Source organism: Dipodomys merriami, unplaced genomic scaffold (assembly GCF_024711535.1).
Source record: "Dipodomys merriami isolate MVZ:Mamm:240054 unplaced genomic scaffold, mDipMer1.0.p SCAF_233, whole genome shotgun sequence".
Classification (NCBI taxonomy): Eukaryota; Metazoa; Chordata; class Mammalia; order Rodentia; family Heteromyidae; genus Dipodomys; species Dipodomys merriami.
This window is the reverse complement of record NW_027203749.1, coordinates 1,618,469-1,690,557: the sequence shown is the minus strand read 5'-3', so window position 1 is coordinate 1,690,557 and position 72,089 is coordinate 1,618,469. Positions and strand designations below refer to the sequence as shown.

Here is a 72,089-nt window from a genome sequence, read left to right as displayed (position 1 = left end):
GTTCTTTTCACACACCCTGGTAAGTGAGGCCCAACCATCTGATGTGCTTTGTTAGCAAAGATGTCTACACATTGTTGTCAAAATTTTATGTTGTGAGTTTTGCCTTTTTGTTTTGTGTTGTGTATTCTACTACTGACTATGTGGTTCTAAAATACTGAGCATATCTGTGCTAAAATTCTCATCACATTTAATGAGTTTTGTCATTGCAGAATATTTGTTGGCCAATTCTTGATAAGAACCAGGTAAACTCTGCTTATTCTACTTGATCTCCTTGTTGCTTTAATTGGAAATAATAAAGGGCTTTTGTGGCAAAGATTGCAGTTCAAACCAGCCCAGGCTGAAAAATCCCTAAGACTCCATCTCCCAACTAACCTGCAAAGAGCCAGGCTGGAAGCATGGCTCAAGACTCTTATCTTTAACCAGTAAACACTGCAAGTGGTACTATAACTCAAAATGGTAGAGTGCTAGCCTTGAGCAGAAGTGCTCAGGGACAGTGCCCAGGCCTTTAGTTCAATCCTCCTTGAATACCAATTGGGACAAGCCATCCTAGCAACGAGCACCTAGACTCAGCCAGTCTGGGGAACAAGGGAACGTGGAAAGGAGTAAGAGGAGATGATGTCTCATCAGCAACTTTGTGCCTGCCCTTTCAAAATTAACCAGAGCCGGAGGTCAGTAGAAGTAAGGAGCCTGCCCATCTAGTGTCCATACTTATCTACCTATTAACTGGACAAGAATTTATATTCTTGCCTGTGTTACCTGACTTCCTCTCTACCTAGTCACCAGATATCAGAAATAGCTAGGGACAGTTCTACCAACATTTTTCAGCCCCTAGTCCTTCCTCTTGCCATTTATTCATTCTCTAGTATTTTTCAGCCCCTCAATGCCTCATGAGACTTCTCCAGACTTCATCTAAGGACTCATGCCACCAAGGGACAGCTGCTGTTCGCTGCCTTCTCTGGGAGGGGACCAAATTCCAGCCTGTTACCCCTAATGTCGACGTCCCTTGTCACTAGGAGGTAGCCAGAGAGAATCTGCACCCTATTTCATGATTATGGAAAGGCTGGAATGTAAGGTCCAATCCTGGATGACAAGAAGACTCCACCCTCCTCACAGCAAAGTCTCCTCCCAGTACCTGCATTACCTAGGCAACTGGCACACCTGGAAGAGGTCACATTGGAATTTGATGTGGCCACACCTTTCTCTGCTCATACCCTAGATAATGCCTAGTCCAGGCCCAGATGGCCCTTTTTTCCTAGCTCTTTTCTAGCTGTCTTTCCATCTCTCTCTTTCTTGGCTCTCTCTCTTTCCCAGCTCTCTGTTTCCCACCTGTCTTTCCCAGCTCTTTCCCAGCTCTCTTTCCCAGCTCTCTTTCCCAACTCTCTTTCCCAGCTCTTTCCCAGGCCTTTCCCAGCTGTGTAGAGTGCTAACCTGGCCTGGTCCCAGCAGTTCTACTGAATAAACCTACCCTTTACCTGAATACCACGTGCGTGGTGCTGTTCTTACTCGATCACCTCTATTGAACAACCTAACAGAAGTGCTCCGCTTCTTCCTGCTGGCTTTATTCTGTTTGGTGGAGTGTTTTGTCAGATCCTTTCAGCTTTTCATTTTCTTTCACTGGAGTTCGAAGATGTATCGACATTCTCACTCAGAATGAAATTCTTTGGCAATATCATTATTTTCGAAGTAAGGATTTTCATCCAAAAAAAGCTGTCTATAACCTGATTTTGTATCTTCACATTCTGTCACTTTGGCTCTGGTCTGGTCACACAGAGCCTCTTGGTCCCCCTCCTCTGGTAGCTCAGACATTTGTGGATGGTTGACACATACTGTTATCTCCAAATCTGAGATTTGAGCGACTAATTCTGACCTCTTCTGAAAACATGGCTGGTGTAGTTGATTACATTTGTGTTCGACTTTCATCATCTCCTCACCGGCCTAGTCATTAAGTCTACTTCAATCTGAACTTTATCTCTGTAGTAAGAAGACCCCTATTCAGGCAGGCAAGCCCACCTAATTGTTCGAGTGACAGAACCCACCACAACAAAGTTGTTAACAAAGAAGCAACTTTATTAAGAAGGTTCCTACATTCACTGGCCAGGGTCACAGCACAGGCTCCGGAGCTGATACTGCAACCCCAAGTGGCCTACATACTTTGGTTTTCAAAGGCAAAATCCATGAGGTCTAGCTGGTAACAGGCAGGTGACCAATGGGATTGTACCACAAACAAAAGATTGTACAGTCATACCAGACCACACGCTGGTAGCCAATGAGGTTAGTTTGTCTCATAATGGCTGTTTAAACCAGTCTATCACTTTTGCTTTAAAATAGCACACAACTTCAGCAGGTAAGTCATTCAAAAATAAAGTCTAAAATCCCTAAAACAAAGGCAAAGCCTGGAAAGAAGTTGTTCCAGCTCCAGTCTCCTCTCAAGGACTTATTTCAATTGGTAAGTTCAGTAGCTTCTTGCTGCTCTTTTTATTTCATTGCCCTAGGCTCCATGGTGATTGGAGTTGAGCTTCAGTTTCCTAGCTTTGTCTGCCCGGGCAGGGCAGGCACAGATGAGAAAGGGCAAAGAAGGGGCCAAGAGGGCAGAGAGGAGGGCTGTCCCTCCAGAGGCCACCAGTACCGCGCTGGGTCTTGCCTCTTCCTCCAGCATCACTAGTTCTCCAGCCTTGGAATATATAGCTATGGAATATTGGGAGATTCAGATAATTAGTTGGAGGGCTTTGTGTGTGTGTGTGTGTGTGTGTGTGTGTGTGTGTGTGTGTGTGTGTGTGTGTGTGTGTGTGTGTGTGTGTATTAGTAGGTATTTCTGTGTGTATAAATGTGTATAGAGACTCATAGATGGCCTCTAATGTAAGGAGTTGCGTTTCCTCTGTACTTGGAGGTCTTCCACTTTAATCATATCCAGAATCTTTGGACTTCAGTTCCTAATTCTGAATTATCAGTTTCAGTAATTACAAAATGCTGAATAAATATAAATAATAATTAAACCTTCAAAGAATTATAAAAGAAGTAAATTTATAGTTTTCTTCTTAGAGCTTAAGTTAATATGATGTTTTGGTAGGCCAGTAGTGGCACAGATACCCAGTTGGAATAATTACATAAATGAAGGGGCATTGGGTACTCAGGTTTATACCTAATCACAAATTAGCTTTTCCCAAGATTATAACTTTCTTTTTTTTTTTTTTTTTGGGTCAGGTCATGGGGCCTGAACACTGGGCCTGGGCACTGTCCCTCAGCTCTTCAGCTCAAAGCTAGCACTCTACCACTTGAGCCATAGCGCCACTTCCGGCTTTTTTCTTTTTGCTTATGTGGTGCTTGGGAATCGAACCCAGGGCCTCATGCATGCAAGGCAAGCACTCTACCACTGAGCCACCTTCCCAGCTCCCCAAGATTATAACTTTCTAAGTTCCTTTATTGTAGTTTCTTAATTCAACAAAGAAATTCCTTAAATCCTATTAATAGAGCATTTATGTGTGTGATACTGTTTTCTATAGCTTTTCTAAAACATCTCAGGTAAAAATGAAGATTAAAGGTATACATATTTGTAAGATCATTGTAAGTCATAAAGTCACTCAACTTTGTATAGTTATGGTTTGAATACTTTCTTGTACTTCATAGGAAGTTGCAGAAACATAATATCCCAAGTATTTTAGTGCTATATAAGGGCTGTATGCAATTTAAATATTTTACAGATGAGAAAAATAGAGATAGATAAGAGGCCTAAGGTTCTGTGACTGGCCTTCAAAAATATGTGTGGATCTGAGACTAGAACCTTGTGCTTATCATGGTTAAGATGGTGGTTCTGTTGATTATTGTGGTGATCCAGAGTGTTCAGTGATACAATTTTGACTGTCTCTTGTGCAGTGTAATTTTTGCTATGGTAAGTGAATTTACGATTCCAGAAAAAAAATTAGAGAGGGTTTTTATTTTTGGTTTTTCATTTGTGAGCCATGGGCTTGAATTCAAGGCCTGGGCACTGTCTCTGACCTTTTTTATTTCCAGGCTAGCACTCTAAACTTTGAGCACATCTCCCCTTCCATTTTTCTGGTTGTTAATTGGAGACAAGAGTCTCATGGACTTTCCTGCCTGGGCTGACTTTGAACCACGATCCTCAGGTCTCAACCTCTGAATAGTTAGAATTACAAGTGTGAACCACCCATGCCTGGCTCAAGAAAGGTTGTTTTTGTTGTTATTGTTGTCCTGTTTTGTTTTAATTTATTAGTATCCATTAGTTGCACAAGAAGGACTTTTGTGTGACATTTCTGTACATGTATATAATGTGTCCCAATCACAATCTCATCCTAAAAGAAATAATTTAAAAAAAAACTACTGAATATGTTAATGCTGGAAGCTATGATTTATTCATACGTAGATAGGTTTAGATTCAGGCTTTGAGTTTCTAAACTGTGTGTATTAATATTATATGGAAATATAGAATTGACTCAAGGTCTTCTCTTTTTAAAAAGGTGATCAAAATATTAATGTCACAGAGTGGGTGGTGAGGTCAACTAGTGTTCTGATTAGGAGGCTCTTATTACTCAGGCACTGGTGGTTTATGATTTAATCCTAGCTACTCAGGATGCTGAAATCTGAAGATTGCAGTTCAAACCCGGCGTGGACAGGAAAATCCATGAACCTCTTATCTCCCATTAACTATGAAAAAGTTGGAAATGGAGCTGTGGGTCAAGTGGGAGACCATTAGGTTTGAGCAAAAAAGCTGAGAGGCAGTGCCCAGGCCCTGATTTTAAGCCTCATTAATGGCACATGCAGGTGTTTGTATACACACACACACTAAACACACACAGAGAAAGCCGTTATTGCTTTTGCAAGGTGTTTGACATATGCAGTGTAGTCCTCTCTTCTTGACTTGCAGATTTTGACATAATTTTTTTTTTTGTCAGTTGTGGGTCTTGAACTCTGGGCCTGGTGCGTCCCTCAGCTCTTCAGCTCAGGATGAGCGCTCTATCACTTGAGTCACAGTACCACTTCCGGTTTTCTAGTGGCTTTTATTTGAGATAAGAATCTCATGGACTTTCCTGCCCCTGCTGGCTTTGAACTGTGATCCTCAGATCTCAGCCTCCTGAGTAGCTAGGATTACAAGCATGAGCCACCTGCGCTGGCTTTGACATAGTATTTTATAGTATATTTAATAATCCTGAAATTTATTTAAAGTAGAAAAGCAAATCTTTAACATTATAATTGCTTAATGAACAATTATGAGATGTCAGTGATATGTTCTGAAATAATACCAGGTGGTGATTAAATAAAGGAAGTAGAGATAAGACTCCCACTGCCAATGAAATACTTCTGTGGATATACTGGTAACTAAGATTGAGCTGATCTGGATTCTTAGATATTCTCTGCTTCTTTCTGTATTTTTTGGTTTTTCTTTCATTTTCTGCTTTGATGTGTTAATTTTGTGGCTTTTCTTTCATTTTCTGTTTTGATGTGTTAATTTTTTGGCTTTTCTTTCATTTTCTGCTTTGATGTGTTAATACTTAGCTTTTCTCCAGTGAGAAGCTATTGGACTTCCTTTTAAACAAACAAAAGAAAAAATGTGGTTTTATATAAGTTTTATATTTCACATCTTAAAGTTTCTAGTTCTCTGGAGTTAGAGAATAATAATAATTGAAATACTCAAAATAATAGTTTTGAATAATGAAAAGTACTGTTCACCCTTACAGATATTGAATTCCCAAAACTGTTTTGGGGTAGATTTCACAGCAGAAGAGTGAATACTCAACAGAATCAGCTTTGCTCTGAGAACTTTTTTCTGTGCTATTAATTTCACATAATTTGAATATGTCAGGGACATTTCCTGATTACAGACTATACCTTAGCTTCTTTTGCTGAAGGCTATTTTTCAACCACTTGAGCCAAAGCTTCATTTCTGGCTTGTTTTTTAATTGATGGTAAGACGCTCATGGACTTTCCTCCCTGGACTGGCTTCAAACCACGATCCTCAGATCTCAGATTCCTGAGTAGCTATGATTATAGGTGTGAGCCACCAGCACCCTGATCAAGGTTGCTAACTTCTTTGAAAACATATAGTTTTAAAAATCTTTTATAAATAAGGACACTTTAACAAATTGTCACCATTATATGAAACCATGATAATAATATAGGCAGAAAAAAGTAGAGTTGTTTGCTGTTCGTATGGATTATGGTAGTGAAGAGGTCAGGTCTGACTTGCTTGGGCTGCCTATGATGACTCTCCTCAATTCTGGATTCCCTGGCATCATTTTAATACAACATATTTAAAACACTGAATATATATATAAATATACACACATTATATATATATATATTATTGTGAAAATACTGTACAGAGGGGTTACAATTACATGGGTAAGATAATGGGTACATTTCTTATCAAGCATTGTAGCCTCCTCCTTTGTTTCCCCTTCCCATCCCTTCCCATCCTCCCTCCCCCCCCACCCAATCCTCCCTGCTCCTCCCCCCCTCGAACCAAATTTGTAAAGTTCGTTTTCGACATAACTACTTGTACATCTCATTGTTGCAATGGGTCCATCTATATCCCTATTTAAATGATTGATTTTTTTTCCCTTCCCCTCCACAAATTATACCGACATCAAATACAGTGAAAGCAGGGTTATACTGTGGGGGAGGGACATACAAAGCAACAAAGAAATAATCTTATAAATATGTTAGAAACAATCGCATGAAAGAAAAAAAAAACATTTGAATACATATCTTAGGGTTCATTTCCGTAACATCACCTTATCTGAACTTTTCTGCTTGACTCAGTCATATACTAGATATTGCAAATAAGGGAAACTATAGGACCTATGTTTCTTTGGGCCTGGCTTACTTCACTTAATATAATTTTTTCCAAGTCTTTCCATTATATATTTTTATATGTATATACATTATATATATACATGTTATATGTGTATATAATGTATGTTGAGAGTCTCTACTAACTGGAGTAAAAACTGGAGTAATTACATTTGGTGGGAATCAAGGTCTCTGGTAAAATCATCACTGGATAAAAATATTTCCTTGACAAATTTAGAGGTCACACTTTAAAGAGAATTGCAAAAGGATTTTTGGTTGAAGCAGCTAATATATTAGCAGGTTATTTAATCCAATTCAACATGAATGTATCGTATGTCTGTGGTACACAGAGCATTGAATTATCTCTCAAGAATACAAAAATGAATAAAACAGATTTCGTACTCACAGAGTTTGTGGTTTGATAGCAGAAGAGGAAATTTTATCCTTGTCAGACTTTCTCAGATCACTCAGTCATAGAAAAAATTTAGTTCTTAGTTTCTTTTTTATTATACATATGAAAATATATTGAAGTGATTGTTTTCCTCCTTTTTTTCCTTTGGCAGTGTTGGAGATTGAACTTAGGGCCTTACCCAGACTAAGCAAGTTCTATGTCAGTGAATTGCAAGTTTTTATGAAAAAGTGAAACATTCATACAGAAGTAGACAGAATTCTTTAGTTAACCTTTGTATATTTATCCTCAATCAAACTAAGGCAAATTCTATTCTATCCTGTACCATTCACACTGGTTGATATTGAAGCAAATCTCAGACATATGACTTTACCTGGAAACCTTCCTGGTGCAACCAAAAAGGACAGAACTCTTTACAAACAAACTAACAGCAATATCTTAATGCCATTTAACATGCTGACATCTTTTCTTATAAATACACCCCAATAATTGCTTGACACCTTTAAAAAATGTTAATTGGCTCACCCTCTGAATCTCTCTTTCCTTCCTAATTTTTGTTTGTCCTTTTGAATTTTCCATGTCCAGATTGCTCTCTATTATTTATTTATTTATTTAATATTTTGTCCAGCCCAAGGGCTTTCTCTGCTTTTTTTGGTAGGTCATGGGGCTACTTTTTGCTCAAGGCCAGCACTCTATCACTTTGAGCCACAGCTCTGCTGTGTTCTCTTAGTGTTTCATGGTGTCCTTTAATAAGTTCCTCTGTTTTGTTTATTTTCTGCAAATTGATAATTAAGTTTTCAAGGTTTTATCTAAGTTAGGTTAGACTATTTTGGTTGTATCTACCTCACAGATTAGGATATGGTCCTCTATCTCCTGTATAAGATAAGAAAGATACAGACTTACAAGTTGTCTTTGTCTTTCTGATTCTGTCTCTGTCTCTGTCTCTTTCTAACATGAGAAAAATGATGGTCAGTGCTTAGATACATTCGTTCATTTAGGGCTGCCCAATGGTGATGTTCTATTTCTAACAGCTCTTTCATTTGCTGAGTGTGCTGAATACGTTTATAAAGAGAAGTCTGCACTGTTTGCTTAAAAGCATGGTTGTAATTTGTGTAGTAAAGGGAGGACCAAGCTGGGAGCTGGTGGCTCATGTCTGTAATCCTAGCTACTCAGGAGGCTGAGATCTGATGATCCTGGTTCAAGCCAGCCTGGGCAGGAAAGTCTGTCAGACTCTAATCTCCAATAAACAACCAGAAAAACCGAAGTGGAACTGTTGTTCAAGTAGGTAGAGCACTAGCCTTGAGCTGAAGAGTTCAGGTACAGTGCCTATGCCCAGAGATCAAGACCCATGATCAACAGAAAAAAAAGGGAGGACCAATATTTAATTTCTGCCTTTTATTGACAAGTATCAGAATGAAATACTTCTCTATTATTCTTCAAAAGGAAAGGGTTTCACCACATCTCCTTAATTATGATGGCTAATTGTATGAATCAAGTTGAGTGGGCTAAGGATTTCCAGATAGCTGCCAAAGATATTTTTGGGTGAATATGAGGATGTTCTCAGAAAAGATTAGTATTTTGATATGTAGATTGAGTAAAGATCACTCTCATCAATGTTGTTGGTGGCATCATTTAGTCTGCTGAGAGGGCGAATGTAGTAAGAAGGTTAATTTTACTCTTTGGGCTGCGATATTCACTTTCTCCTGACTTTACATTTAGCATATCTGGCTCTTAGACATTCAGACTGGGACTAACATATTACAAGGGGATGGCCTTGTTCTCAAAATTTTCAATTTGGACTAAAATTACACCACTTGCTTTCCTGGACCTCTAGATTTTAGATGTCAGGTTGTGACATTCTTCTTTTTATTATTTTTTGGATTTGTTTATTTGAAACAGGAAATTGTTATAGATTCCCATGTGATCCTCATGACTCAGCTTCTCATGTGTCACAACCATGCATCACTAAATCATCTATCACTTGTTTTTGCAGAGACCCTTGACTATAATAACTATGAATATCATAGGATCTCATGAGATTTAAAAGAATTTGATATATCTTAATCCATTTACATTTATTGATATTTTCTAGTCTTTGCACACTGCAAATCCTTCACTTGCTCCTGAATCCCCATGACACACTGTTAGTATTTTTACTTTTTGTGCTGATCCTAGGGTGTGAACTCAGGGCCTGAGCATTGTCCCTGAGCATCCACAGCACCACTTCTTGTTTTTTGGGGATGTTCATTGGAGGCAAGCAAGACATAGATTTGTGTGTGTGTGTGTGTGTGTGTGTGTGTGTGTGTGTGTGTGTGTGTGTGTGTGTGTGTGTGTGTGTGTGTGTGTGAGATGGATTTTTCTGTCTGGGCTAGCTTATAACCATGATCCTGGATCTCAACTTGATGAATAGAAAGGGTTACAGACATGAGCCACTTTAGCCAGGTTTGATGTCAGTACTCTTTGATAACTTCTTTGCTATTTGGTAAGAAAATTCCTTCCAGGTTTAGTTTTTACATTTTCTGTTACCAGATTTAAGGAGAATAAAAATACATACTGATATTTTTTAGGTTAGAATGTGAATTTGAGTTTCTTCATGATTATTAACTACAGGAAAAATCTTCAAAAAGCACTGGTTCTGGATCCCAGCCTATCTACCTTGGACCACATCTCCCTTCACTAGCAATATTTCAGGAGCTGGTTTAAGCCACTTTGACCAACCCTAGGTGTTATAATTTTTATTGTAATACATTTTAGTGAAACTCTACTCTCCCAGACAAACTCGGTACATATATCTTGTCCTATAAATGCCAATTTAACAAATGGCATTATTTTTGTTTATGTTTATTTTCTATTTTATTTTTAGTGTATTTTAGTATGTTAAAGTAGTTGTATTAAGGAATTGCCATTTAACAAAACAATATATGAATACAATGCATCTTGATTAATATCCCTCTCATCAATTTTCCCCATCCCTCCCAATTTCACCCCTTCTCTCAATTTTATAGGATAAGCATTTAATGTTATTACTGCATTCTTTCCCTCTTCTTTATTTGTCTAGCTTCCTCTCTTGGATCCTTTTCTCTTTTGAACACTCATTTCCCGTTTTTTTTATTTTGTTGGACTGTGAGTCAGCCTTTCTTAGGAATTACACTGCAAATTCTTTCCTGACTCTACCAGATTTTATCATCACATTAATCAATGTGATGATAAAAATAATGGCCCAAGGTAACAGAAATCAATTAAAATTACAACCTCTACAAACATTAATTTATACAATGATATTGATTTTGGCACATAGAACCTTTTGCTGAGCCCATGGACTTTAATATTCTTGAAAAGATTTGAACTATTGTATCCCTTTTATCATGTAAATTGTTACCATTTTTGCTTAAAAATACATGAATTACTCTAGTTTCTTTTTAGACATTGATTTGTGCCTCTATTCAATGCTATTCAAGTAGACACCATTGACAAGCCATATTAATTCTTCATGAAGTTGATTTGATGCAATTATATGTATGTTTTCATATTCATGTTGTCTTCAAAGAAGAGTATGAACTTCTTGGGATGTATAGACTTGTCATGGGTTAACGAGGATGTTACTAAAAAGTCTATTGTAGCTTTGCCACTACTATCTGCTTTAATATCCACCACAATTTTAAGACTTCTTTATCTCTCTAATTTCTTCTTCATCTCTTCCTGTCTTGGTTTATTGGGATAATATAAAAGTGAATTACCTATAAAATTGTAGGTTTGGTTAGAATTCTTAGATGAGTTTGTTTATTAAGTACTCTTCAATGAACACATAGTAATGGTGGGAAGAGAGGAAAGAAGACAAGTTTATACACACACACATATATAATTTATTTATTTTTTTTACAGTCTTGGGGCTTGAAATCTGGGTGGGTGCTATCTCTGTGCTCTTCAGCTCAAGATAAGCACTCTACTTCTGGAGCCACAGTGCCACTTCCAGTTTTCTGGTGATTAATTGGAGATAAGAGTCACACGGACTTTCCTGTCTGAGCTGGCTTTGAACGGTAATCCTCAAATCTCAGACTCCTGAGTAACTCGGATTACAAGCATGAGCCACTGGCACCCAGCTTTAAGTTTATATATTTTTTAGGGACAGGTAAAGTGAACAAGTGCTCCCATGGGCACAGCCTGAACAGCTTTGCTGTTATTTATTCTCTTGTAAAATATACTCAAACATATATTAGTAACTACATTAATATATAACAATGTAATATATAACATATAATAGTTACATTTATTAGAGATTTTACTTATTTGATTATATTTGTTGTATAATCCATTGCTGAAATTTAACACTCTTTAACATTGTATAAACAATAAAGAAGGGCTGGCTAAAGCATCAACCTGCTGAAGGCAATAGAAAGCAATATCAAGTGCCTGTTACAGCAACACATACTGTGTACTAAAATTGAAATGATGCAGAGATTAGCATGGCTTCTGTACAAGGATAACAAACAAGTTGCTTGAAGCATTCCATATTTTAAAATATTGCAAATGTATGGCTATGTGGCAAGAAAAAACACCAATCAAATGTATAGAGCCAAACTCAATTTTTAGAAGTCTGGGACCATTTGGAATATAAAGAAATGCCTATATATATTTTAATAGCTCTTATGAGATTATTGTTTGTCTCCTCAGTCCATATGTAAGGAACTCATTTAGTATGCAGAGAACTTTTATAGTTGTAGGAGATATTGTGAGATATTTAACAGATCCCAGTTCAAAGTTTGATTCAGCATATCAGAAAGGTACTAGAAAATACCAAAAGTATGCAGAGGAGGAAGGAGCTGGAGTGATAGGAAAAGAGTCAATGGAAAGCTTTATTTCAAATCCACTCTCCTTTGTCTGAGTTCATACCCTTCTTTAAATTTTAAGTGTAGCCATGTAAATGAGTTCTAGCCATGTAATATTGTCAGCCTTATGATATGTCCACTTTTCAGACCCAGTCTATAAAACTCTCCTAACCACTATCCTTTCTCTTCTTGCAGTAGTGACACTGGAAACCAAGTATCAAAAGTAAGAAGAATCCAGGGAAGAATCCATATTCCTGCATCAAGAGAAGAGCTATTTGACTATCATGAATACCTAATTTGGACTTTAGTAGAGAAGAAAAAAAACTTCTGTCAAGCCACTGATTTTTTTTTGTTCTGCTGATCACCTTTATTATCATTATTATTATCTTTAGTTAAAACAACATAGCTTTCTAAAACAAAACTTAGTACATCGTGTTAACTGTTGGGAGAAGATGAAAAGAAAAAACCTCCCTATCCCCACTTCCCTACCCCATCCAAGCTGATGTCATAATTGCGAGTAGAATGGTGGTTACCAGAGGTTGGAGAAAAGAGCGAGAATGTGACCATAGGGGAAAGCTCAACAGCAAGTACCAACTTCTAGTTAGAGAGGATCAAGAAATTCTGGTGTGCCATTACAGAGATGGGTGATTTAGATGATGAGAATTTATTGGTTATTCCATGAAACAAGAAGAAAATAGTCTGAAATTTTTCAGCAGAATGAAATGTTTATGTTTTTCTGTTACAGAAGCCTATGTTTAGCTAATAGAGAACAGGAGACTGGAAAGTAGGGTGCAGAAAATTACAGACAGGAAAGACATCATGGAGGCAGAATATAACACAACTGGTGGAAGTGTAATGTTGAGCCAAAGGATCAGAAAATTAGGTAGTTGCAGTGTATAGAGCCTGAAGTAAACCTACGGAGGTTTAAAGGTAAGAAGAAGTGATACTATATCTTAGGATAATGAAGATTTGTTATAGTTTCTGTGTTGGTGGAGGTGACAGTGTATGGAGTGGAAAAATTATAGTTGAGGTCAGAGTGGAGGCAGAGATTTCTTTCCAGGAGAGGGTAGTTGAACACGTTGGCTGATGTTAGTGGTGATAAAGACATAGGCTGAAAAATGAGCCAGGAGAATGTATATGACTGTGGGAGCATTGAGGAAAGAGAAAAGGAATATAACTTTTAGGCCTATACTTAAAGCAGTGAGTGATCCTTTGCCACATGAGTTTGAGGCATAAAGAAAAGGAAAGAAATCATCATAGTATATAATATGTTTTACAAAGATAAATATCAGAACAGTTAACATCAAACTGGAGCAGCATTTATCATGTTCACAAATCCATTTTGTCTTCCTAGGTACACCTTCCTAGGTACCTTTTCCCAAGGCTTTCTTGGAGCAAGGCAAAATATGGTTAACTTCTAGACAAAGGCACATAGGTGTAAATGGTATATGTTATTTCCAGCTCTGTCTATAAAATCCTATATTTTATTCCCCAGCATCTGTTCTGTGGTAACCTCAGAAACTGCATCTTCTAAATGTTAAAATGAATATGGAAGACTCCTGTCTCTGTAAGTCATCATTTAGATGGATGAGAGCTTTCCTAATTAGCTATGCAACCAATTGAATTATGACTTAAAGTACAAATTAATCTTCATTGTTATAACCATGATGATTATGATGTGTGTATATTAGAATAGCCAATGACACAAATACTTTGTTATTCAGCAACTTTATGTTTAATGTAGCATCTGTTTGATGGATGGGGTAGCCCTAAAATCAAACTTCAATCATACTCTGGTGGAATATGGTTCCAATAGAATTTTAGAATCTTCTCCTGTTTACTCTCCTATTTTGGAATCTTAGTTGTTAAATTCTGGTGGTTAGATTTTAAAATAGAAAACTTGATGATGTATTTTGTCTGCCTATTAATTTCTTACTTGAAAAAGTCCTTTAACAGGTAAGAGAAGTGTAAAGTAAATAGAACTTGTTTCAAAATATCTTGTCTGGTATACTACTGGGTGTATTAACAAATATATTTTAAAGCCTCTCTTATTTTCCTTTTATTTGATGGCCAGTAAGATTTCTGGTACTGTTACATCTATGACTTCATAACCTGGAAATGTGATCAGAAAGAGAAAAACTTAGAAACTCATTCTACAACAATATTTTTATCCAAAACTTCATTGGAATTATGGTCTATGTGTAGAATGTAGAATCTTCCTTTATGCTTTAAGGTAAAAATCTGAAGTGAAAGAATTAACTCTGAATGTACTTTTGAAACCACAATATTATTTTCATTATAGATTGAGTAATAACAGGCAACATTCTTATTATAGAAACTAGGTAGAAGTGATCCCAATAAACTAGATTGCTGACATTAATTTATGTCACTTTGTGTTTCTATTGCATGAAATTTTAGTGTGCTGTAAAGTGGCAACTAAGATACAGCTTAAACATTTTCCCAATACGAAACTATATTCTTTTGTCATTTTTTGTGCTAGTGGATATTGAGCCAGGCAACTTGAGCATGCTAGATAATCACTGTCATTAAGCTACATCTCTATTCCTTCATATATTATATATGTATATACATACATATGTAAGATATATGAACATTTAAAACAGAAGCATCAACAAAGAGCATAAAAGTGAAGTGCATCTCAAAACCTACCAATAAAAAACTGATATTGTTCTGAAGTAGATTTTTATGCTGTCTGTATTTCCATACACACAATAGTCCTCAGACATATTTATAAACACACACATAAATAGAATCAAAATCTAGATATTTTTGTAACTTAAAATTTTACTCACAAACCTGAAATGTGGTTGTCTCATGTCAATAAATAAGAATCACTAAAAAACTATGAGATAATCTTTTGTATATAATATATAATATAACTAGTGTAAAACACTGAGGTTTCTAGTTTTTCACCATTGTGAGAAATATTTCCATTAACTAATGTGTATAAGTTTGTTTTTTTGTGAATAGTGTAAATTACTATGGTGAATTTGCTTAGAGGGAGGCAAACACATTTAATATTTCTAAATTTAATATTATTAGAAAGAATATCTATTATGGCCAATGCATAGGAAAGGCAGTAGAGAGGGTAATGCCTACCATTAAAGAAACTGAAATGAATAACTATAAGTGAATGAACTATAAGTGAAAATAACCTGAAGTAAGTGACTGAATTTGTTTTGTTTTTAAAAGCTATTCTGATTTCTGTATTCCAGTGTCAGACAAGATTTACTGACACACAGGAAATGAAACTAATGTGTAAATGTAGAATAGGTAGAAAGACAAGAAGAGATTTTTGTTGGAGTAGGATAACTGCATAACTTGTTTGCATTCAGTCCTCTTCTCTTGCTCTGAGAGGATCTTGTGGAATCTGAGATTACAACTGCTTTACTATTAGGATTTGTAAGGTTCTCCATTGAGTTCCTTATATAGTCTATCTGAACTGTTAATTTATTTCTATGCCCCTACTGAAGAACCTAGTAGCCTTTACTGTATTCATTTCCTTCTCTTCTTTTTTCTGCCTGTGTTAGTTGAAAAGTACTCTGAAATGGTGAGTGAAAATTTGGAGAAGTTCTAGGGTTGAGAGACTAGGTTAGAGAATCTCCATTAGTAAGAGTAATGCTAAAATGTGTTCTGATGGAACCATTGACAACAAGGAAAACAAGTTATCTGGAGAACTAAGGGATCATCACTTCAAGGGTTGTCTTTTGCTTTCCGAAGGTCTGATGTATAATACCTCTGCTCTGTGTAATGCTTTTCAGATCCAGGCTCTCTGTTTTGTGGCTTCCAGGGCTATATTCTAAAATGCCTCCACTCAGAAGAGACACATATTTTCTCTTGCTTATAATTTGTTTTGCTTTCAGCCCATGTTCACATGATATCAGCCTTATTACATGGAGATGGGGAAAGTGAGTTAGCATACAGTAAGTATGACTGTATGTAGAAGTCAGGCCTGGAGTCACTTCACATCTCTACAGCTAACTGGTTTGTGATCGTGACAAGATTGTCAATGATTTAGTACCTTAACATTCTCGCTTATAAAATAAGGATAAGAATATGTCTTTTCTACACAAGATTATTTCATAGTTTTTCAAAGTGATTCTTATTTACTGACATAAAACAACCACATTTCAGGTTGTTGAATAAGTGACTATATGAAAAGGCCAATAGCATATTCTTAAGAAGTGAACCCAGGTGCTGGTGATTCACATGTATAAGCTTAGCTGCTCAAGAGGCTCAGTCTAAGAATCAGGGAGTTTGGAGTAGAAAAACCAGTGAGATTTTCACCTTCAACTAATCAGCAAAGTGGTGGAAGTGAAGATATGGGTCAAGTGGTAGAGTAGCAATCTTGAGGAAAAAAGTCAAATGAGAGCTTGAGAATTCTAAGCCATGAGTTGAATCTCAGTTCTAGCTAGCAGAGGGGGAAAAAAGGGATAGCTGCTAGTATTAGTGGTAGTTGCACTGGTATAATAGTATCCTCAATCAAGGCAATTTACATAAAGAATACAGAGAATACCTTTAATTGGTACAAAGAATGTGTATAGGAATTTGAGAGAGTCAGACTTTCAGTAAAGTTGAAAAAGTAACACTTCATTAAGAAAAATGCATTTGAGTAGGATCCTGAAAACTTTGCTCTCTTTTCATTAAATCTGTGAAGAAAAATGCAGTTTGCAGAGTAGGGGGCCAGAGGGAACAAGTCTATTGCTGAAGAAATTTGGTGAATTTTGACCTGAAAAGCAATGCCAATTAAGACAAATAACAAACTGATAAAAGTTACAAATGAGGGCTAGGGACTTGGCTCAGTATTGAGTGCTTGTTTAGCAATTACAAGAGGTTAATCCCCAGCATCACTCACACAAAATACTACAATTGAATAGTCTATGATTTATAAGTAAATAACTGTGGTCCTGGTTTTTTTTTAATATGGGGAATGTACTGTTCAGATGGGAGAGAACCTTGTCCATGCCAGTAAAGAGCTCTTCAGAATTAGACCTTCCCTATTCTGAACAGAGAAGCAAAGAAGCTTTGGAAGAGTGGAGTTTATAGTTTTCTGACACTTTGAAGCACATCAATAGATTTATTTATTTATTTCTCAAAGGGAGAACTTCTCTTAGGTCATTTCTCAGGACATAAGGAGAATACAAATTACCCTGCTTCCGGAACCAGACTTATTCTCCCTTTTTATTTATTTCAGAGCTCAGTTTCTGACATTTGTATTTGTTTTTTATTTGGGGGCTTGTGAAATCTTATCTCTTTGGTTTGCTTGACTTAATTGTCTGTTTTAGGTCATGTATCTGCTTTGTTCCCCTGATTTCGAGGTTTCCTATGGAAGTTAACTCCTGCTTTGAGGAACCTCTTGGCCAAACAAAGCCCTGGATTCTCTTTTTAGCTTGATCCCAGGAGACCCTCAAGCTATTCCTGCGACTTTTGGGGAACAGACTGATGGCAGGAACTGTGGTATAATCTTTAAGACTGAATATGGGGACAGACCAACTCTATTCCAAATTTATGTTTATCAATGAATGCTTGAATGATCTTATGTAGGACACTCAGCATATGTATGTCTCAAACAGTCTTATTTAAATACTGATGATAATAACCATAGTACCAGCCTCATAAGGTTATTGTTATTTCTTTGAGGTTGATTTTTAATTCAAATTTCATTAATCAGTCATTCTAAAAGGAAGGATTTTGTTTCTTCAATTGAGATATGTCACAGTGCTCTAATGTACTTTTTTTGTTAACTTGTGAAAGAGGGCAAACAGATGCTTTAATATTAGTTTCAATAGTTAAACATTACTAAACTGGTTGCTTTAATTTACAGTCATGAGTAGCAAACACTTTTGTTGCAAGCAATTCTAATGTTTGGTTGCATATGAAAAGACAATCAGCTAACCTGTAATTCTCTCTTTATGGTTTAGAGAGGCCTAAATTGCATATTATCACAGGGCAGGCATGAGACTCCAAAGAGCTGAAAGACATGTTGATTGCTATGGTGCTCATTTTCTCCTGGATGAAGATCAGTCTGATATTGTCCTAGACCTTAAACCAGGAAAATACTGTCTTCTCAAGCCTCTTCTTTATTCTCTTCCCTTTCTTTCTGTAGTATATTGGTATCATCCAATGCTTTTCTATTTTCTGATTGTTCAACACAATATTTAGAACAAAGTTTTGTACTGAGTTTCAGAAAGTATGACAGAAGCAGTGGTCCAGACAAGGTCCACAGAAGGGATCTGATCAAAGTTGTATGGCCTGAGATGGATTCAAGCTGAAATTTCAACAGTTGGATCATTGCTTGCCATACTGATTATCAAATTTGGTTGCACAATGAAATCACCTGTGTAGTTTGAAAAAAGAAGTCTGGGTAAGTGAGAAGGGGAAATTAGGAATCTCTGGTTAATATACTTAGTACTTAGGTAGAGATTTTTATAATTTTATAGTTTTCTTATGATTTATTAATTCATCCCTATCCTCTGGATAATGTACAGTTGCTTTTCAGAGGGTTTAGAGCTATAGGGAAGCTGTGACTTTTCTCTGAAAGGACACTAGTTATCTACTTAAAATTTAGATTTGAACTGGTTTCTATTGTGGTTGGAAGAGTGTTGCCCTTTGATGCTGACATTACTGTGCCCTTTGGAGATCATGTGAAGTGAGATAAGCCAAGCACAAAAAAACAAATACTGCATAAACTCACTCATGCTAGGAATTAACAAATTCTCGGAAATTGAGAATAGAACAGTGATTTTATAAGAGATAGAAGATAGGAATGGGAATAGAGAGATGGAAAAAGTTTGGCCAGTATATACATAGTTATAATTCAGTAGTAGAAGTAAGTTATAGTGTTCATGGCAGGGTGACTATGAAAATATATACTTCATGTTTGCAAAAAAGCAAGGAGAGGAGTTTGAATGCTTTTAGCAGAAAGAAATGATAACTATTTGAGGAGACAGGGTTACTGCGATTTGAATATTGCACAATGTATACATTGTATTTAACCACACAGGACCTCATAAACATGTATAGTTTTCAGCTGACAATTAAAAAGTAAAGATATATATATATATATATACATATACATATACACATATACTTACATATATATATATATATATATATATATATGAAATATTGGAAAGAAGATTATTAGAAAGAAGATCTACAAAGTTTTGGGCCTGATTAGAGTACTCCTGAGTCTGTATTGAATCAACTGGCCATATGGGATATTGAGTCATAAAAAGCCTTGAAAGTCAGTAAAATCAAATTTAATCTAGTCATACTCAAAAGTCATCATTGGGATTTCTCACCCTAGCAAGAAGGATCTATCTCTTAGGCACTTAGGCTCTCCTTTCTTTTGATTTTAGGGTTTTCTTAAAGTCTTTTTTTTTCTTTTAGGTAAGGTCTTAAATTAGCATTGTCTGGATTGGCCTTCATCTTCTAGCCTCCTACCTGTAACCTCTCAAGTAGCTTGGATTACAGGTATATGCCATTACATAGAGCTTCTTTTGTGAGATAGGGTTTTCTTAACATTTACCAATACACCTTGAATATTTATTCACTCATTTTTATTTCCTCATCTTTATTCCCCATCTTCTGAATTGTGGGATTATAGGTGTGTGCTAACATAAATGACTCTATAATCACTCATTTTGGGGGGAAGTGGAGCGATGTAGTGAATGCAAGGTAGAAAAATTGATTTGTGATTAGGGATGATTACTCAAGACTAGTGCTTGGGGATTGACTAAACTCTTAGAGATGTGGAGAATTCAGAGGTCTTAGACTATAGGTATGGAAAGAAAATTGGAAGAAGAATTTCACTGACTTGAATCAGGCACTATAAATCTAAATACAATAATAGTCATATGATGAGGCCCAGTGATGTCATATGAAGCAATGGAGTATAATGGTGGCTGTGAAGTTTCAGGATATCTAGACTTCAGGCTAGGTAGTTAGTAAATAGATTTTTTCTCATGGACGGGGAATTAGTTAGAAACTGATAGGATATACTGTGACCTGAGCCCCTTCAAATGCTCTGAGATTGTATATAGACCTTAAAGTCATCAAGCAACTCTAGACTCCAGCTGTGCTATGTTCACAGGTGGGAGGGAAAAGGGTAGGAAGTGGAGTAGAGGAGGAGGAAGAGTATAGAGAGACAGACAGACAAACAGGACTCCTTTGTAGCATTCTTAATAAAGCTCAAATGGAACCAACTTGACTTCTGACACTTCCCAAGTCTTGTTGAGATGTTTGCTCTCTCACAATTAGTTGCCCTTTATGGTTTCCTACCAGCACCTACTTGGTGATTCTGTCAAATAAATTAATTTTTGATAGTGTAACAGCAATATGAAAATTTTTGTAATAACTTATTTTTTAACTAGTTGTATATTTGTAATATTAGGGGTTTTTATTGGGATTTTTCTATACATACATGAAGTGTAACTTCCTCTACAATATTACAGAAAATTCTGTGGAGGGGACAAAAAAGATGATGTAGGAGATTCTGTGGAATGGGATGGAACTAAACTGTATTCTAAAGATTATTTACCTTGGATTTAACTATTATAATGATTGGTAGAACTAAAGAGTTCTGAGATTATTTATTTTAGGGAGAATCTTGGTGCTAGATACCACGATTGTAAACATTCAGATTATGGTCACATCTTCATATCTTAGAATAAACTCGTTTCCCTAAATTTAGACATTGTGCAAGGTTACCAGGATTCTTCTATCTACTTCATGTGATTTATTCTTTCTTCCTTGTTTTCTGTCTGCCTTCCTTCCTCCCTCTCTTTCTCCTTCCCTCCCTTCCTTCCATCTCCTTCCTTTCTCTCTCTTTGTGTCTCTGTCTCTTCACTCTATTTTCTACTTCTTTTTATTGTTACTTTAAAGGTGATTTACAGAGGGGTTACAGTTATGTAAGTCAAGTATTGAGTACATTGCTTTTTTCAATATATATTTTATTGTAAAAAAACTGTACAGAGGGGTTACAGATAAATGAGTAGGGTAATGAGTACATTTCCTAGCTCTTTTTTTTTGGGGGGGGTCCGGTCGTGGGGCTTGAACTCTGGGCCTGGGTGCTGTCCCTCAGCTCTTCAGCTCAAGGCTAGCACTCTACCACTTGAGCCACAGCGCCACTTCTGCCTTTTATCTTTTTGCTTATGTGGTGCTGAGGAATCGAACCCAAGGCCTCTGGCATGTAAGGCAAGCGCTCTACCACTGAGCCACCTTCCCAGCCCATAACTTAATTTTTTTTTTGCTTATGTGGTGCTGAGGAATCGAACCCAGGGCCTCAGGCATGCAATGCAAGCGCTCTACCACTGAGCCACCTTCCTAGCCCCGAGTACATTTCCTATCAAGCATTGTTACCTCTCCTTTATTATTCAATTACCACCTCTCCCCTGCTCCCCAATTCCTCCCTCCTCCCTGAAATTGTAAAGTTCGTTTTCAATACAGTTTCTTGTACATCTCATTGTTACACTGAATCAACCTGTACCCTTATTTAAGCATTTTGTTATATCCTTTCTCCTGCCTAAATTATAAAAATGTATATACAAGATGCAGGACACCAGAATCAGATACAGTGAAAGCAGGTGTTGTAACATGGGGAAGAACAAACAAAGGAAACAAAAGAATCACATAGTGCATTATGTTGTTAAAAACATTAGCAAGAAAGAAAAAGAAAAGCACTCGTGTACCTATCTTGGGGTTCATTTCCCTTAACATCATCTTACATGATCATATGCACAGAGCTTTTGAGCTTTTTTTTTTTGTCCTAGACATGTACTAGTTATTTCAAATAAGGGAAACCATGGGACCTGTGTTTCTTTGGGCATGGATTAATTCACTTAATATAATTTTTTCCAAGTCTTTCCATTTCCTATCAAATGGGGCAGCGTCAATTCTTTCCTTATTTTCTCCCAGTTTTTCCATCCTGATCTCCCTCCCCGACAAGTTGTATAGTTTATTTTCAACATAGTGTCTAGTAAGTACCATTGCTACATTTGTGAACTCTGTGTCCCACCATTTCTGTGCTCCCCCAACAGATAAACTTACATACAAGACAAAAGGTATAGAAATAAAAAAGAGCAACAGTGGAGATGTAAACAAATAGAAAAACCAAAAAAGCAATGTAGCATAAAACCTCTTGTTTCCATTTCTTTGAGTCCATTTTGATAAACATCATTTTATATGGTCATAAGCACATAGCTATTGAGAGGTCTCACTGTGTGAATGTCTAGAGTCCTGTATAATTTATCATGTCCAAGTGTATTATTTTGTCTTTTACTATCCAGCTTGTTTACTTGTATATTTATAGATACTTCCTAGTTATGACAAATGAGGGAAACCATGCAACCTATGTTTCTTTGGGTCTGGCTTACTTTGCATACTATAATTTTCTCCCAAATCTTCCCATGTCCTTATGAATGATACAACATCATTCTTTCTGATGGAAGCATAGAATTCCATTGTGTACATACCACATTTTCTTGATCCGTTTGTCTTTTTTTTGCTTAGGGGCACAGCAGACAAATGGATCTTGTTTCTTTTTTTTTGATATAAGGCCTTACTAGATACAAAGTCTTACTTTGTACTCAATTCTCAGGTTTCCTGGTGCTGGATTACCTGTTAGGTTTCTTGAACAGGTAAAAAGATCATCCATTAAGTAATTCTAGAGATAAAAGTAGACAATATGTTGTGTCCTTGCTGCTATTGTCCATAACTTCCAATTCTAGGATCAACATTAATAAGCTTATCTAGTCTTTGGCCTATCTGACCACCAATTGTTATTTTTCACTATAAAATTGATTTTCTTTAATATATTTTCATCATTTCATAATTAATAAATGGTGAAGTCTTATTTTTATTGTCCAGGTGATATATAGAGGAGTTACAGTTACATAAGGTAATAAGTACATTTCTTGTCAAACTTGTTACCACTTCCCTCATTATTATTCTACTTTCCCTCTCCCTCCAATCCCCCCACCCAAGTTGTACACATTATTTCCAACATATTGTCTTGGGAATATCTCTGTTACATTGGTTCCCCCCTTGTCTTTGTCCCCCTACCATTCTGTTTTTCCCCTTCCCTTCCTTAATTCAGATAAACATATACAATACCTGGGTACCCAAGTCAAATACAGTGACAACAGGGGATATAACATAGGGGGAAGAATATTCCAAAGAAACAAAAAATCACATAGTACCTTAAAAAACAACAACAAAGGAAAACAACTTGTATCCATGTTTTGGAGTTCATCACTTAGCATCATCTTATCTGGTCATAGGTATATAGCTATTGAGATGTTCTGCTTATTTTGTGCAAATAAGGGAGACCATGGGACCTATATTTTTTGGGGTCTGGCTTACTTAATATGATTTTTTCAAAGTCTCTCAATTTCCTTACAAATGGTGCAGTGTCATTCTTTCTGGTGGAAAAATAGAATTCACACACACACACACACACACAAACACACACACACACACACACTACATTATCTTGATCCATTCATCTACTGTGGGACATCTGGGTTGATTCCATATCTTAGCAATGGTGAATAATGCTTCGATAAACACAGTTGTACTGGGAGCTTTAGTGTGGCCTTGTTTATGGTAATTTGATTAAATAAATGCCCAGAAGTGGGACTGCTGGCTCATAGGGCTGGCTGGCTATGTGTAATCTTTTGAGGAACCTCCATACTGCTTTCCAGAATGGTTGAATAAGTAAGTTTACACTCCCACCAAGAGTGCAATAGCGTTCCCTTTTGGCCACATCCCCTCCAGCATCTGTTGTGAGAGTTCATGATTCTAGCCATTCTAACCTGGGTGAGGTGGAATCTCAATGGTGTTCTTCTAGGGGCGGGCAGTAGGGGTAGAGCTACCTCCAAAGAGCTGCTTCCAAAAACTTTTCTGTGAGAAGGAGTGGAAATGTCTTTTGGGGTACTCCCACCTTTCCCTTGGTTTTTCAGGCCATCTGTTATCTGCATCCATCCGTGGTCAGCAGGATGAAGATTTCTGATCCTTGTCAGTTCCCATTGGTGGTGAGTAGAAGCCACTTGTGCTCTGTTTCTGGCACCTTTTTCTCAGGCTCGGTCTGCTGCTATGGTGGCAGTCACAGATGCTGCCACCTCAGTCACTGGCATGTGCTCAAATCTGTCTCCTTAAACAGGCTGCCTGAATTTTTCCTCTCTGTACTATAACGGCTCACTTGGTGTGACTCTCTAGCTTTGGGTTTTTCACTGGAACACTAAAACTGCTTTCTTCATGAGGTCTCAGTTAGCCCCCAGCTACTCCTCAGCCATCTTCGAAGAAGTCTAAAAATTTTTATTTTGAATAAAAAGCAACTTCAGAAGAAGATGTATAGTACTGAATACAGTTATGCTTCAATGCTTTCTCATTAGCCAAAGCTCTTACTTGGTCTTTCCATCTATTAAAATAAGCATCTGTATATTTTGAGGTAAGATTACTGTGTTCAGATACACACACACTTATATATATATGTATATATACATATATAGTTATATGTGTATGTGTATGTGTATATGTGTGTGTATATATATATATATATATATATATATATATATATATATATGTAGAAATCCCCTTCTGAGAATATAGTGAAAGACTCAAGATATGGGAATTAAATTTCTTCTTCCATCCCTCTTCCTTCTTTTAGACAATATAATAGGTTCTGGTCTCGTAGAGTACAGAAGACTCTGAATAAGTGTGAGAGAAAATCTAAAGATAAAAATCACTAGAATGAAAACAACTGGTTGTGTGCATGTATGTATATGTGCTTGTGCATGGGGTGATATATATCATGCATTAAGCATGTTAGAAAATATAGACATAGTTGGTGCTTGGATAGCAAGACACGTGACCTCTGAAATAACAATCCTAATGTGTTCATTCACTTGGCAATTATGACCTGTCAAACTTCTGTCTTTTTGGTTTAGCAATAAGCACCTTTCTAGATTAGTTTAGGTCTTTCCATGTCACCTAACATTGTCATTTGCATCATTGGCTAAATGTCACCCTGATCTGTTGAAACTTGCCTGCGTTGCATTATACTCTGTACCCTTTCATTCCACATACATACTTTTTAAGTGTAAAATTCAGGTACTACTGATTTATTCTGTGCAGCCAGAGGTGAAAGGTTTAAACTCTGGAATCTTTATGAAATAGATGGTCATTCAAAAGGCAGTTTTAAATCTTTTAAACAAAGCTAAAAGATTAAGGCCATTACTAGGATAACAGAAAGGAGATACAGGTACTTCTTAAGGGTCTAGTAAACAGCTTTTCCAGTGTCTTATGATGTAGGCTACTCTGAATTCTTGTGTGTATTCTGTGCTGACCTGATAGGTAAATATGTAATGTGTCCTTTTATTAATGTGATTTTTTAAATTTAATTTATTTGATTTTATTTGTGAACATACTGTACAGAGGGGTTACAATTACATGGGCAGGATAATGCGTACATTTCTTACCAAGCATTGCAACCTCCTCCTTTGTTTACCCTTCCCATCCCTTCCCAGCCTCCCCCCCCCCAGTCCCAATCCCAATCCTTCTCCCCCCCCCCCCAGCACCGACATTGTAAAGAGCGTTATGGACATGACAACTTGTACTTCTCATTGTTGCAACTGGTCCACCTGTATCCTTAAACGACTTGTTTTTCCCCATCTCCTCCACAAGTTATACTGACATCAAATATAGTGAAAGCAGGGGTCATACTGTGGGGGAGGGACATACAAAGCAACAAAGAAATAATCTTATAAATGCATTAGAAACACATGCATGAAAGAAAAAAACATTAAAATACATATCTAATGGTTCATTTTCCTAACATCACATTATCTGACCTTTTCTGCTTGACTCATACATATACTAGATATTGCAAATAAGGGAAACCATGGGGCCTATGTTTCTTTGGGCCTGGCTTACTTTGCTTAATATAATTTTTTCCAAGTCTTTCCATTTCCTACCAAATGGGGCAATGTCATTCTTTCTAATGGAGGCATAGAATTCCATTGTGTATATATACCACATTTTCTTGATCCATTCATCTACTGAGGGGCATTTGGGTTGGTTCCAGATCTTAAAGAATGCTGCAATAAACATAGTTGTGCTGGTAGCTTTAGTGTGGTCTTGTTTGTAAACATTTGGGTAAATGCCCAAAAGTGGGATTGCTGGGTCATAGGGGAGTTCTATGTGGAGTCTTTTGAGGAACCTCCATACTGCTTTCCAAAAATGGTTGAACAAGTTTACATTCCCACCAACAATGAAGTAAGGTTCCCTTCTGTCCACATCCCCTCCAGCATCTGTTGTTGTTAGAGTTCTTGATTTTTGCCATTCTAACTGGAGTGAGGTGGTATCTCAATGTTGTTTTGATTTGCATTTCTTTTACGGCTAGGGAGGTTGAGGATTTCTTCATGTGTCTATTGGCCATCCTTCTTTCTTCTTCAGAGAAGTTTCTCTTTAAGTCTTTCGCCCACTTATTTATTGGGCAGTTGTTTCTTTGAGGATTTGTTGTTGGGGGATTTAATTTTTTGAGTTCCAAGTATATTTTAGATATGAGACCCTTGTCCGTTGTATGGCTAGTAAAGATCTTCTCCCAATTCATGGGCTTTCTATTGATCTTGCTAGCTATGTCCTTTGCCATGCAGAAGCTCTGCAACCTTATGCAATCCCATTTGTCCAACCTTTCTTTGATTTGTTGTGTTTCCGGGTCTCTATTCAGAAAATTTCGGCCTGAGCCAAGGAGACCTAGGGTTTCTCCTATTCCATCCTGTAATGTTTTCAGAGTGTCTGCTTTGACTTCGAGGTCTTTGATCCATTTGGAGTTGATTCTGGTGCAGGGTGATATATAAGGATCTAGCTTTAGTTTTCTACAAGTAGTTAACCAATTTTGCCAGCACCATTTACTGAAGAGGCTGTCTTTCTTCCGTTCTATTTTTAAGCTCCCTTATCAAAGATTAGATGGCTATAGGTCTGTAGGTTCATTTCTGGGTTTTCAATTCTATTCCATTGGTCCTGAGGTCTGTTCTTATGCCAATACCAAGCTGTTTTGATTACTATGGCTTTATAGTAGAGTTTGAAATTTGGTATTGATATTCCTCCAGCAGTGTTCTTTCCGTTGAGGAGCGTTTTTGCTATTCGGGGTCTTTTATTGTTCCATATGAATTTTTGGATTGCCTCTTCTATTTCCTTGAAGAATGAGCTTGGAATTTTGATAGGTATCACGTTGAATTTGTAGATAGCCTTGGGAAGTATTGCCATTTTCACGATGTTAATCTTTCCAATCCAGGAGCATGGGAGGTTTTGCCAATTTTTAAGTTTAAGAAACAATCTATTTCGATAAGATCGTGAATTTATTGAGAGAAGGGGAGGGATATAAAGGAGATGTGAAAAACTTAAAAATAAAAATGCTTAAAATATTATATAGGTATAAAGAGGTAGTACTGCTATTAAGCAATTTAAGTCTTAGAGGTTTTGACTTGAGCAATAAATTTGTGGATTAAGTGCATACACAATGGGGGAAAGGGTCTAATAGTCAACTACACGTTTATCTGAGGGTGTGCAGGACAAGAATTAAGTCACATAAAGAAGAACGAAAGAGAGGAGGAGGTGAAAAGGATAAGAGAGGAAGAAGAAAAAGATGAGAAGTTCAGTAGAGCTAAACAAAAAACAAAAAGATAATTTAGAAAGAGAAAAAAAAAAGAGAAAGAAGACCAAAAAAGAAAGCAAAACCGAACACTCCTGTATCCCCAAAATAAAGATTATAAGAGGAAAAGAAAGTTTCTGGAAAACATTTTTTTATCAAAAAAGGCAAAGATTAAAGATTGAAAAAAGTTTTAGAAAAGAAAAAAAATTTTTTATATAAGGTACCAAAAATATAAACTAAATAAAAAAAAGAAGATGAAGAAGAGAAAGAAGAAAAAAAAACAAAAAATAAAAAACAAAAAACAAAAAACCCCCAAAAACTTCTTTAATTTTTTGGGGGGGATGAGTGGGAAAAATACTGTATCTCCCTTGTGTCTGTAACCAGCCTCTTCACTTGGCTTCTGCTATGTAACAAATTACCCCAATCCTAGCAGCTTAAAGCAACTATTTGCTCATAATTTTATTAGTCAGAAATTCAAGACAGGTATGATGTGATTCTTTAGTGTGTTTCTAGGTAGTGGATATCAGACATTTTCTGGGCTGATCATCTGAAAGTCTTGCCAGCTTAGAGGTACATAATGTTGCATTTTTAGTGTCTAATCACTAATGCTGGCTGATACATACTGTGATGACTGAAGGCCCTATGTGTAATCATCTAAAGATTTGTTTACTCACAAGTGTACTATCTGAGCTGAAATGGATAGAGATCAAGACTGTTATCTTAACTATTGCCATAGGGGCCCTCCAGCTTGATGTGGGGAACAACTAATGCCTTTGTGTGCTGTTTGTTTTAGTAAAAGGTCTCAATTGATTTCTGCTGCCTCAGCTTCTTGTGCACCTGGGACTATAGGCACACCCCCTACCATGCTAGGCTCAATCCAATTTTATGGTGTGTGTGTGTGTGTGTGTGTGTGTATTGGTCTTAGAGATTAATCTGAGGCCTTGGGCACTGTCCCTCAACTATTTTGCTTAAGGCTAGTGTTCTACCACTTCAGTTACATCTCCACATCCAACTATTTTGTGGTTAATGAGAGAAGCTTCTTACAGAATTTCCTGTCTGGGCTGGTTTGGAACCTCCATCCTTAGATTTCAGTCTCCTATTTAGATAGGATTACAAGTTTGAGCTACTGGTGCCTAGTTACAATGACATTTAAAATTTTCTTTTTAATCATTCTATAATGTGACCTTATGTTCAATATAGCCGGTGCCCTTTTTCATATAGGCAAATAGCGATTTGTTTTTGTTTAAACATCTGCCTTTCTGTACATTAAAAAATAAGGTAGATGTGGACATTTACACCTGAATTCTTTCATTTGTCGTCATTTCTGGTGGTTCCTCCATAGCAAAATATTTATACATGGCTTGTCCTTCATGGTTGTAAGCACATTCCACTGATGAAAAACCACAATCCACCTCATTTCTTAACACACTTTCCCCCCAACCTACTTTGTCCTGTCTCCCTCAAAGAAATTGGCAATTTTTTTTCTGGTAAAAGTCCTGCCCATGCCCCTGGCTCCTGGCTTCTCTATCTCCTTCGGAATAGTAAAAACTGAGTTCACCCTAGAGAAGCCTGGATGGTGAAGCACACCAAGGAAATGATTTCTTACTTAGAATAACTGAGAAGTGTTTTGTCTTGGTTGTTGTGTAGCTATCCTCCAGCTATGAAAGGATCATAAGAAAAGATATTTCTTTTTTTGTTACTGAAGCTTTGTTGTGTTTTGAATATGATTGCTGTAAAAGATACAGGAGGGATGGTCCTTCTCCTTCAAATGCTTCCTGCTCAACCTCTGCACATCCATTGAAAAAGATATTTCTGATCTGAAGCTATCACATTGTACTACTCAAGGTTCTTAATATCACTACTGGAAAACTATAGAAGGTATCATTCCATTCCTTTGTGAATCACCTAACCCCTTAGGCTTTCTGTAATTGGTCATAGCATTCTTCAGAGCAAGAAGGAAGGTGTGATACTTAACTGTGCCTACCCATAAGAGGTTGCTGTTGGAAAGTTTCTTGGGTCCCCTGTGCTCCTGTTTGTTCTTCTGGGAACACTTTTTCCCCATCTTGTTCTTAGACTGTGGATCTGGATAGGTGAGTAGTACCTTCTTTTTCTTCCTTGCTGTGTATCAATGTCAGTCATGTGGTTTGTGTGATAATTGTGCCTCTTATTTCTTTGTTTATTTAGTACCACTATTGGTGCTTGAAATAAGGATTGTAAAGGTGCCCTGAGGTTGTATGTTTTTCTCATGGCTAGTTCTTTACCACATGAGGCTCTTGAGTAGTTAGGACCATAGGCATGAGCTACCAGCATAGTGTCTCTTTTCCATGCAAAACTTTACAGTTAGGAATAAACTTTGTCTTTCTTATCATTGTATTTTTAGTCTTTACCAGAGGCTATGTACATAAGAACTGCCTAAAATAATTTATCAATTGAATTGTGAATGAATAGCCCTCAGTGGTAGATTATTTGTTGTGTTTATTATTTTGACACTGGCATATTATTCCCTGTAGTAGTACTCAGTATAGAATAGCCCGGCCCAAAGAAACATAGGTCCCATAGTTTCCCTTATTTGCAATAACTAGTGTATGTCTAGGACAAGCACAAGAACAGACTTGAGGACCAATGGAATAGAACTAAAAACCCAGAAATGAACCCACAGACCTATAGCCTCCTAATATTTAATAAGGGAGCTAAAAAATAGATTGAAAGAAAGACAGCCTCTTCAATAAATGGTGCTGGCAAAATTGGTATTATTGGTTAATCACCTGTAGAAAACTAAAGCTAGGACAGTACACAGGCCCTGAGTTCAATTTTGATGACTGAAAAAAGGAAAGAATTAAAGAAATCTTATGTAAACACAGAAGAAATCTAAGTGCTTCCTCCTATCTGATTTGTGATTTGGTGAAGTCCAGTTTGATTAAATGAATACACGATGCATCCCAGGTGAAGACAAGGGAAGGCAGGACCAGAGAAATAAATGAGGACTGTGGTTTAATGCCAGCCTGGTCCAGTCATCTACTGAGGGGCATAGGGGTTGGTGCCATATCTTAGCTATGTTAAATAATGCTACAATAAATATGGTTGTGCTGGTAGCCCTTGTTTGTGATAGTTTGGGTAAGTGCCCAAAAGTGTGTTTGCTGGGTCCTAGGGAGTTCTATGCGCAGTCTTTTGAGGAACCTCCATACTCCTTTCTAGAGTGGCTGAACAAATTTACACTCCCACCAACAATGCAGTAGGGTTCCCTTTTGGCCACATCCCCTCCAGATCTGTCTTTACTAGATTTCTTTATTATAGCCTTTCTAACTGGGTTGAGGTGGAATCTCAATGTTATTTTGATGGGCATTTCTTGTATGGTTAGAGAAGTTGAGCATTTCCTCATGTGTCTATTGGCCATTCTTATTTCCTCTTCAGAGAAGTCTCTATTTAAATCTTCAGCCCATTAATTAATCGGGCAGTTGTTTCTTTGAGGATTTGTTGTTGGGGGATTTAGTTTGAGTTCTAAGTATATTTTAGATATGAGACCCTTGTCTATTGTATGATTGGTGAAGATCTTCTCCCAGTCCATGCATGGGTTTCCTGTTGATCTTGCTAGCTATTTCCTTTGCCTTGCAGAAGATCTGCAGTATACAGTGTAATTCTATGCCTCTGTCAGAAAGAATGACATTGCCACTTTTGTTAGGAAATGGAAAGATTTGGAAAACATTATATTAAGTGAAGTAAGCCAGGCCCTTTTTTGCAATCACTACTACATGTTTAGGACAAGCAGAGAAGGTCATAGGCTAAGTACATATGACCACATGAGACAAAGTTAAGCAAAATGTACCCCAAGACAGGGCTACAAGTTTTTTTTTCTTTCTTGTTAACGTTTTTATTGTACTTACAATGCACTCTGTGATTTTTTTCTTGTGTATGTTCTTCCCCCATGGTATAACCTCTGTTTTCACTAGATTTGATACCAGTGTTCTGCACCTTGTATATAATTTTTTGTAATTTGGGGAGGGGAAGGGATATTAGGAAACGGTTAAATGGGGATGCTGGCTGATCCATTGTGATGACGAGATGTACAGGACACTATGTTGAAAACGAACTTTACAATGTCGGAGTGGGGGAGGACTAGAGGAGTCGGGGAAGTGGGGAGGGAAGTGATGGTGGGGGAAAACAAAGGAGGAGGTAACAATGCTGTCTACGAAATGTACTCATTACCTATTCATGTAACTGTAACCCCTCTGTACAACACTTTTACTATATATATATTTATATGTTAATATATATTTATATATATACACACATTTGTATATATATGTATTTATACACATATATGTATATACATATGTAGATATATACATATATATGGATATATACATAAATGTACATATGCACATATATATATATGTATATAAGTATGTACAAATATATATATATATATATATATATAGGCATGTATGCATATATATGTATATACATATATATATGTATATATGTATATAAAATAAAGTCATCCTGGTCAGGAAAGTCTGTGAGACTCTTTATCTCCAACTGATCACCAGTGGAAGAGTGTCAGTTATAAGCAAAAAAGCTAATGGACATCACCAGGCCCCGAATTCAGGCCCCAAACTGGCATGTGAACACATGCATGCATGCTTGCACATGCACACACAGACACAGATACAGACAGAATTTTATAGTAATAATCTATATAAACACTTCTTGGATTTTACTTTATCTCTAAATGTGGATCTATTTTTGAGCCTTCAATTCTGAAATATAATTATGCCAGTAGCATAGATTGTAGCTTTATAGTAGCAAGTCTTGAAATCATACAGTAGCAATATTTCCATATTTTCATTTGTTTTGCATTTTAGGCCCTTTGTGTCTCCATATCAATTTTACAATCATGTCAATTTCTCTTAAAAAACTACATGATGATTCTATGTATGATATAGAGTTATAGATGAGTTTTGTCTCTATGTTATTTTAAAATGCATTTTTATTTTAAAAATACTGTACAGAAAGATTACAGTTACATGAGCAAGGTAATGAGTACATTTCCTATCAAGCACTGTTGCCTCCTCCTTTGTTTTTCTGTTAATATCCCTTTCCTTCCACCTAGATATACTCTCTTTTTTCACATCCAAGATGTGAACCATCAGGCTTGGCTTTGCTGAATTCTTGTACATCTATCTGGGTCAGGGGAAGATGTATAAGGCATTCCAGGTTTGACTAAGACTTGCAGAGTTTTAGATGAGCCAGGAGCCAGGTGCAATGTAGGCATTGAGAGATCTCTCAGTAATCATCTTGCCACTTGGTAGAGTTACAGGGTATGTCATTTGAGGTAGATAGGAGGGAACCAGAGTCCAAAATAGAGCATATATTCCCCTCATCCTCCCTTATAACCCTGTAATGGCTGGAGATGAGAGTTTGTTACTGTCAGTTCAACGACAAGCACAACACAAGCTAAGACCTTCTGGCTGCCTAGGCAGTGACATTATAGGAAACCCAAATAGTTACTGATGGTACCTACCGTCTAGGGAGAAATCCAGAGAAAAAGAGTTGTTAATAGTTCTATCCTTTTCTGAAAGTCACACAACCTCCTTTCTCTGTTATGATGATGGTTTGTTATAGAATTCAGTTCTGAGCTGCAGTCTCAACTGGAGGTCAAAACAATACCTATCCTACTATATCTTCCTCCTATAGAGAAAGGCCTACACCTCAGGGTTCTAAGGTGCATACAAAATATCACCATGCTAAAGAAAAGTACCCTCTCTGCAGACCAAAATACATTCATTTTGTGAGTTTGTCATATGAAGTTCAAACTGGATAGAGTCCATGAGGGCTTCACACTTACTGAGCTTGTATAAGATTTCTGGTGTTAATGACAACTATCCATTTCCTGGAGCCCAGAAGAACTTGGATTTTCTTGATCATCTCAATAAACTATGCGCAGCATATGGTGTAATGCTCTTAGACTGTAGTTGATTCATGTCTACCCAATGTATGAGGCCAGCCAGCCCCTTCCCAGATAATCCTTTGTGAGTAGAGTCTCTCACTCTGTTCTAGACTATCTTTGCTCTGTCTGTATGTAAGTTAGGGATATTCCTTTCGGATAAAACCCAGTGCCCCTTCATGAATAATTCTTCATTTTGTCATGCCTCAAATAATTGATATATGCAGAAAACAATATCTTCATAAGATAATAAAGTCACAAAGAAGATCCCACAGCCATGGACAGCACACTCCACAGGATCATCCTAAGCTGGCACCTCTGTGGCTCGTAATATATGGCACCTGCAATCACCAATGAGGGTGCTTCTCTAAGCACCCCACTTCAAAGGCTTTATTTCCTAAGCTTTTCCTGCAAGTGAAGCATCACATGTTATTATTATTATAATTATTATTATTATAATTCAAACAAACAGTTCAGTGCCTATTAGGTGTTGGCAAACTTCCGACAGATGGACAGGAAAGGTGAATTAAATACTTTGAAGAATTCACTAACTTTAACAAGTCTACTTCTAGAACATCTTGTAAAACACCTGTGTCAGATCACAATGCCAATGTTTTTTTCTGTGATACACAAATGGCATCAGGGATGACAATGTAACATACAATTTTTCTAAGGAGATAGAGATGCTATATCTGCTCCTCCAATAACAGGTAAAATCTTCCCTGAATTTTTCATTTTGATCAGAGATGCACTAGATTTCCTATTAGTTTATGTGGAAAATTTGTATTTAATACATTGTTCAGTATTAAAAACACTAATGGAATAAATGCTTCACCTTACAAACTTCCATTCTTTGTCCTGGAAACAACTTCTGGCTATAGGAAGACGACTAGTCTATGAGCCAAGCAGGATCCCTCTGGCTGCAAAGGATCAACGTGTGTACACACAAGGGCAGCATGTGTGGTGATTGAATGTTTCTACTCACAGAAATTCTCTCTCTGTGACCATAATTCCAGCCATCTTTTCCTGTATCCAACTATTCTACTATGTCATAAGTTGTGAACATCCCTTGTTTTTATAGAACCCAGAAATTTAAATTTAGATTTAAAACACTACACTACTGATTTCATGGTAACCTCCTGATAAAAATTTCAAATAATTCAGTAAGTAAGAGTAAGAATTGAAAATAGGATTGTACCAAACTAAAACCTTCAGCACATCAAAGTAAACACTCATTAGAGTGAGTAGATGGCCTACAGAATTTTTTAGCTAACCATCTGGCATGTGATTAATAACGAGAATATACATAAAGCTGAGAAAACTAAACTCTTAATGAGTTAACTGTCAATTAATACATTGAACAATGAAGTTAAACATACTGCTCAAATACAGAAATTTGATCTACAGTAACAATACACAAAGATATCTTCAACACCTTTGACTGAAAGGAAATACAAAGCCAAAGGACATTGAATTTTATCACAATCCAATGACAGTTTCTATCATCTAAAACACAAATAACAAATGCTGGCAAGAATGTAGTGAAGGCAAGGGGGGGACCAAGATGGCGACGGGGCAGTAGGGAAACGCCACAGCTCTCTCCAACCAAAAAGAGAGTTCAAGTTCCAATGCTTAATCTCCTCAAGAGACCGACAACAACAAAAAGACGAACACTCAGAGAAAAACCAGAGGTGGAAAATAACAAAAAAAGAAAGAGAGGAAAAGAAGAATTTCAGAACAGAGAAGAGTGAAGACCCCTCCCCCAACCTTTACTGGCCGTGCAGCAGTGCGCCAAGCCGCGGGCCAGCCGGCCCGGCGGGGGCTGCCGGAGCCCCAGAGACACAGGGTGCCACTTGCAGATCACCAGGTAACAGTTTGCAGAACAGCGGATCACCAGGAACAGAGAAACCTACCAGCCAGGAGTCTCCACGAGGATCCCACTCCCACCCCTCACTCTTCACCCGAGCAGAGAGGCTCCATCCCGCCAAAGCCGCCTGGCACCAGCAGCGTGACAAAGGGACCTGTCGGCAGACCACCCCCCTGATCGCGATCGCAACGACCTGGTGGGGGCCGCCCGGGTCCCAGAGGCACAGGGGGCTGCCTGCAGATCACCCACGCAGAAGTTGCCTGAGGCACCGGTGTCAGAACCACTGGATCTCTACAACCCGAGAAGAAGCCGCATGAGCGTGGACACTGTTGACCCGACAGCTTCGATAGAGGCAGAGACAGAAAAGAATCACACAGAGCCACCATCGCCCAACCCAGCCTGCAACCATCCCAACTGAACTCGGATTGCAACAACTGATGACCTACACCACACAGAAACAACCAACTCCAGGGTGAGTACCCCACAGGGGACAGTGTATCCCTCAAGGGAGACCAGAGCTGGAGGGAATCCCCAGACCCTGACCTAGACTCCCTACCCCAACACCCAGACCACAGGACCCACTAAAACTTGGAACTGTTCGAGAGCTCCACCAGCCCGTGGAGCACACTCTGCTGGCCAGGCCAGAGCAAGAGTGCCCCTGGAAGGGAGCTTAAATGCCCAAGCCAGGAACAGCGCCCCTGGGTCAAGACTACCAACAATAGAAGAAATTTGAACTGTGTCCTCCAGGCTGCATAACCTAGGTGGTATACACATCAGCACAGGCCTAATGAGCACGCTCCAGGCTGGGGCCGGAACCAGACCCGGGGATCCGGCACCTGAACAACACAACCAACTCCTCTCAACTGAAGTAAAAACCTGAGCATATGCCTCAACAGAGGGGAGAAAATCAGGAAACAACACTCCCTGGGAAGCAAGCCTGTGACAACAAAAGACCTGGAGGCTCAGGACAAGAGAAGCCCAAACCCCACCAAAACTCCACCCATATACCCTAGGCTGGGAATTGGGCAACACAGGCTGCCAGCACCTGATAGTAAGCAGGAGCTCAGGCTGATAAGGTGGCTCAGCAATAGAGTGATAGTCTTGGATGTATGAGGCCCTGGATCTGATTCCTCAGCATCACAAAAGCAAAAAGGGTCAGAAGTGGTGCTGTAGCTCAAAAGGTAGGGTGCCAGCCTTGAGCTGAAGAGCTGAGGGACAGCACCCAAACCTAGAGTTCAAGCCCACAACCAGCCTAAAACAAACAAACAAAAACACATCAGGAACCCATAGCAGACTCCAGTATTTGGGAGAGTGCATCCAGAGCATCTGATCTTCCCAAGAGCACCCATAGGAGCAAACACAAGCAGTCTAGGCTGCTCAACCCTTCCAAAGGTGGGAATTGCCAGCAATCTACAGCAGAGAGCTGAGAATCCTAAGTCAGAATAGCAGCTAGAAATAGGCTCCCAACAGAACCCAGATCAGGCACAGACTCTCTCTACCAATACAGAATCAGCAACCAAGCAAAGACAGATACACCAAAACAAAATTGAAGAGCAGTCTCCTGATCCCCCATGCAAAAATCACAGAGAAAAATCACAAGGTTTACCACCACCCAGGACAGCAAGCTCACCTCAAAAGCCAGCAGCCACGCAGGGGAGAGCCCCAGTGGGAGCAAAGCAGGAATGGAAGACAAAAGCTATATCCAAAGGTTGCTGGAGGCAATGACTCAAGAAATAAAGCGAGAAATTGATCAGAAATTGAAAGAGCACAAGGATGAACTATCAAAAGAGATACAGGATATCAAACAAGAGTTGGATGCAAAAATAGAAGCTGCACAAACCTCAATTTGAAGTGAGATAAATGCCAAATTAGAGGTAATGCATACCTCATTGAGAAGTGAGATCAGTACTCTGAGAACCAACATTGAATCCATAAAGGGTTCCATTTCCTCCATGCAAACCACAATAGAAGCCACGGTCAACAGAGTGAATGAAATGGAAGGTAGAGTGTCAGATACAGAAGACAGAATACACCAACTGGACCAAAAAGTGACAGATATGGAAAAATCACTCAAATTAAACCAAAGGGAAATTCAAGAGCAAGCACATAATGCCACGAAATTTAACCTTCACATAATCGGAGTGGATGAAGGTGAGGAATTCCAGAGCAAGGGAATGCAACACCTATTTAACAAGATAATCAATGAAAATTTTCCCCACCTCAAAAACGACCATCTTAACTACATTACAGAAGCTTATAGAACACCCAACAAGCAAGATCCCAGGAGAAGCACTTCTAGACACATTATAGTAAAAATGATAGATCTGAATAATAAGGAAACAATCCTGCATGCAGCAAAAATGAAGAAGGAGCTATACTACAACGGGAAAAAATTAGAATCACTGCAGATCTCTCCACACAAACAATGAATGCAAGAAAATCCCGTGAAAGCACCATATGAGCCCTGAGAGCCAATAACTGCCAACCCAGACTAATATACCTGGCAAAGCTAGCATTCACATTCGATGGAGAACTGAAAACTTTTAATAGCAAAGAAAAACTAAATGAATACATAAACATTAAGCCAGCATTACAAAGAATTCTAAGAGGGGAGACACAACCTGAAGAACGCAACCAGGAACTGGGACCTGCCCCAAACAGGCATTACTCAAAGTCTAACTGAGCAAGCACAGGAGGAAAGGAAAGAAGAAAAACTTAGGAAAACGGAATGGCAGGGACAACAATGCATCTCTCTATACTTTCTCTTAATATAAATGGGCTGAATTTGCCAATTAAAAGAAAACGAACTGAGGACTGGATCAGAAAACAAGACCCATCCATCTGTTGCCTTCAAGAGACCCACCTCTCAACCAAACACACAAAGTCAGAGTGAAGGGGTGGAAAAGGATCTACCAATCAAATGCCCCCAGTAAGAAAGCAGGTGTAGCTATCGTGATATCTGACAAAATAAACTTTTTATTAAAATCAGTACAGAAAGACAAGGACGGACACTACATATTAATAAAGGGAACAATCCAAGAGGAGGATATAACCATCATCAACTTATATGCCCCAAATATTGGTGCACCCAGATATGTCAAACAAATGCTCTCAAACTTACAGAATAAAATAGATCCCAATACGATAATACTAGGAGACTTTAACACACCACTCTCACCAAAGGACAGATCTACCAACCAGAGGATTGGCAAAGAAGCTACCGAATTAAGTGAGGCCATACTTCAAGTGGAATTAACTGACATCTACCGAGTATTTCACCCTAAAACAACACAGTACACATTCTTCTCAGCAGCTCATGGAACTTTCTCCAAAATAGACCATATCATAGTTCATGCAAGGAACTTAAGCAAATACAAAGGGATCGACATAATCCCCTGTATCCTATCTGACCACAATGGAATCAAGCTAGCTCTCAATAATAAAGCATACCGCAGAAATTTCTCTAATACATGGAAATTGAACAGCACACTCCTTAACAATGCCTGGGTAACAGAAGAGATCAGAGAAGAAATAAAACATTTCCTACAACTCAATGAAAATGAAAACACCTCACAAAGAAACTTGTGGGACACAGCAAAAGCAGTCCTGAGGGGCAAATTTATTGCCCTCAGTGCCCACATCAAGAGAATGGAGACAGACCAAGTAAATAATCTCATGTTGCAATTAAAACAGCTAGAAAAACAAGAAAAAATGGGACTTAAAGCTACTAGACGAAGCCAGATAACCAAATTAAGAGCAGAGATTAACCAATTAGAAAATCAGAAAATCATAACCAAAATAAACCAAACAAAAAGCTGGTTCTTTGAAAAAATAAACAAAATTGATGGCCCGTTGGCAAGATTAATTTAAAAAAGAAGAGAGGCAACCCATATTAATAGGATTAGGGATGCCACGGGAAACATCACAACACGTACCCAAGATATCCAAACAATTCTAACAGACTACTTTCAAAAGCTATACTCTCTAAAGGAAGAAAATCGGGCAGAAATGGATGCATTTTTAGAGAAATACAAGTTGCCCAAACTGAGCAAAGAAGAAGTTAACCAATTAAATAAGCCAATATCCTATAATGAGATACAGGAAGCTATCAAAAGTCTTCCAACAAAAAAAAAGCCCAGGACCAGATGGATTCACAGCAGAATTCTATAAGACCTTTAAACAAGAACTAATACCCATACTCCTCAAGCTCTTCAGAGAAACAGAGAAGGAGGGAGCTATCCCAAACTCATTCTACGAAGCCAATATCACACTCATCCCCAAACCAGGCAAAGCCCCAACCAAAAAGGAGAATTACAGGCCAATTTCCTTGATGAACACAGATGCAAAGATCCTTAACAAGATTCTAGCTAACAGAATCCAGAAACACATAAAAAAATAATACACTATGACCAGGTAGGCTTCATCCCAGAGACACAGGGATGGTTTAACATACGTAAGTCAATAAATGTAATTCAACATATCAACAGAGCCAAGGTCAAGAATCACATGATTATCGCCACAGATGCAGAAAAGGCCTTTGATAAAATTCAACATTCATTCATGCTAAAAGCTCTGGAGAAAATAGGAATAGAAGGAACATTTCTAAAAACAATAAAAGCCATTTATGACAGACCAATAGCCAATATTATACTTAATGGGGAAAAGCTACAACCAATTCTCCTAAAATCAGGAACAAGGCAAGGATGCCCACTGTCTCCACTCCTCTTCAATATAGTCCTAGAACCCTTAGCCAGGGCAATAAGGCAAGAAAAAGACATTAAAGGGATCCACATGGGGAAAGAAGAAGTTAAACTATCCCTTTTTGCAGACGACATGATACTATACCTCCACGATCCCAAAAACTCCATCCCCAAACTCTTAGAAATCATAAATCACTTCGGCAAAATAGCAGGATACAAAATAAACCCACAAAAATCAGTTGCCTTCCTATACACTGATAATGTACAGGAAGAGAGGGAAATAAAGGGAGCAACCCCATTCACAATAACCTCCCCAAAAATAAAATATTTAGGAATTAACCTAACCAAAGATGTAAAAGAACTATTTAATGAGAACTATAAAAAGTTTAAGAAAGAAATTGCAGAAGACACTAGGAAATGGAAAGACCTCCCATGCTCCTGGATAGGCCGACTTAATATAGTAAAGATGGTAATACTTCCAAAACTAATATACAAATTCAATGCAATTCCTATTAAAATCCCAATGACGTACATCACTGAAATACAGAAAACAGTCCAAAAATTCATATGGAACAACAAAAGACCTAGAATAGCCAAAACAATTCTAGGGGAGAAAGACAATATGGGAGGGCTATCCATGCCGAACTTCAAACTCTACTACAGAGCTATAATAACAGAGACAGCATGGTACTGGCACAAAAACAGACCCGAAGACCAATGGAACAGAATAGAAGATCCAGAAATAAATCCATAGGCCTACAGCCAGCTGATATTCAACAAAGGAGCCAAAGACATACAATGGAAGAAACACAGCCTCTTCAACCACTGGTGCTGGGAAAACTGGGCAGCCACATGCAGAAAACTAAAAGTGGACCCCAGCCTATCACCATGCACCAACATCAACTCAAAATGGATTAAAGACCTTAACATTAAACCTGAATTTCTGAAACTTACTGCAGGACAGAGTAGGAGATACACTTGAACTAATAGGCACAGGAAGGAACTTCCTGAACAGAGTCCCAGGGTCACAACAAGTTGGAGAGAGACTCGACAAATGGGACTACCTTAAAATAAAAAGCTTCTGCACAGCTAAATCTATCGCAACTAAGCTAGAAAGACAACCAACTAATTGGGAAAAAATATTTACCAGCAATATATCAGACAAGGGGTTAACATCCTGTATATACAGGTAACTCAAGAAACTAATCCCTCCCAAACCTAACAAACTAATTACTAAATGGGCAAGGGAACTAAAGAGGGACTTCTCAAATGAAGAAATAAAAATGGCAAAGAAACACATGAGGAAATGTTCATCATCCCTGGTGGTGAAGGAAATGCAAATAAAGATACCACCTTACCCCAGTCAGAATGTCCCACATCCACAAATCAGCCAACGACAAATGCTGGAGGGGATGTGGAGAAAGAGGAACCCCATTACACTGCTGGTGGGAATGTACACTTATACACCACTTTGGAAAGCAGTCTGGAGGGTCCTTAGAAAGCTAAAGATTGACCTCCCTTACGACCTAGTCATACCACTTCTAGGCATCTACCCTGAACAACAGGAACCAATATACAAGGACACGTGCACCTCCATGTTTATTGCAGCACTGTTCGCAATAGCTAGGATATGGAAACAACCTAGATGCCCCACCACAGATGAATGGATCCAAAAATTGTGGTATCTATACACAATGGAATATTATGCAGCCATTAGAAATGACAAAATAATGGCATTTGCAGGGAAATGGATGGAGCTAGAAGGAATCATGTTGAGTGAGGTAAGCCAAGAACGAAGAGACAAACAGTACATGGTCTCCCTGATAAGTGGATGCTAAATCCAAAATGTTAGGTGATATGACAAAACTAACAGGACTTAAGAAACAAAGAACTCCCACTCATCTGGTTGAACCACTACTAAATATCCCCATGCTGCTGATCACATATATGGTATATAACATGTGAACACCGTTATATATTACAGACTGTGATAGACAATTTGCTCCAGGAAAGTTAGAATGAACTTGTGACTTTAAATGAGCATCATTATTCCACAATACTCTGAATTTCCGGAAATTATGTAATCACTTAATCACAATCAAAAAAAAAAAAAAAGAACCTCGGGGAAGGGAGGGAGGGAGGGAGGGGATGGGATGGTAGGGGGAAAACAATGGAGGGGGTAACAATGTTCAAGAGGAAGTGTACTCATTACCTCACTCATGTAACTGTAACCCTCTGTATAGTATCTTTACAATAAAAAAATGAAATAAAAAAAAGAATGTAGTGAAGGCGAACATTTATACACAATCCATGCAAGCAGTATAGAAATGTATGTCATTTCCTTAAGAAACTATAAACCGATTTTGATATAAACCTTGTGAGTTTGAGGTTCATTCCATACATACATGTACAAATAAAACAAACCCTCTGGAAAGCCAGCTTATGCTACCAATAATTTTAAAGTATGTGGTACAATCACATATAAGATAAAGAGTATAGATGTATAAAAGGCCAGTGTAAATTTCATTAGAAGGCTTTTTCCTCATATTATTTTAAAGCACATGTGCTGCTTTGTTTGTCCTGTGATGTGTATGTGCATGCAATACTTAAGCCTTTTGCAGAGTGTGTTTACTGGCTTATGCAACTTCATTCCCCAGTGCCACTGAGGTCTGTGCATGGAATTTAAGTTTAATATATTTTGACAAGTAGAAAACATAGAGTTGGTTTTGATGTTGATTTATGCTTGAGACAGAGAAGAATGTTGTCTATTAACACATGTTCTAAGACCAGTGCATAATGAAAAGTAATGTATTTATATATGGTAGCATGTTCAGTAAATATTACCTGTGGGAAGGTGCAAGTTCAGAATGGAAATGGGAAACAGTTTGGGCATTGACCTTGACTTATTGAGACTACTTAAATGAGGATATTTTTATGAAATATTGATCTGTGAATTTGTAAAATATATTAGAAACAATTTCTATGCAGAGCCTTCAATAAGATTCTGCTGTTTTCAGCAGAACCATTGCTTTCCAGGGAATAGTAAATAGGTGTATTTGTGGAGGTCTGTGCTGCATCAACCAGCATTGTTCTATAACAGTTATTGATACTGAGTTTGTGAACTGACACACAGGGTGTTATGCCTTAATAACTTTGAATGATATCCCATTGGGATAAATTTTTTTTCTGGCCATTTCACCATGCTTATACATTCAGTTGCTTCATACATTCTAATACATTCCAGTTGCTTCATCCCAAATGGCTTTCATGCAAATACTTGCTTGACACAGATGTTGGACCAAATACATGAAAGTTAACTTCATCCCTAAGGTCTTGGAGGAAATGATGGCACCTGGGAAGAAGAAGGAGAATCTGCAAACATGTTTTCCAACTTATGTTTTCCTCCTTGATGCAAGGCCTCAGATGCAGGACCCTAGGGAAGGCTTTTATACATTCTTCCTGGGGATATACAAAAAGTTTTCAAGTCAGGTGATACAGTATTTATCTCTATCAGTTACAATACACATATATACATATATGAATGTACATGAATATATATATATACCAGAAACTGTGGACCTCACTTCCAGCCAGGATTTCAGCTTGGCAGATGCTCCAGAAATGTGCCCTTTGACTTTCACAATCCTTCTTCTCCTGCTTTCCCTTCCCGTCAGATCCTTGGTTAGTCCTAGCTGCCATTCTTCAATGAAGCACCGAGCACACATGGATGGAGATGTGATGATTGCTGGGTTTTTCCCTCTCTACACTTTGGGAACAGATCTTAGTAACACCGATGCTTTTGAGCATGAAGAGAACAAGCCGTAAGTAACTCATCAATTTATTTCCATTTACTGTTTTGTTCTCAGGATAGGGAATGTATGGGGGAACTCTGGAATCACAGATGAGCGTACTCTTTCTTCCTTACCCTGAAAGCCCATTCATACTGCAACAGAAACAGCTCAGTTTCACTGTTTTATCTTTTATTTTCGATCTTCTGAGAAGTTTATAAATGCTAATAGAAAATGTCTCTGATTTTCTTTCATGTAGCTTCTTTTGCAGTGCTGTAAGCACTTGACTTTACTCCAGTATCTTCTCCATCCCATATCTCACTGCAGACGATGAGGAGACATTATTACAAACAACTTGTGTCAGTATCATGAGTTCTGTGCTAAAAGGCTGAAGTCACAGTTTCATCCCCACAGGCCAGTGGCATCAGGACTGGTCTTTGGTAACACATATTTTGAGGACACTGAAAAAAAACTCATTGTAGACTGCTGAATCATAAGTTAATTCTGATTACTCAGGAGGCTGATATCAGAGGATCGAAGTTTGAAGACAGCCTGCCATGAAAATCTCTGAGACATTGATCTCAATTAATCAGCCAAAGCTGGAAGTGGTGCGGGGATTCAAGAGGCAGAGTGCTAGACTTGGGCAAAAAAGCTCAAGGAGAGTATCCAGGTTCTTATTTCAAGCCCTTGGAAACACACACACACACACACACACACACACACACACACACACACACACACACACACACACACACACACACACTATCTTTCTCTTCTCTCTCTTTTACTTTAGAAAAATAGCTACAGTTTCAAATTAATCACTGTGTCATTATTTCATGTCACATGTGCTCCACAATCCAGGTGTTATCAAACATTACCAAAGATCCCATAAGGGAGTCTTTTATCTGCCCAAGATGAGATTTGCTTTATTTGTGTACATGCATGTCCTTGGCTATTGGTCTCTAGCAGAGGGTCTCAATAAGTGGCTACTCAAAAAAAAAAAAAAAAAAGAAAAAAGAAAAAAAGAAATGTGACTATACAAAACTCCAAGGAACTATAACAGCCAGCTTGATACCTATTTCAAGAGAAATTGTCATTGCCTCTACCATGTGCTGTCTCCTTTTCAAGTGCTTGTATAACAGGTATAGCCTGAGATAGCTGCCCACTGATGGGAGCAGAGATGGCAGGGATAGGAATTACTCTGTTCCCTGCATTAGAAAATATATGTCCTTATCTTATATGTCACTAGTATGGGCTCATCCAGAATCCTGCATAGTTTGTGTTGATATGTGTAATAGTGGTCATTTCTGCTGTGGTTATTCATGATTTTTACTTCAGTCTTATTAGCTTTACTTCAGTCTTATTACCTTTGTGTTTCTGTAAAAGTCTTTTGATTCATGCTTACTGCTATTTGTTTGTATTCTCTATTTCTTTTTTATGCTTGATTTTATTCTTTCTGCTGATTTTTAGATTGCATATCTAGTTCCTTGAGATGCAGGGTAATTTCTGTTTATAGTATCTGCTCTCTTGATTTAAGCAAGGTTATTAGATTCCTTCCATTCTTCCATTTTCTATATCTGTAGATTTATTACATGCAGTTGTCATTTTCATTGATTCTTAGGTTCACTTCATTTCTTGAAATTTGCCTTAAAATTCAATTTATCATTCATTAATTTTTGATTAATTGAATACTTTTAATTTAATGAATATTTAAGTAATATTAATGGTTGGAAAATAATTCATTTGATTTGCATGTTCGGTGCCTATTTTCCTTGTTAATTTCTAGCATTGCAAGAGTGTGATCTGCATGTGTGCTCAAAATACTTTCAAAAAAATTAAAATGTGGCAGGTGTTTTGCCCATCATCTCTCTTGGAAAATATTCTGTACATTGATGATAGATGTTTTATTCAATATAAGTTGGTTGAAATTTCCTCTTGGCTACTTCTTATGTGGGGCTTGTCTAATCAAGGGTGAAATTTAATTCTGAATCTTCACTGTTGATTTTGTCTGGAGGTCTCTCAGTGAAATCTTAGCTATAATTGCATTGAGGATGATCTCAAAGTCTGCTTATAGAGATCAGTGCTTGAGTATTGTTAAAACCAACACTTAGACTTACTTTCTCATCTCGTGGCTTTGATCCCTTTTATTATGACATTACAATGTATCACTTTTTTATTCTTTCACTAAAGTCTATTTAATGTGATATGTTACAGATACTACTACTTTTTGGATTTAATTTGCATGGACAGGCTTACTTGACTTTCTTTTTTTCAGTTTTTTAGCTGCTACTATGAAGGTGAAGTACAGATATATTACAGTTACATAAGTCAGGTAATGAGAAAATTCCCTTTTGAATGGTGCCAACTCTTCCCTTATGTTCTTCATTTTTTCCCTCCTGATCACTTCCCCAACAAGTTTTATATTTCAGTTTTGACCTATTGTCTAGAGAGTATCACTGCTGCGTTTGTTAACCCTTTATCCCACCATTTCTGTGTACCCCTTAACTTTCATCAGAGCAGATAAAATTATATACATAATAAATAGTGACAAAGGAGAAAACAAAAATCAAAATAACAAAAATCTTGTTTCCATTTCTTGGGAGTTTATTTCAATAAACATCATTTTAAGATTATATGCATTTAGCTATTGAGCCTATGAGGTCTTCTTCTGAGAATATCCTTCTTTAGTCTCACTGTATGAATGCTTAAAGCCCTGTCATGACCAAGTGTAAGTTTTTGTCATTTACCATCCAGTGTATTTACTTGTAAATATATTGTAGATAGATATTATAAACACATTTATATTACAACAATGAAGGAAAACATGCAAACTATGTTTCTTTGGGTCTGGCTTACTTTGCTTAATATTATATTTCCAAGTGTTTCCATTGCCTTATGAAGGTAGTAGTGTCATACAGATGGAGTCATGCCAGTTTGTATATATTCCACACTTTCTTGATCCATTCATACACTGAAGGGGATCAGGGTTGATTTCATATCTTGGCTATGGTAAACAATGCTGCAATCAACATGATTAGGCAGATATTTTAGTGTGGCCTCATTTGTGTTTATTGGATGACTGTTCAGGAATGGAATTTCTGGGTTATAGGGAAGCTCTATATTTACTCTTTTGAGGAATGCTCATTTTCCTTTGGAGAGTGGTTAAAAAACTTTACATTCCCACAAGCAGTGTAGTAATGTTCCCTTTGGACCACATCCCGGCCAGTATCTGTAATTCTTAGTTTTCTTCATAATTGCCATTCTAACTGGGGTAAGATGGAATCAGATTTGATTTGCATTTATTTTTTGCCAGAGGTATCAAATATCTCTTCGTGTATGATTTGGACATTCTTATGTCTTCTTTATACAAATCTCTCTTTTTATCCCATTTACTAATAGGGTTTTTTAAAAAAAATTATTAGGTGGGAGTTATTTCTTTTTTAATCTCTGAGTAAGTTTTAGGTTGAGGTCTTTGGCTTATGCATACTTAGTAAAGACCTTCTCGCATGTTATGGGCTATTTATCTTTCTAAGTGTCATGCAGAAACTTCACCTTCTGGCAATCCCATTTATCTACACTATCTTTGGTTCGTTGTGATTCTGGATCTTGAATTAGGAAGTTTCAAACTGTGCCAAGGATCCTTAGTGTTTCCTCATCTCTTACTATAATATCTTCAGGGTATGTGGTCTTACATTGAGGTCATTGATCAATGTGGAACTGATACTTTTGACGGGTGATATACAGTTATCTCCATATGTATACTGAATTTTGCCAGCACTGGTTGACTTTCTTCCATCCTGTGTTTTTGGTTCCCTTATAAATTATTAGATGGCTATAGGTATGTGGGTTCACACTTTGGCCATTTCTTCCATTGGTCATCTACTGCCACTACCATTTTTCATTAGTATAGCTTTGTCACAGAGTTTGAAGTTGGGTATTGATAGTTCTCGAACCCTGTACTTGATGCTAAAGAATATTTTTACTCTCGTCTTTGATTATTCTATAAGAATTTTCATATTGCTTCTTCTATATCATTGAAGAGTGTTGTTGAGATTTTAATGCATATGGCATAGAATTTGTAGATACCTTGGAGCAGTACTGCCATTACTGCCCAATCAGGAGGATGGAAGGTTATTCTATTCCCTTATATATGTGTTGAACTATTTAGATTTTTAAGTTTTCTTCATAGATTTTGTTCACATCTTTGGTTAAGTCCTAGGCATTTTCATTTTTTTGAAACTATTACTAAATAATTGCTATCCTGACTTGTCTCGATCCTGTCATTGTTGGAACACCAAAAACTATTGTTTTTTTGTGGGTTAAGTGAGATCCTGCTACTTTTCCAAATCTCTAGATCACATCAAATAATTTGGGGAAGGAATCAATGGTTGTATTTCAACGCAGGATTTTGCCATCTACATACTTCCTTCTTTCCTTATTGAGATTCACTTTATTTTCTTACTCTTGTTTTATTGTTCTTGCTAGGAATTCCTCTACTCTATTTAAAAGGAATGGAGAGTGTGGACATCTTTGTCCTGTTCCTGATTTTAGAGAAAACAGTTTCAACTTTCAGCCATTAAGTATAATGTGGGCTATAATTTTGTGATATATGGCCTTTATTATACTGAGGAACATTCTATAGATTCCTAGCATGTCCAGAGCATTGATCATAAACCGGTGTTGAATCTTATCACATGATATTTCTGAATCAATTTAGATGATTATGTAGTTGTTGTCTTGCTTCTGTTGATGTGTTGAATTATTTTAAAGAACTTGTTCATATTGAACAAGATTTGAATCCCTGGAATGAATCCCATTTGATCCTGCCATATGATTTTTTTTTTGGCTAGCTGTTCAGTTAGCTTGAACGGAATTTTAGTGAGAAGTTTTGCATTGATGTTCATCTAGGAAATAGGTCTACATATCTCTTTCTTTGATAAGTGCATGTCTGGCTTTTGGTGAATGCTTTGCTGTCTTCAAGGAATGAATTGGGTAGTGATCATTCCTTTTTGATTTCATCGAGGAGTTTAAAGAATATTGGAGAGAGCTATCTTTGAAGGTCTTATAGAATTCAATTGGACCTCCCTAGATTCCTGGTCTTTTCTTGGATATGAGGCCTCTTTTTCCCATTTCAATTTCTTTCTTTCTTTTTTTTTTTTGTCTGTTGTGGGGCTTGAACTCTGGGCCTGGACGCTGTCCCTGAGATCTTCAGCTCAAGGTGAGTGCTCTATGACTTGAGCTACAGAGCCATTTCTGGTTTTCTCATTGTTAATTGGAGATAAGAGTCTCACGGACTTTCCTGCCTCTGCTGGCTTTGAACTGTGATCCACAGATCTCAGCCTCCTAGGCAACTAAAATTACAGTAATAAGCCATTGGAACCCTGCTGCTATTTCAATTTCCTTACATATTATGCATCAATTTAGTTTGTTCCCATCTGTCTTTTTAGATATGGTACATCTTTATTCTGTAGGATTTTACCATTTCCTTCACATTATCTAATATGTTATGATAAAGTTTTAAAAATCATTCTTTTATAATTTTCTGAATATTAAATGTATGTTTTGATTTTCCAATTTTTGCCTCTAATTTTATTGATTTCATTGATTTCTATTCTTTTTTATTTTTACATTGTCTTTTTTTAAAGGCACTGATGACTCATACTTGTAATCTTTTTATTTATTTATGTTTTGGGTCCAGTTGTGGGGCCTGAACGCTGTTCCTCAGTTCTTCAACTCAAGGCTAGTGCTCTACCACTTGAGCCACAGCGCCACTTCCAGCTTTTTTCTTTTTGCTTATATGGTGCTGAGGAATTGAACCTAGGGCCTCAGGCATGCAAGGCAAACGCTCTACCACTGAGCCAACTTCCCAGCCCCCATTGTCTTTTTTTTTAATTATGAAAATGTCATACAGAGGGGTTACTATTACCTGGGCAAGGTAATGACTACATTTCTTTTCTTTTTTTTGCACCTTTGTGTTCCTCTCCTAAAAATATTCTCCTTTGGTCTGACTCTGTGTGAATGCCTGGAAAGCTGGATAATTGATCATGTCACTGTGTATTTTTTTATTGTGAAAATAACTTACAAAGGGATTAAAATTACATGGGCAAGGTAATGAGTACATTTCTTATCAAGCATTGTTGCCTCCTCCTTTGTTTCCCCTTCTCATCCCTTCCCATCTTCACCCCCCCCCCACCCTGCCAAAGTTGTATAGTTCGTTTTTCAACATAACGACTTGTATATCTCATTGTTGCAATGGGTCCACCTGTATCCCTATTTAAATGATTTGTTTTTTCCCTTCCCCTCCACAAATTATGCCAACATCAAATACAATGAAAGCAGGGGTTTATACCGTGTGGGAGGGACATACAAAGCAACAAAGAAATCATCTTATAAATATGTTAGAAACAACTGCAAGAAAGAAAAAAACATTTGAATACTTATCTTGGGGTTCATTTCACCCAATATTAACTTATATGACCTTTTTTGGTTGTCTCAGAAATATAGTAGTTATTTCAAATAAGGGAAACCATGGGACCTAGGTTTCTTTAGGTCTGCTTACTTCACTAAATGTAATTTCTCCAAGTCTTTCCATTTCCTAACAAATGGGGCAATGTCATTCTTTCTGATGGAGGCATAGAATTCCATTGTGTATATATACCACATATTATTGATCCATTCATCTACTGAGGGGCATCTGGGTTGGTTCCATATCTTAGCTATGGTAAATAATGCTGCAATAACATTGATGTGCTGGTAGATTTAGTATGCTCTTGTTTGTGATCATTTGGGTAAATGTCCAAAAGTGGGATTGCTGAGTCATAGGGGAGCTCTATGTGTAGCCTTTAAGGAACCTCCATACTACTTTCCAAAGTGGTTGAACAAGTTAACACTGCCATTAACAATGCACTAAGGCTCCCTTCTGTCCACATCCCCTCCAGCATCTGTTATTAGCGTTCTTGATTATAGTCATGCTAACTGGGGTGAGGTGGTATCTCAATGTTGTTTTGATTTACATTTCTTTTATGGCTAGGGAGGTTGAGCATTTCTTCATGTGTCTATTGGCAATCCTTTCCTCTTCAGAGAAGTTAGTCTTTAAGTCTCTAGCCCATTTATTTATTGGGCAGTTGTTTCTTTGAGGATTCATTGCTGGGGGATTTAATTTTTTGAGTTCCAGGTATATTTTAGTTATGAGACCCTTGTCTGTTGGTATGGCTAGTGAAGGTCTTCTCCCAATCTATGGGCTTTTTATTGATCTTGCTAGCTATGTCGCTTGCCATGTAGAAGCTCTGCAATTTCATGCAATCCCATTTATCCAGATCATTCATTGATTTATTGTGTTTCTGAGTGTCTATTAAGAAAATTTCTGCCTGTGCCACGGAGACGTAGGGTTTCTCCTATTCTATTCTGTAATGTTTTCAGAGTGTCTACTTTGACTCCAAGGTCTTTGACCATTTGGAGTTGATTCTGGTGCAGGGTGATATAGAAGTATCTAGCTTTAGTTTTCTACAAGTGATTAATCAATTTTGCCAGCACCATTTACTGAAGAGGCTGTCTTCCTTCCATTGAATTTTTTTAGCTCTGTTATCAAAGATGAGGTGGCTATATGTCTGTAGGTTCATTTCTGGGTTTCAATTCTATTCCATTGGTCCTGAGGTCTGTTCTTGTGCCAGTACCAAGATTTTTTGATTGCTATGGCTTTATAGTAGAGTTTAAATTTTGGTATTGATTTTGCTGTAGCACTGTGCTTTCTGTGAAGGATTGTTTTTGCTATTCGGGGTCTTTATTGTTCCATATGAATTTTTGGATACCTTCTTCTATTTCCTTGAAGAAAGAGGTCGGGATATTGATAGATATTGCATTGAATTTCTAGATAGCCTTGGGAAGTATTGCTATTTTCACGATGTTGATCCTTCCAATCCAGTAGCAGGGGAGGTTTTTCCACTTTCTAAATTCTGTTTTGATTTCCTTTTTCAGGTTTTTAAAGTTTTCTTCATAGAGGCCTTCACTTCTTTGGTTAATTCCTAGGCATTTTATTTTTTGTGGGGCTATTACAAAGGGAGTTGCTTTCCTAATTTCAGCCTCGCTTTTCTCATTGTTGGCATACAGAAAAGCCATTGATTTTTGAGGGTTAATTTTATACCCTGCTACTTTGCCATAGTTTTGAACCAGCTTGAGTAATTTGGGAGTGTAGTCCGTGGGATTCTTTAAATACAGAATCATGTCATCCTCAAAGAGGGGAGAGTTTTACTTAATGTTTCCCTATTTGGATCCCTTTTATGTTTGCATCTTGTCTTATTGCTGTACTAGGCATTCTATTACTAAATTGAAGAGAAGTGGAGAGAGTGGACATCCTTGTCTGCTTCCTGGTTTAAGAGGAAATGGCTTTAGTTTTTCACCAATAAGTACAATACTGGCTGTAGGTTTGTCATATACAGCCTTTATTGTATTGAGGACTGTTCCATGGATTCCTAATTTTTCCAGAACCTTCATCATAAAGGGGTGTTATATCTTGTCAAGTGCTATTTCCACATTTATTGAGGTAACCATGTGGTTCTTATCCCTGCTGTTGTTGATGTGATGAATTATAATAATTGATTTGCGTCTACTGAACCAGCTTTGCATGCCTGAAACGAATCCTGTTTGATCGTGGTGTATGATTTTTTGGATGAATTGTTGAAGTTGATTGGCCAAAATTTTGTTGAGAAGTTTTGCATCAATGTTCATCAAAGAAATGGGTCTATATTTCTCCTTCTTTGATGAGTCCTTGCCTGGTTTTGGGATGCAGGTTATGATGGCTTCATAGAATGAGTTCGGTAGTGAACTTTCTCTTTCAATTTCATTGAAGAGTTGGAGGAGCATTGGTTTGAGCTCTGCTTTTTGCAAGCCTTGTAGAATTCCACTCTAAATGCATCTGGTCCTGCCTTTTCTTAGATGGATGGTCTCTTATTGCTGTTTCTATTTTAATTCTTGATATGGGCTTGTTAAGATGGTTTAACTCATCTTGGTTTTGTTTTGGCATGTTGATATTTGCTAGGAAAAGGTCCATTTCTGCCAAGTTCTCAAACTTATTAGCATAAAGGTTTGAGAAGTATTCCCTTATAATGTTCTGAATCTTGGTTGTTTCTGTGGTGATGTTTCCATTATCATCTCTGAGTTGATTTATTTTGGTGTGTTCTCTTCTTTTTTTGATCAGATTTGCTAAGGGTCTGTCGATTATGTTAATTTTTTTTTAAAAAACCAACTCTGTCTTTTTAAGTCTTTCTACTTTTTTTTGGATTCTAATTCGTTTATTTCTGATGTAATTTTTAATTATTTCTTTCTGTCTACTCTATTGGGGTTTATCTGGCTGCTATTTTTAAAGGAGGTTCAGATTTCTCATTAAATTGTTGGTTTCACATCACTCCAATATATTGATGTAGGAACTCAGAGGTATAAACTTGCCTCTGAGTACTTCTTTGCTGTGTGCCAAAGGAGCTCATACTTTGTGTGCTCATTTTTCTTGAATATCATGAACATTTGAATTTCCTTTCTAATCTCTTCCATGATGCACTGGGGATTCAACAGTATGTTGTTCAGCCTCCATCTGTTACCGGACTTCTTTGGTGGCTTTTGGTATTGAGTTCTAATTTTATTCCCTTGTGGTCTGGGAGAATGCAAGATATAACTTCAATGTTTTTGAATTTGGACAAGTTTGCTTTGTGACCAAAATGTGGTCTATTTTGGATAATGTTCTGTGTGCTGCTGAGAAAAACGTGTATTCTGATGCTGCTGGGTGAAATATTTGGTAGATATCTGTTAAATCTAGTTGATGTATGCAGCTGTTTAGATCTGTGGTTTCTCTGTTGAGTTTTTGCCGAGTTGATCTGTTTAATGGGGATAGTGGTGTGTTAAACAATTAATGTCTTTGGATCTATGTGAGATTTGAGGGAAAGTAGTGTTTCTTGGATAAATTTTGGTGCTCTATTGTTTGGTGAATCAATATTTAGAATTGTAATATCCTTCTTAAGTAGAGACCCCTTAATTAGTATGAACACAGTAGTGGAAGAGAGAAGGCCCCTTATTAGAGAGCCAGATTAATATAGTAAGAAAAGATGAGACACAGTCAACAAGTGGTTGGATACCATTTCAGGAGATCCCAAACACTTCTCAACTATCAATGTTAATGAACTTAACTCCAAATACATAACATAGATTGATTAATTGGGTCAAAAGTAATAGCCATTCATCTGCTGTCTAGAAGAGACCCATTTTGTCAACAAAAATGAACATTCTCTAATTGAATGCCTGGAATAAAATCTTTCAAGCAAATGGCCCACATAAACAGAGTGGAAGTATTGATCCTACTATCAGATGAAATATATTTCAAATTAAAATTAATGAGAATAAACAAAGAAGGACTTTCCATACTAATAAATGGAATTCTCCTTCAGGATGATGTAATAGTTTTAAATATCTATGCACCAAATAATTGTGCACCTGATTTCATTAAACAAAAACTTCTCATTCTAAATCTTCTTCATCTAAGAAATAGATCCAAGCACAATGAAAGCTGGAAAATACATGACTGTCACGTGACAATCAGAAGTAAACAAAATAGAGAAGAACATACTACAAAAAACATTAACAAAATAGATTTCTACTTTGAAACAAGTAACAAAATTGAGAGACTCTTAGCAAATCTGATCATAAAAAGAATAGAAATCGAGAGTCCGAGGAGTATGGTGGCAGAGAAGCTGGAGGCTAAAAATGTTCTTGCAGAGAAAGCAGTTTCAGTGTTTCATTGAGCAGTCCTAGCCTAGAAAATCACACCAAGTGTGCCATCACAGTACAGAGAGTTTGGCCAGAGGGAAAATCCAGGCAAAGAGACAGATCTGAAAGCTTGCCAGTAGACGCAGCTGCGGTGGCTTTGACTGCAGCTGCAGCAGCCTTAGCCTCCATACCTACAACAGAGAGAGTCCAGGACAAAGGCACCAGATGCAGTGGGCATGGAGATTCTACTCAACACCAGCAAGAACTGAAAAGGAGCAGATTTCTTCATCCTGCAGACCAGAGATGGCCCAGGAACTAAGACTGGCATGAGTAGAACCCTGACATCCTCACTCCTTCTCAGGGAGCAGAGAAGGGAAGGCCACCCCTCCCCCCCACTACTGGAGATCTCCATCTTGATACTGACAAAGGCCCTCTAGAGCAACTAGCTCCAACTCAGGCCTTGGAAGAAAACTAGAGTCATTTAGCAGGTTACATGAACCTGAGCCAACCTGCAAGGCTCAGCTCCACTCAGAGGAAAGTCACCCAGCCAAGGCAGAGAAGGCTTTGCCCCCGGAGGATGGGCTTTCTTCACTGGGTTAACAGAGCCAGAGACTGACCCTCCCTACAGCAGCCTAGACAATCAATTGAAATTCAGTAAACATGAACCCTGAGAATGCCTCCAGGCTCCACTCTGTGAGTGTCTCAGAAGCTAACCCCTCAGTGAAAAGCTACTGTGTGGTGAAAGGCCTCAACCATACCTAGAACCTAATCTGTTGACAGCATCTGCTAACTAGAGTAAAGAACCATCTCCTTCTTTTGTGATACTCAAAGCAGATCTCTCTCCTATTGAACTAGCCTGGGAGGAGGATCACAAAATCCTGAGTAAGGCAGAACATTTTTCTGCCTGCTCAAACATACTGACTAAAGAAACCAATCAAGCCACAGGAAAATCAAACAACACAAGCAGACCAGAGACTCCACCAAGAGACAGGTTACAGACACAGGGGAGATACAGGATCTTTCCATTCTACCCCCCTAAAAAAATTAAAGAACATTTTTTGTACCACTTTTTAATTTTAATTTTTATAAACTGTTATCTATTAATCTTTTTTCTCTCATTTTTTCCTCTAATAATTTTTATTTTAGGTGTGTGTGTGTGTGTGTGTGTGTGTGTGTGTGTGTGTGTGTGTGCTTTTTTTTAATGTCTTTTGATCTTTTTGGTCCTTTATGTTGATTTTTTTGATTCTTTTCATTTTTTTCTCTTTCTATCTTTTTGTGTGACTTAATTGTTGTTCTGCTCATCCCCATGTATATACCCAACATCGATTACTAGACCATATCCCCCATTGTGTGCATTCTTAATCCAGAAATTTATTACTCAATTCACAACCTCTTAGGCTTGACTTCTTTAATAGTAGTATTATATCTTTATACCTATGTAATTTTCAACTAACTTTAAGAATTTTTATTTTTTAGTTTTTCATGTCTCCTTTCTATCCCCCCCTTACTCTCATCCTATCATTCTCTCAATATCACTTCTTTAAACTTATATAATTTTTGTATTTCACTATTTAAATTTAAATTATTTTTTTCCCATTTTTTCTTTTCTTTTTTTTCAATGTCCCTCTTATCTTTCTGTCCAATCCATTTCCCTCTCTGAGATTAGAACTTTGGTTAAATTCACTCTCCTTTTACCTATCCACATCCCTCTAATCCTATTTCCCCCCACATTTCTCCCTAAAACTAATAATTTCTGAAAGCCAAATTCTTCTTTGCTGTTCTTAGCCCATTAACCCATAGTTGTTTGATGTTGAATAGATTGTATCTATTGAACTAGATTGTATCTGCAGCCATTTTGACTGTGCAAATTTAGGACTTTGGTTGATGCTTGCCTTAAAATAGTGTTCTAGCACAAAATTTGTGTTACTTTCATACCAAATGGGCAGAACAATCTGAAAATCACAAGAAAAATGGTAAGTCCTGATATCTCAACTCCCACTCATGATAATCTGGTGACAGAACGGTTAGTGAATAATCGAGAGAAGAGTTCCCGAAAAGGTCTACAAACATGACTGGTAAACATGGTGAATGAAAGGACTGAAAACGTGCAAAGGACTCAGTATGAGCATGATAGGGAAAGAGAACAGGCAAACCAAAGATTAATATAGGAATCTCATGAACGTGAGGAAGCTATTCAAAGATTGATACAGGACTTGCGTGAGCAGGTTGAGAACAGTCCAAGAGAAATAATGGAATTGTGTGAGCAGGCTGAGAACAGTCAAAGAGAAAGATAGGAATGATGTAAGCAGTCTGTGAACAGTCAAAGAGAACCAAAGGAATTGCGTGAATGACAGGAAGCTCATCAAAGAGTAATACAGAAATTGAGAGCAGGATGAGACTAGACAAAGATCAATAGAGGCATTCATGGAATCCATAAACAGATGACTGAAAAAAATTCAGGGAGACCACAAAGGAAATGCTGAATGGAGCCCAAGAGAAGAAATGGTAGTCCAAGGAAACCATAACAAATCAACTAAGTGATTTGAGAATAAACACTGAACACCAAATTAAGGAAGTAAAGAAGCTCATACAAAATCTAAAACAAAGCTCCAACAAAGAATTGGAAGCCATCAAAGCTGACCAATTAGGAGGAAAAGAAATAAAATCAAAGTAGAAAGTCTTGACAGTAGGTTACTCCATGCAGAAGATCAAATCTCGGGGATTGAAGACAGCCTAGATATTATACAGAAACAACATGCAACTATCCAAGACAAATCCAAGAAATATGACAGATCTATTGAACATTTGGAAGACACTATCAGAAAGCCTAATCTGAGGATAATGGGTGTAGAGGATCACCTAGAAACAGAAGTTAATGGTCTAGGAAATTTGTTTAACAGGATCCTAGCAGAGAACTTCCCAAACATGCAAAAAGATAGGCCTATTCAGATACAAGAAGCTTCAAGAACTCCAAATAGACCAGACCAGAACAGGACATCCCACTGTCACATTATAATCCACACAGGATCAATTCAGACCAAGGAAATGATCCTTAAAGCTGTCAGGGAGAAAAGATCAATCACCTATAAAGGGAAAGCAATTAGAATAATCTCAGACTTTTGAGCAGAGACAATTAAAGCAAGAAGAACCTGGAATGATGTACGCCATGCCTAAAGACAAACAACTATCAACCAAGAATTCTGTAACCAGCTAAAATCTCCTGCATAAGCGAGGTCAAATAAAAACCTTCCATAGCAAAGAAAAACTGAAACAATATATCTTCACCACACCAGCTCTACAAAATATACCTAAAGATGTTCTACACATAGAAAACCAACAAGACCACAAGAAAAGGCTAAGAAACTGCACCCAAACTGAGAATCCCAGAACCATAGGAAGAACCCAGTTGCCGCATCCCTAATAAGTTGAATAAAATGGCAGGAACTCCCAAATACCTCTCAGTCCTAACTCTCAACATTAACAGACTTAACTCTCCAATTAAGCGACATAGACTGTCTTGTTGGATTAAAAAGCAAAATCTTTCTATCTGCTGCCTTCAGGAGTCACACCTTACCCATTAAAACAAACACATTTTGAAAGTGAAAGGCTGGAACAAAATCTACCAAGCAAACGGCCCCCATAACCAAGCAGGAGTTCCAATACTAATATAAGATAAAATAGATATTTTCTTCTCTATTTTGTTTACTTCTGATTTAAATTTAATTGTTTCCATCTAGTTGTTTGGTGTTTGGATTGTTCCTGTTGTTCAAGAAGCTTAATGTTCCTCATTAAACTACTGATTTGAGATTTCTCCAATTTATTTTTGTAGGACCTCAGAACAATAAATTTGCCTCTGAGTACAGGCTTTGTTGTGTCCCAGAAGAGTTGGTTTTTATGTATTCATTTATGTTAAGTTCCATAAATATTTGAATTTCCCTTCCATTCCCTTCAATATCCCTTTGGCAATTCTGCAATATGTTGTTCAGTCATCATGTTTTAGAGAATTTTATGTAATAGCTTTTTCATCTCAGATGTAATTGTATTCTCTTCTGATCTGTGAGGATATAGGGAATAATATCAATTCTTGAATTTGCCTTGAGACTTAATTATGATCTACTTTGGAGCATGTTCTTTGAGTTGCTGAAAAGAATGTTTATTTTGATGGTCTGGGGTCAATTATCCAGTAGATATCTGGTAAGTCTAGTTGGTCAATTGTTTAAGTCTGATGGTTCTTTGCAGAATTTATGACTAATTGATTTATCCAGTGGTGACAGTCATGTATTGATTTTACCAGCTTTCATTGTGCTTGGATCTATTTTTTAAGTGAAGAAGTTTTAGAATGAGAAGTATTTGTTTAATGAAATCAGGTGCACAATTATTTGGTGCATAGATATTTAAAATTATTACATCATCCTGAAGGAGAGTTCCATTTATTAGTCTGTAAAGTCCTTCTTTGTTTGTTCTCATTAATTTTAATTTGAAATATATTTCATCTGATAGTAGGATTGTACTCCACTCTGTTTATGTGGGCCAGTTGCTTGAAAGATTTTATTCCAGGCATTCAATTAGAGAATGTTCATTTTTGTTGACAAAATGGGTCTCTTCTAGACAGCAGATGAATGGCTATTGCTTTTGATCTAATTAATCAATCTATGTCATGTATTTGGAGTTAAGTTCATTGATCTAATTAATCAATCTATGTCATGTGTATTTGGAGTTAAGTTCATTAACATTGATAGTTGAGAAGTGTTTGGGAACTCCTGAAATGGTATCCAACCATTTGTTGACTGTGTCTCATCTTTTCTTACTATATTAATCTGGCTCTCGAATAAGGGGCCTTCTCTCTTCCACTACTGTGTTCTTGTTGGTTTTCTATATTTACAACATCATTAGCTATCTTTTCTGTTGCTGGTTTGGTGGAGAAAGTTATTTCAATTTTTCTTTTTACGCAGTTTTATACTTGTCCCTCAGTAATGAATGAATGCTTTGCTCTGTACATTATTCTTGTATGGTAGCTGTTTGCCAGACAACATTTCAGGCTCTAGTTGCATTCAGCTTCCAGATTAGAAATTTGTATTTTCTGACAGGTTTACCTTCAGAAGCAATCAATTATTACTCTTTGATAGCTTCATGCTTCCTTTCCTTGGTTTCTATTGGTCCTGTGGAAATTACAATAAGACAGTAGTTCTGTTTTTAATCTGCTCTTGAACCTGAATGTGTCTATGTTTTTCCATAGTCAGGAACTTCTCTGCTAGAATTTGATTAAATACGTCTTCTCCTTCCTGAATGTCTAGACTTAAATCATGCAGTTTGACTGATCCCTGAAGTTCTTATTCTTTCTTGAACTTGTTCGAGAAAACTGTCTCCTCTCTTTTCTGTCTTCTGTTATGTATTCTGCTGTTAAGAACTTCTACTTTGATTTTTATTTCTTTTCTTTCTAATTGATCACTTTAACAACATCTAACTCTTACTTAAGTTTCCTTTTTTCATCATATATGGCCTTTTTTACTTCCTTGATTTTTCTGTCTTCTATATTTTCATTGGACCCCTTTCCATCTTGTGATCTTCATTAGGCTTCTCTTTGTAGATGCTATGCATTCTTTTAATAATTTTTATTTAGTCTTCTCATGCGCATGTAAACATTTTTGCTGTGATTTTAAAGCCTTTTAAGAGCTATCTTCCTGGTCCTTCATTGTCTTCCCTGTAACATGGGTTTTCCTGTAAGAATTAAGCTTCCTTTATTTGTCATTTTTTCTTGTATTTCAATTGATACTTTCTATCCATTTCAAATCATTTGTATGTCTATTTTGCCTCTGTTTCCTTCTTTGAACAATGTGTGTTGATTTCATTATATTAATTTCTTTACAATGTACACAGACAGACTTACCATTGCACAAAATGACATGACAAAAGAAAAAGAAAAGTACTTTGCTCCTCTTTACTCCTGTATGTTCTTTTCTTCCCAGTATCTCAATCTAAATGTATTCAGATGTTAGTACTGCTTAGTGCAATTTCCCATTGTAGCCTTGAAAGGTGTATTTCAATGCATAGGTTCCTCACAGTTCTTTCTTTATCCCCCATGTTGGAGGTTCCTCTCCATAATGATTGCTTTGGAGTTGGATGGCACCCTATAGTTTTATTACATAAATAAGAATAAAATTCCTTTATCTTATATGTAAGCTCTTATTCTGGTTGACAGTTCAGGAAGAGCTATTCATTATGTTGGGTCTGTGAGCAGAGCTTCCTATAGAAATAATCTTCATTAAATGAAGTTTTGTTTCTGAAAGATGCTCTTAAATTGACAATATCTCATTTAGCTGCGCTTGCAATATAATCACACAACATAAATCAGGTGACTTGAAACACAAGATTTTTTACACAGGTGGAGATAGTTACCCAGGGTGAGGAGAACAGAAAATTTGGTGTCTCATGAAAGCCTACTCCATGTTTAATGAAACATGTTGGTTGTGGTCCAAGTATGTGGTAGTGGAGATTAAACAAATTCTTTGTCATCTTAACCAAGTTTCTGGATGTTATTCATACAAATTCCTTTCATGCCCTTACATAATCCTATACATTCTCATTCTATCCCAATTAGGGATAATATTTTAACATATTCATTGGCAGAGAAGTGAAGCATTCACTTCAAAATAGTCGTAAGTTTGAAATACTCCATCTGAATTTCTATGTTCACTATGCAGGTTTACTTTCAGGAACTACCAGTTTGTTTTGGCCTTGGCTTTTGCTATTGAAGAGATCAACAAAAACCCTGATCTTTTACATAACTTGACTCTGGGATTTGATATCTATGACGTTCAATATGGAACAAGGACAACATTTAAAAATCCCTTCATTTGTCTCTTTGGAAAGTACAAGATTCCAAACTATAACTGTATGAGAGAGAACAAGTCAATAGCAGTACTTACAGGAATGACAGGAGCACTGTCTACCCAGATTGGGACACTGCTGGACCTGTACAGGTTTCCACAGGTGAGAGTGGGTAGGGTGGGGATATTAAAAATGCCTAATTTGGTTCTACTTCAGGTATTGGAAAAGAATGATAGAGACTGGATTTATGAACCACTAAAATTATCAAACAGTGAATATACAAAAAATGGGATCTCTATAGTCCTATTGGCTTGGCAAAAGATATGGACAACTTCGAGCAGATAAAGGGCTTGTTTTAATGTGTGTTTTTTTTTAAAGTTTTAGGCATTATCATTAATTTTCTTCAAAAAGTCAGGAAACAAAAAATGACATTAAAGTTTCAAAATATGTTGAGCCAGGTACTGGTGGATCACATCTGATATCATAGAGAATCAGGAAATGTATTTCTAATTAAGTAAAATTAAGCAGGCAGTATTATGTGGTTCAAGTGGTAGAGTGTTAGATTTTAGGGAAAAAGCCAAAAAGTATATGAAGCCCTGAGTCCCTGGCCCTTTACTACCCCCCACCCCATGTATGATCATGTACAAGATATACTGAAAGAAGTCAGGCTTAGAAATAGAAAGGAGGTATATGTTCCTCATATATAATGTAAAGATGAAATAAAAGTATGCCCTTCAAAGCAGAAGTCACACCAATATCCCCTCAACTAATCAAAGAAATTAAAAGTGAAAATTCACTACCAAACTATTTCTATGAAGCCATCATAACCCTCAGCACAAAACCAGGCAGAGACTCATCAAAGAAACTATAGACCCATTTTTTTTTTTGATGAACATGGATGCAAAACTTCCTCACAACATTTTGGCCAATCAATTTCAACAACTCATCAAAAAAATCATACACTAGGATCAAACAGGATTCATTTAAGGAATGTAAAGCTGGTTCAATATATACAAATCAATTTATATAATTCATCACATCAACAAGAGCAAAAAGAAACACATGATTATCTCAATAGATGCAGAAAAAGCATTTGACAAGATCCAACATCCCTTTATGATGAAAGCTCTGGAAAAAGTAGGAATCCATGGAACATTCCTCAATATGTCAAAAGCTGTGTATGACAAATCTACCGCCAGCATTATTCTTTTCTTTCTTTTTCTTTTTTTTTCTTTTTCTTTTTTTTTTTTTGCTGATCATGGGGCCTGAACTCTGGGCCTGGGCACTGTCCTCAGCTCTTCAGCTCAAGGCGAGCGCTCTACCAATTTGAGCCACTGCACCACTTCCAGCTTTTTCTGCTTATGTGGTGCTGAGGAATCAAACCCAGGGCCTCATGCATGCAAGGCAAGCACTCTACCACTGAGCCACTTTCCCAGCCCCAGCATCATTCTTAATAATGAAAAGCTAAGGCCATTTCCTCTAAATTCAGGAAGGAGGCAAGGATGTCCACTCTCTCCCATTCTCTTCAATTTAGTATTAGAATTCCTAGCTAGAGCAATAAGCAAACATAAAAGGAATCCAAATAGGGAAAGATGAAATAAAACATTCCCTCTTCTCAGATGATAATGATCTTGTATTTAATGAACTCAATGGACTCCCCTCTGAAGTTACTCGAGCTGATCTGAAACTTTTGCAAAGAAGCACGGTATAAAATTAAACCTCAGAAACCAATGGTTTTTATGTATGCCAACAACAAGTAGAATGTGGCTGAAATGAGGAAAGCAACTCCTTTTGTAATAGCCAAACAAAATATAAATCACCTAGGAGTTAACTAAAGAAGTGAAAGACCACTATGATGAAAACTTTAAAACCTGAAAAAGGAAATTAAAGCAGAAGTAAGGAAGTGGAAAAATTTCCCATGCTCCTGGATTGGGAGGATTAACATTGTAAAAGTGGAAATACTGCTAAAGGTTATGTACAAATTCACTGTGATACCCATCTATATCCCAACGTCATTCTTCAACCAAATAGAAGTAGCAACTCCAAAATTCATATGGAACAATAAAAGACCCCAAATAGGAAAAACAATCCTTAGAAGAAAGAAAAGTGCTAGAGGAATATCAATATAAAATTTCAAACTCTACTATAAAGCCCTAGTAATCAAAACAGCTTAGTACTGGTACAGCTTGGTACTGGCACAGGAACAGAGTTGAAGACCAATGGAATAGAGCTGAAGACCCAGAAATGAACACTCAGACCCATACCCACCTAATCTTTGATAAGGGTGATAAAAATAGAATGCAAGAAAGACAGTCTCTTCAGGAAATGGGGCTGGCAAAATTGGTTAAACAACTGTAGAAAAGTAAAGCTAGACCCATATATATATCAGCCTGCATCAGAATCAACTCCAATAAGATCAAAGAGCTTGAGGTAAAAGCAGACACTCTGAAAACATTACAGGAAGGAAGAGGAAGCTCTAGGGCTCCTTGGCACAGGCTGAAAATTTCTTAATAAAGAACCAGAAACACAACAAAAAAAGGGAAGGTCTGGACAAATGGGATTGCATGAGACTGCAGAGCTTTACATGGCAAAGCATATAGCTAGCAAGATCAATAGAATATACACAATGGAATTCTATGTCTCCATCAGAAAGGATTACATTGCTCCATTTGTTAGGAAATGGAGACTTGGAAAAAATTATATTAAGTGAAGTAAACCAGGTCCAAAGAAACATAGATCCCATGGTTTCCCTTATTTGCAATTACTAGTATATGTCTGAGACAAGCAGAAACTGTCAGACAAGTTGATGTTAGGTGAAATGAACCCCACGATAAGGACTCAAATGTTTTTTTCTTTCTTGCTATTGTTTCTAACATATTTACAATATAATTTCTTTGTTGCTTTGTATGTCCCTCGCCCACGGTATAACTCCTATTTTCACTGTATTTGATGTTGGTATAATTTGGGGAGGGGAAGGGAAAAAACAAATGGTTTAAATATGGATACAGGTGGACCCATCGCAACAGCGAGATGTACAAGATGTTATGCCCCAAAACGTACTTTACAACTTTGGTGGTGGGGGGAGATAAGGAAGGAGAGCTGGGAAGGCAGGGATGGTAAGGGAAAACAAAGGAGGAGGCAACAATGCTTGATAAGAAATATACTCATTACCTTGCTCATGTAATTGTAACCACTCTGTTACAGTATATTCACACAAAAAAACTTAATAGAAAAAAAGTCCATGGATTGGGAGAAGATCTTCACTAGCCATATAACAAACAAGGTCTCACATCTAAATTATGCTTAGAACTCAAAAAATTATATCCCCCCAAAACAAATCCACAAAGAAACAACCACATATTTAATAAGTAGGCTAAAGACTTAAAGACAGATTTATCTGGAGAGGAAATAAGAGTGGCCAATAGACACACGAAGAAATGCTTAAGTTTTCTAGCCATAAAAGAAATGCAAATCAAAACAACATTGAGATTCCAGTTCATCCCAGTTAGAATGGCTATAATCAAGAAATCTAATAACAACCAATGCTGGAGAGGATGTGGCCAAAAGTGAACACTCCTCCATTGTTGGTGAGAGTATAAGCTTGCTTAACCAGTTTGGAAAGCAGTATGGAGGTTCCTCAAAAGAGTCCACATTGAGCTCCCCTATTACCCAGTAATCCCACTTTTGGGCATTTATACACATGATAAAAAACATGGCCATACTAAAGATACCAGCACAACTATGTTTATCTTAGCATTATTCACTGTAGCTAAGATATGGAACCAACCCAGATGCCCCACATATATATGTATGTATGTATATATATGTATATATATATACAACTATATATATATACATATATATGTGTACACACACACACACATACACACACACACATATATATATGCATATTCTGAATTCTATGTCTCTATCAGAAAGAATGACACTGCTCCATTTGTTAGGAAATTGAAAGACTTGGAAAAACTCATATTAAGGAAGTAAGCCAGGCCCAAAGAAACATAGGTCCCTTGGTTTCCCTTATTTGCAATATGTAGCATATGTCTAGAACAAACAGAAGAGATCAAAAGCTATGTACATTTGGCCATATTAGATGATGCTAAGAGAAATAAACCCCAAGATAGGGACACAAGTGGTTTTATTTTTCTTGCTGTTATTTTTAACGTACCTATAATGTAGTATGTGATTATTTTGTTTCTTTTGATGCTCTTCTTCCATGTTATAACCACTGCTTTCACTGTATTTGATTCTGATGTCCTGCATCTTGTAATAAATAATAAATTACTGAAATAAGAATGCAGGGTGAGTCAGTGTAGCAATAAGATGTACAAGACACAATGTTGAAAACAAACTTTACAACTTCTTGGGTAGTAGGGAGGAGTTGGGGAGCTAGGGAGGGAAGGGATAGTAGGGGGAAAACAAAGGAGCGGTAATAATGCTTGGTAGATAATGTACTCATTACCTTACTCATGTAACCCCTCTGTACATTATCTTTACAATAAAATGTATTTATAAAACAAATAAAATATAACTATGAAATATTAGAAAAATATATGGAATGCACACATATATATACACACACACAAACACACACAATCAATTTGACTCAATTATGGCACATATCAGACTAAAATTTCATGGTGTAACCTCTCTGAAAAACAGAGAGTATAAAAAATGAACAACAGAAAACTGAAGATTATCTTCTCTGATAAGGGGGTATATGTTAAGGAGATGTGGAAAGGGGCAAAGGAATAAGGAGTACATGGGTGGGCAAATACAACATGCTATTCAATGTACCTATGTAGAAATGCAATTAGTAAACTCAGGGAGGTGGATGTAGATGATAGGAGTTGATGGAAACAGCAAGAAAGATCAAGAGACATAGTACAAACAAAATGATACATTGCATAATAATTTAAAATTAAAAATATTTCTAAAAAAATTAAAAGAATAATGTACCTTCCATCTAGTTTACATAGTTACAAAATATATATCACGACTGAAATTATGTTGGACGGAAGTCTTCTCATTCCTAGTGTCCTATTGTCATTCCCTTTAGATTACCTCTGGGCCTTTTGATCATGCCCTGAGCAACAACAACAAGTTTCCTGCTCTCTATCAAGTGGCCCCAAAGGACACATCGATAGCAACTGCCATGGTCTTATTACTGCTTCACTTCAGCTGGAATTGGGTGGGACTAATAACCTTAGAGGATGAGAATGGTTTGTGGCTTCATCCTGCATTGAAAGAAGAGATGGCCAAGAACAGAGTTTGTGTAGCTTTTGAGGTAGTGATCCTAAATTTTGCCTTGTCTTATGCATTAAAATTTATGGCACATTATAACCAGATTAATAAATCTTCAGCCAATGTCATCATCACATATGCTGATAATGAATCCATACTACAGATTATAATGTGTGCTGATCAATTTTTAATAGAAGGGAAAGTTTTTATCATGAACTCAGAGTGGAATTTAACCATGAGAAAAAGATATTTTATTCTAGGTTCATTCCATGTACCTCTCATTTTTGCACACCGTCACCCAAATGTTTCTGGATTCACAGATTTTGTCAAAGCAGTTAACCCTTCCAAGTACCCAGAAGACTTTTTCCTTTCTAGGCTGTGGTTTCTCTCTTTTAATTGCTCAGATTCTAAGTCTGACTGTATAATATGGGAGAAGTGTCCTCATGATGCTTCCTTGGATTGGTTGCCTGGACACATTTTTGACATGACTATGTCTGGATACAGTTACAATATATACAATGCTGTGTATGCTGTGGCCCAGGCTCTCCATGAGATGCTTCTTCATCAAACAGAAGCACAAACAATGGGAAATAGAAAAGGGACATTGTCTTCCCCCACACAGGTAAGGTCTTCTGTGTTGGATGGCACACACCAAGAAGAAAGTCACTTCAGAGAGAGGATTCTTACTGTATGAAATCAAATATTTCAGGAATTTTTCCAAAACTTAAGAAATTATATTGCTTTAAATGAATTTGAGATTATTTAGACATGTGTTCATGTGCACCTCAGAAAAAGCAGGTCAGGAACAAGGACAAGATGTATTCCATATTTCTAAAAATTGTTTTAACTACAAGGAGTTTAAACATGCTAATTAGTAATGTTTTGAGAACTGTGAAATCACTGTTTCCCTCTGCATTTCTTAAGTAATTGCAGACAATGAGCTCCTACACATAATTATCTTATTTGTCATAAGTGATTCAATTTTATTTTACATTGCATATTAAAAATTTACCAAGCTCAATCTATAGACATTCACACAGTTAGTTAATGTGGAAAATTGTAGTTAGGCAACTGAGAATTGTCTCCTTCATGAACATGGAACTAGGTTTCTCTTGAAAAGAGAACTTCTCTTTCCATGCTGAGTGACTACGATTCAGAAACATTACATTTACTCCTCCATGGATTGGGATACTTCTTTAAGTGTCTCTGCCATTTTCATATTCTGAATCAGAAATTTAAGGCAACCGGGAGCTCATCTTCACATTTTTCATATTAAATCTGGGATGTACTTCTTCTCCATAATATGATGTTTCTCTTTTAGATGCATCCTTTTTTAAAGAACATCCAATTTCACAATCCTTCTGGAGATCAAGTGATTTTGCATGAAAAAAGGAAATTGGAGGCAGAGTATGACATTGTGAACAGTTGGAAATTTCCAGAAGGTCTTATGCTTGAAGTGAAAGTAGGAAAGTTTTCTCCATACTCACTACATGGCAATCAACTATCTTTATCTGATAATATGGTAGAGTGGTCCATAGAAAATACAGAGGTGTGTTGGATCACTTTGTAATGATTTTAAGGACATATAAGTAAGCGAAATTCAACTTAAAATTTGTACCTGGTTGTGTGCCAGGAACTTACTCCTGTAATACTAGTTACTTAGCTAGCTGATATGTAACTATCATGTTTTCAAATCAGTCCTAGCAGAAAATTCTGTGAGACTCATCTCCAATTAATCATCAATAAAGCTGGAAGTGGATCTGTGGATCACGCATTAGGATGTTGGCCTTAAGCAACAAAGCTCAGATACACAGTCTAGCTTCTCAGTTCAAGACTTAGTTGTGGCACACATACAAACACACACACACACACACACACACACACACAAATTTGTAGATTATATGCTTACTAACAGCCAAGTATTATACATTTAAATATTTCAACCTTAAGAAACTGTATGCACTGACTGTTGGATAGGAAAGGAAGTGAATAATTTAACAGGAATGGTCTTTGATGGCTCAGGTTTGTAATCCTATCTACTCACTAAGCTGACAAACTAAGATCTAAGATTACAGGTCTGGCTAATGCTCAACTGGGGAGAAAATCTCTGAGACTCTTATGTCAGATAAATAACAAAAATCTCAAGTGGAGATTTGGTTCAAGTGGTAGAATGCTACTTTTGAAGGAAAACAATCTCTCAAGAGCAGTGCCCAGGCTCTGAGTTTAAGCACCAGGATCAACTTAAAAAAAAAAAGTTAACAGTGTGGTTCTAAAGGATTATTGAGCATGTTATCATAAAATATAAATTGGATTTTTCTAAAGTTTCTATGCTGTGACAAAGTACAAAAGGAATCATTTTCTCTGTTTTAAAGGTTTATTTTGCTCCATCTTAAGGTAGTTCCATTAAATGGTTAGTTGCCTACTACTTAAGCATCTAAGTAGTGAAGGAGTCTGAGCAAAACAAGATTCTCACCTCATAGTCACTGGAAAAATAAGAAGATATGATGGACCTGGGGTTAAACAACCCTAGCAAAAGGAGGCCTGTGCAATATCTTACAACATCATTCAAATAATTCAGAGGATTCTTCCTCTTTACACCTCTTCAGCCACAAATGAGTAGGAGAGAATTAAAAATCACATGAATTCAAAGAAAATCCGCAGGGCAAGCCACTAGGACTTATTTTCTCACCATTAACTTTCACCATTTTAAAAAAGATTTTATTTATTTATTTATTTATTTATTTATTTATTTATTTATTTATTTTTACAATCAGTTCTGATTTTCATTTTAAAATATTTATGCATTGAAATTGTTTAAAAAGTTAAAGACAGACTTACAGAATTTTTAAATTGAAACATATGTTTACATATATGTCTACATGTATTTGCTTATCTTTTTAGTTTTCTTTTTATTTATTGTGAAAATACCATACAGAGGGGTTACAATTAGTATAACCCCTGTTTTCACTGTATTGAGGTTGGTATTTATTTATTTTTAACTTTATTATTATTATTTTTTTTGTGGGTTATGGTGTTTGAACTCTGGGCCTGGGCACTCTCCCTCAGCTCTTAAGCTCAAGCATAGCATTCTACCACTTGAGCCACAGCGCCACTTTCAGCTTTATCTGCTTAGGTGGTGCTGAGGAATCAAACTCAGGTCCTCATGCATACAAGGCAAGCACTCTACCACTGAGCTACTTTCCAGCCCCCAACTTCTACCTTTTAAAGGTCTTACACTTCTCAATAGTTCAACAGTCTAGATAAAGATCAAGGGTACAGCTCATAAGCCTTTGTGGTATGGTGTGAAATCTATAGCAGCATTCACTTAACTGACCAGATTTATGTACATAAAATAATGTGCTTAACAATCCTATCTTTTAAAATAATGGGATTTTTGGAATGTCAGGTAAAAGTTTGTACAGTTACTGACATGTATCTGATTTTTCTTAGCCTCCTCTCTCTGTCTGCAGTGAGAATTGTGGTCCTGGATTCAGAAAATCCCCTCAGGAGGGAAAGGCTGCCTGTTGCTTTGATTGTACCCACTGCTCAGAGAATGAGATGTCTAATTGGACAAGTAAGTTCATAACTTACTTGTACTTATAATGTACTATGTCATTTTTTTTGTTTCTGTGGTATGTTGCTCACCCACAGTATAAGCCTTGTTTTCACTGTATTTGATTCTGGTGCCCTGCATCTTGTATATACACTGTTCTAATTTTGGGAGGGCAAGGGAAAAAAACAAAATGCTTAAATAGGGGTACAGGTTGACCCATTGTAACAATGAGATGTACAAGATGCTATGTTGAAAATGAACTTTACAACTTCAGCAGAGGGGGGAGAGGAAGAGGGAGTAATTGGGGAGGAGGAAAGGATGGGATGTTAGGGGGAAAACAAAGGAGGAGGCAACAATGCTCGCTAAAATGCTCATTATTTTACTCAAGTAACTGTAACTCTTCTGTTCAGTATTTTTACAATAAAAATGTATTTAAAAAGAATTATCTCTGTAAAGGGATTTTTAAATTGTTTTTAAGTACTGAAAAGCAACTAATATTTATTTGAATTCCTCACAAGATATGGAGCAGTGTATGAAATGTCCAGATCACCAGTACGCCAACACAGAGAGAAACCAGTGCCTCCTAAAAACTGCAAGTTTCCTGGCTTATGGAGAGCCTTTGGGGATGGCTTTGGCCTGCATGGCTCTTTGTTTATGTACACTCACAGCAGTTGTTCTTGGAGTCTTTGTGAAACATCACAACACCCTCGTTGTCAAGGCTAACAACCAGACTCTCAGCTACATCCTGCTCATTTCCCTCATCTTCTGTTTTCTCTGTCCCTTGCTCTTTATTGGCCGTCCCAATACAGTCACCTGCATTCTACAGCAAACCACATTTGGACTTGCATTCACTATAGCTGTTTCTGCTGTCTTGGCCAAAACTGTAACTGTGGTTCTGGCTTTCAAGGTCACTTCTCCAGGGAGAAGGATGAGGTTGCTACTGCTATCAGGGGCTCCTAACTTCATCATTCCCATCTGTACTCTGATCCAGGTGACTCTCTGTGGACTCTGACTGGGGATTTCCCCTCCCTTCCTTGATACAGATGCACATTCTAAATTTGGCCATGTCATAATCCTGTGTAACAAGGGCTCCCTCACTGCTTTCTACTGTGTCTTGGGATACCTGGTTTTCCTGGCCCTGGCCAGCTTCACTGTGGCTTTCTTGGTCAGGAACCTGCCTGACATCTTCAATGAAGGCAAGTTCCTGACCTTCAGCATGCTAGTGTTCTGCAGTGTCTGGCTCACTTTCCTGCCTGTCTACCACAGTGCCAAGGGTAAAGTCTTGGTGGCTACAGAGGTTTTCTCCATCTTGGCTTCAAGTGCAGGACTCCTGGGCTGCATCTTTGCCCCCAAGTGCTATATCATTTTATTAAGGCCTGAAAGAAATTTTCTGCATGGCTTCCGAGATAAAACCCACATTGGTAGAAGTAAACCCTCTTAAGATATGTCATCAAATATGTAGAAGGTTGAGACTAAATTCTACATTCTTTTTTCCCCCATCACATAATAGTTTATATTGTTGGAATCAATTCAATGAATAAGTGACATTCGTTTCTCTAGTAATGGTACAGTCACAAGTTGTAGTCCAAGACAGGTAAGTTTGAATTTCATTATATAGACTTTAGTTTTTTTCCATTTACTCTGCAGTTATTCAATCAACTCCACTAGTATATTTTCACCATT

General features: G+C 37.2%; 2 protein-coding genes and 1 pseudogene across 2 annotated transcripts in view; 2 read left to right on the top strand and 1 right to left on the bottom strand.

Moving 5' to 3' along the window:
* LOC138835293 (protein SET-like) overlaps positions 1 to 1,923 on the bottom strand; it is a 3,526-nt gene extending 1,603 nt beyond the window's left edge. The window contains exon 1 of the mRNA XM_070033856.1: positions 1,646 to 1,923. Coding sequence (XP_069889957.1) covers positions 1,646 to 1,923 — 278 coding nt within the window. The remainder of the gene's footprint in view (positions 1 to 1,645) is intronic.
* A 9,710-nt stretch (positions 1,924 to 11,633) lies between these two features.
* Positions 11,634 to 11,729, top strand: LOC138835358 (U6 spliceosomal RNA; annotated as a pseudogene).
* A 32,179-nt stretch (positions 11,730 to 43,908) lies between these two features.
* LOC138835291 (vomeronasal type-2 receptor 116-like) lies at positions 43,909 to 71,847 on the top strand. Its single transcript, XM_070033855.1, is given in 6 exon segments — positions 43,909 to 44,047; positions 61,465 to 61,753; positions 66,669 to 67,475; positions 68,175 to 68,402; positions 70,304 to 70,427; positions 70,925 to 71,847. Coding segments are annotated over 6 exon segments (2,487 nt in total). The 5' UTR covers positions 43,909 to 43,931.
* The last annotated feature ends 242 nt before the right edge of the window (positions 71,848 to 72,089 follow it).